Source organism: Coffea eugenioides, chromosome 2 (assembly GCF_003713205.1).
Source record: "Coffea eugenioides isolate CCC68of chromosome 2, Ceug_1.0, whole genome shotgun sequence".
Classification (NCBI taxonomy): Eukaryota; Viridiplantae; Streptophyta; class Magnoliopsida; order Gentianales; family Rubiaceae; genus Coffea; species Coffea eugenioides.
The window spans coordinates 72,214,286-72,286,374 of NC_040036.1; the positions used below are offsets into that span (position 1 = coordinate 72,214,286).

General features: G+C 35.7%; 4 protein-coding genes, 1 long non-coding RNA gene and 1 pseudogene across 6 annotated transcripts; 2 read left to right on the plus strand and 4 right to left on the minus strand.

Annotated features, from left to right (window-relative positions):
- Window positions 1-896: 896 nt before the first annotated feature.
- LOC113760712 lies at window positions 897-1,494 on the minus strand. Its single transcript, XR_003467095.1, has 3 exons — window positions 1,404-1,494; window positions 1,146-1,284; window positions 897-990 (listed from the first exon to the last, which is right to left on the minus strand). It is a non-coding gene; the product is annotated as an uncharacterized LOC113760712 (long non-coding RNA).
- Window positions 1,495-4,426: 2,932 nt separating this feature from the next.
- LOC113760204 lies at window positions 4,427-6,218 on the plus strand (annotated as a pseudogene).
- Window positions 6,219-10,888: 4,670 nt separating this feature from the next.
- Window positions 10,889-11,257, minus strand: LOC113760207 (wall-associated receptor kinase-like 20). The gene has a single exon (XM_027302771.1). The coding sequence runs from the start codon at window positions 11,255-11,257 to the stop codon at window positions 10,889-10,891; it is 369 nt and encodes a 122-aa protein (XP_027158572.1).
- A 9,255-nt stretch (window positions 11,258-20,512) lies between these two features.
- On the minus strand, window positions 20,513-27,139 carry LOC113762725 (protein-lysine N-methyltransferase EEF2KMT). The gene is made up of 10 exons (XM_027306295.1): window positions 26,973-27,139; window positions 26,827-26,896; window positions 26,590-26,727; window positions 26,412-26,475; window positions 26,236-26,323; window positions 24,555-24,639; window positions 24,334-24,390; window positions 22,629-22,742; window positions 21,963-22,033; window positions 20,513-21,247 (listed from the first exon to the last, which is right to left on the minus strand). The coding sequence occupies exons 1-10, from the start codon at window positions 27,083-27,085 to the stop codon at window positions 20,812-20,814; spliced, it is 1,236 nt and encodes a 411-aa protein (XP_027162096.1). The 5' UTR covers window positions 27,086-27,139; the 3' UTR covers window positions 20,513-20,811.
- Window positions 27,140-34,668: 7,529 nt separating this feature from the next.
- On the plus strand, window positions 34,669-50,902 carry LOC113761855 (branched-chain-amino-acid aminotransferase-like protein 1). Of its 2 annotated transcripts, none has more exons than XM_027305012.1 (20): window positions 34,669-34,956; window positions 36,346-36,444; window positions 37,730-37,801; window positions 38,395-38,487; window positions 38,797-38,934; window positions 39,822-39,880; window positions 40,688-40,790; window positions 41,515-41,688; window positions 41,813-41,913; window positions 42,861-42,915; window positions 43,083-43,169; window positions 43,313-43,364; window positions 44,592-44,677; window positions 45,960-46,013; window positions 46,480-46,563; window positions 47,010-47,081; window positions 47,773-47,853; window positions 48,577-48,612; window positions 49,219-49,385; window positions 50,542-50,902. In XM_027305012.1, the coding sequence occupies exons 1-19, from the start codon at window positions 34,867-34,869 to the stop codon at window positions 49,345-49,347; spliced, it is 1,665 nt and encodes a 554-aa protein (XP_027160813.1). In that variant the 5' UTR covers window positions 34,669-34,866; the 3' UTR covers window positions 49,348-49,385; window positions 50,542-50,902. The 2 variants fall into 2 exon arrangements, with proteins under 2 accessions (XP_027160813.1, XP_027160812.1); XM_027305011.1 differs by having other exon boundaries at window positions 34,670-34,956; window positions 49,219-49,362.
- A 9,849-nt stretch (window positions 50,903-60,751) lies between these two features.
- LOC113760208 (F-box/kelch-repeat protein At1g57790-like) lies at window positions 60,752-61,831 on the minus strand. The gene has a single exon (XM_027302772.1). The coding sequence runs from the start codon at window positions 61,829-61,831 to the stop codon at window positions 60,752-60,754; it is 1,080 nt and encodes a 359-aa protein (XP_027158573.1).
- Window positions 61,832-72,089: the final 10,258 nt, after the last annotated feature.

Sequence of the window (72,089 nt, forward strand, 5' to 3'; positions counted from 1 at the left end):
ACGCATGTGAAGATAGGACCGGACGTCCGATAATCATTGCGCAACTTTGGACACATAAAGAACTCTACCACCGGACGTCCGAAGGAATTAAGACATTCCCTCTAGCTAACTAACTTCGATCGGACTCAAAACATTAGAGCACCAAACGTCCAATAAATAATGCGGCACTTCGGACATAAAGCATTGAAGGTACCTGACGTCCGAAAGAATTGAAAAAAATTTCTCAAAATGATCATCTGTTTTCGGACGCAAGCATTAGAGACACCGGACATTCGAAAGAATTAAAGAAACTTCCTCAAGCACACTGCCTACTGTCAGACTCGAATATCGGCTGTACCGGACGTCCGACACTCCCAATGGCTAGTAGACTCTTCAGCTACCTTCTATCCGTTGAAAGCATTAATGGGATACTTCAAAAAATAAAGAAGAAAAAGATGTGAACAAGAATTACAGGTTAAACTTCTTGTTAAAAGACAAATGTAGGAAGTGAAAGCAAATCCAATTGTTCCACTAATACTGCCTGTTTCATAAAAAAAATCGATCAGCTTAAGTTAAGGTTTACTGACTTCGTTCCTGGTTTACAAACACAAAACGAGATTTTGAATCTACTAACATCAACCGCTAACGTCTTCAATCTTTGGATGTAACCAAGATATAGAGTTTTTGAGTCGTAATCTTACTAATGTTCCAGTATAAAGGACCAGATCAACTTTGATATTTCCATTCTTTTTTTTTTCACTTCTGATCAACTTAGCAATTCTAATCTACAGTTTGTCTCATCTTTTGTTTAAACCAACATCAACCAAACATTAAAAATTATAAAAGCGCTAACAACATTCAATATCTCATTGTAGAAAGCTGAAACCAGAGAATCAATAGAAATTTGATACCTTGCACAAGAGGCAGAGCAATAAAATCATACACGTCAGATTGCGGAGATCCTGGATAGAAAACTCTATCGAAGCTAAAATTGAAGTCCTCCTTCTCATCCTACCATACATCGACAAAATTCACAAAATTTTCTTATTTCACAAATTCATCACTTGAAATTATGCTTCGACAACTCAACAGGATACAATTTTAGTAGAAAAGCATATAACTTTCGAACACATACCAACATTATTGTTGAAATTGAAAATTAGAACCTTGAATATGAAAGATTCAGAGTCTACGCGGTGTATGCAGATGGAATCGCCGTGATCTGCTCTTTCTTTCTGATTAAGAGGTCTGAATAGCGCGCAAACTTTGATTTTCGACATTTTCTGTGTATGAATTGATGGGAACCTGAAAATCGACCACAAAATTCAACTAAAAATATTCAATCGATTATTGATCAAAGTTCGGTTTTGAACTACATAATCACAGTTCACAGACCAAAAATGCATAAGCACAGGGAACTATACCTGATCGGAGAAGAAGACTGAATGAGAATTCGAGGATTTTTTTGAAGATTTTCCCGCCAAAATCTAGAGAGAGAAAACTTTGGAGTCGAAAATACTGATCAGCCACGTCTTAACGGAAAAACAGGAATTCGGACCTGTATTTATAGTTAGCATACGTGTACACTTGTGGGCAAAACATGCTATTGCCGAGTTGAAGAGAATTACGTGAATTGCCCAACTAAAGCCTATATTTACCTTTCAGACCCTAAAAGTTTTTCTTTTCTTTCTTTGTGTTGACAAATATTGACAAATAAAGGATTAGTGGTTTCCTATGCTTCAAATTGAACTGCCCGAAAGCGGAATATACCAATGAAGGGATCTCAACTCATTTGTTGGATTAAAAATCAATTTTTACAAGTAGGGTTTGGTTAAGTTTGCCATAAAACTTATTAACGAAACTAGATAGAATGATAGTTAGTGTGTTTGGATAGGCATTTTTTGCCTTATTCCAAAAAATATGTCAAATTGGTGTTTGGATAACAAAAAGTAGACCAAAATAATATACATGTACATTCCGTCTCGTATGTTCCAACATGGAGATTATGGTCAAAACCAAATCTAGTTGATGCTTGTAGTGTAGGCCCACACCCACATGGACATATACCTAGTGTACCCATTTGGAGTTAACAAGTTTTGACCGTCAGGGGCCCTCCACTTCTACTGTGTTTCACTATTGGCTTACAGTTACAAATTTTTTATCGTTGCTCCTTCCGTCTGAGTAAAGCAAAGGGAAAGCTGCTCCATCAAAGCCTTCGTCAGAGAACTTATTCGGCCGAGCCGCTCTTTCACTGAGCAATTACTTCAACATCCAACCCATTCAACGACTACATCATAAAGGCAATTTGAAACTATCAACAAGACTGAGTCTACTGCTACCAACACGCCGAAGGAATTGATTCCTCTGCCATGAAGTGATAGCAAATTTCACTTCGCTTGCAGAAGTTGGGACAGCGGTGCGTTCTATAAATCTGTGAAGCTTGGGTTTCGATCTGCAATTACAGAAGCGCCTCTGCATATGGAGCGCGGTAGTATGTGATTCGTCTCACCTTTCATCGATCGATTGCAAGTCCAGCGTATTGGAAAGGAAGGAGGTAAGTGCTCTTATATTCCCAGGTTTCCTTGCCCTTGCAATAAGCCATTAAGCTGCCATACAGCGGTTGGTAATTTCAGTTTAACACTTGTCTAATTGGTTGGTCAATTTTGTCATCTTTGATTTCGGTAACTTCTTGTTAAAATTTCTCCTATTTCTTCCAAGTTGCTGCGTATTTGATGAATCGCATGAATGTTAAATTAGGGTCCTGTGACTGGCATTCTTCCCAAATATGCATTTATTTACAGTTGAAGAATCATCAATTGATGTTCACGGTTGTGTAATTTTTCTCCCATTTTAGTTTCTTATCTACCCTAATGCTTCAATTTTTCAATTCGCAGGACTAGTTGATCTTTATTATGTTGAAAGTTATGCTGAGATTTTCTTCCAATTTGCCTACGAGAGAAATTTTGTCACATTTATTAGAATTACGCATAGAATACAAAATATACTTTACAGTTACTAATAGAAAACTTGGTTCCCTTTGTTCATAAATTGGTTCAACCGTGTGAGTAATTTATGGGACTCCCTCATTGAAGATTGTATTTGTGTTTGGATAGCGTTCTAAATTTCGCTGTCGTCTGATGAAGAACTTATGGCCATCCTACTATGGTTGTTTTGTGTCAATTTTTTCCCATAACCACCCACGATGTGTTGATGTATGTCTGAAGTATAGGAAGTTTTCATGCCTGCGAGCAATTCATATATTCAGAATTCAAGCGTCGGTGAGTGTTCCCCTTGCTGTACCACAAATTATATTTGGCACCAATACTCTAATCCAAATGTGTAGAACCTTTCTTACTAATTGTTCTATGTTTTACAGAATCCCCTTGCAGCCCTAGTTCTTCTGTCACAGCCCATTCCTCTTGTGCCTCAAATGACTTTCACGAGTCCCTACAAAACTACTTTGACCTAAGATATCATTTTCTATGCCGATTTATTTCATCTGCTATTGTGCATACAACATATTTATAAAAGAATGATGTGCTTATTGGTTTGTCCATAGATGTCTGAAAAAAAATATTAGCATCCCTGGGAGGAGGATCTTTATGTTCGCACCTACGTAGAGTGGCAGCAAAATGGAAAATGGGAGGCAACTCGTAGCACGTTGGCTAACTTCACTGCATTGGCTAACTACTTGACCTAAAAGTGTGGGCTCGGTTGCACTGGGAGCCAATACCAGTCAAAATACTATCGAATGGTGGAGAAATGGAGGTTGTTCACTCATCTCCGGGGAGATTCTGCCATACCAGAGACTGGGATAGGGTGGGATGCCGAGCATAAATGCTTCCAAGCTGGAGCTGATCAGTGGGCTTATTTGTACCAGGTTATTTCTAACCATTGTATGCATGTTCCATTATATTTCCTTAACATGAAATTCTGCAGTACTTACAGACTTTCATTTACATAATTAGTCTTCTCAAGGCCAATGGTTACATACATGCCAATTCTTAGCATAAACTAAGAATGGAAGAACACGTGTTATCTGTTATTAGAACTTTTTCAAGTAGGCTTTTTAAAGCCATAGTAGGAAAAAAGCTACTATCTATCGGAATTTTGCTGCTGCTCTAGTTCTGATAGTATTACAGAACAATGCGCCTCCATTAGGGTCATCCACCTTGTGTCTAATTGTTTCATTTGAGACTACAAATTCGCTCTCCACTTTTATTTTGTGATCATATTGATTATGTATACAGAATTCAGAGTTGGAAGGCCGTGGTAACATCTGAATTATTTTATTTCTTCTACTTCAATTCTTGCTCTGTCTTATACATTTTGCACTATCTGCTGGATATAAAATGTGCATCTAACTTAGCTTCTTCTTCCAAATAGATAAACAAGCACTATTTGGACTTCCAGTACCTAAATAGTACTGATTTAGTGATGCAATGGGATGCGGTTATGGGTGGCAAACACGCCACTGGCAGTCGAGCTCAGTCTTCGGCACAGCTCCCGGCCAAAATGTGCCTCCCGAGGTAAGAGGACATAGGGGAGATTAGTAGTGTATCAAAGGGGAAAGGGGTGGCTGAACAAAAGCTCTGTGATTTGAACCCTCCACATCACTTCCTTTCTTCAGACGATGAAGACAACCCTGTTCCAAGAAATCCTGGGAAACGTCCAATTTCCAGTGGTGCTTATAGCTCAGAGAAGGATGGATCTAGAGGTGCGAAGTCTCAACGGTCGGGCTCTGAAAACTACCAAGAAGCGCTTAGCAATTTCAATAGATTCTCTTGTATTGCATCAAATGAAAAAGAGTCCAGAGAGAAATATTCCATAGCTGTTGCCAAAAACGCTGTCAAGAGCTTGGGTTTGGAGAAGCGGCTGCATATGTTCTTGTTGAAGGAGTTACTGGATGAAAAGTTTCGAGCTTTGTTTCTTAGCTTCAGTAGGGATTAGCAGTTAACCTGGATTGAGATGTTCAGCATCCCGAAGATGGAGGGGAAGTGAAGTTGTCACTGCTTATTGGCTACCCGTAGTTCTTGTTAACTCTTTGTTGCATGGCTTTTATAAATTTTCGTTATCGGCTAATAAGTTCTTGTTTAATGCTGTGGGCATTCATGGTTGTCAAAGACCAGATTTTGATTGGGTTTGCTATGACCCAAAATGCTTGGCTTAGTATTTTGATAGGTGCTGTTTATACTCCCACAGGCAGTCTTTTGGTATAAACTTAATTCATTTAAATTAACATGTTTGTTAAATTTGTTGGTTTGAAAGTGGCATCAATTTACATGAGTGTTGTTGAACTTGGTTCGATTTGCATATGCTAATTTCATAAATTTAAGGGCAATTTGTGTACTGCTGCTGATACAGAGGCACTGACAAGTAATTTAAGATCATTCTTCTGCCAAAAGTGGACATTTCACAGGCCCACACCTCCATACGGTCTGTTAATTTAGCTTGTTAAATTCAATTCAAATTCTGTCTCAATGTTTGAATGTAACAGTTATTATATTTATATTGTGGCACAGATTTATCCACATGGATCAAAGGACACACTTCCCTTTGCAACCATGGGAAATGATTCCCTTGCTGCCATGGCTGTCTTTGAGTCTAAATACCGTGAAGGTCTGACTGTAAGTTTGTATGCTGTTTTGTTTGGGCATTCATGGTTGTCAGTTGCTTGGAGACTACAAATTGGTTAATATTGGACTATTATAGAGAGATGAAGGGGTTCAAGTAGTTGCAGAGGCCATCAGCTCTGGCCATTTCATTAGACTTCATATGTGGTAGCAATGTTGCTATCTGTGTTTTGACTAAGGTGCATATTTAATCTTTTTGGTCATTTATCAAATCAATATTAAGAAATGACTTGGAAACTACAGAATGGCTTGATAACTCTGATGTCCGGTGGAAACTGTGCAGGGCCGCAAGGAGTACCTGAGAAACCATCTTCAACTCTGGCATTCAGACCTATATCAGTGAGAAAGGTTACTCCTTTTCGAAGAAGACTGGTAAGTAGTTGCATAGAATTTTCTTATTTGGTAAGTAGTTGCATAGAATTTTTTCTTATTTTGAGATGGTTAGAAGTACAAGTATGTTTTCTTCTGAATGCGATCGCTTCGTTTTGGAGTGTCCTCTTGTTTATTCTTGTATCCATTCCGCTTGCAGAAGTTCTGCTGACAAAGATCACGCTATTACGAGACTCCGTACACATTATTGAAGATTTAGAGGAATTGGAGGAGTAGGCCTCTTCGTCTTTGTGTGATAGTTGAATTTTAAGCTTGGATTGGAATTTCTTTAAAAAGGATTTGCTGCATTTTCTTAATAGAAAAGTCGACTGCTTTTCAAGTATGTATTAACATGAAATTTTTTGGGACTAAAGTACTACCATGCGCCTGTTACTCTTTGCTATTTAAGCCAAACTAAATCAGCAATGTTACGTCCACTATAGCCGTCTCCTCTAAACCAACCTGTGGACAGTAGTCCATCAAATCTTGGTGACCATCTTGGGCCCTCACCACAAACCAATGCGTCATCGTGCAACTTAAAACAAAATCATCTCTCAGTCCACGGCATGTAACAGCGCCTGGACTGAACCCCCTCATACAATTCTCAAGTCTCAACCCCTTCTGAAAATGAACTATTGAGAAAGAAGACTACAGTTTACAGGCTAATGGCCTTTCAATTTTGCGCATTTTCAACAACAAGCAATAATCCATAGTCAGATGCTCTATAGGAATGTTAATTTATGGTGTCAATGATCGAGCTGTGAGTGTGTATCTGCACGTAAATACTACTGATAATACGGTGAAAGCCTCTATATTATCTTGATTTTATGAACAAGAGTCTTTTATCTTGAACATTTCATTGACTTGATCCAATCATGGTCGGGCTACTGTCTGTTTATTCTTTAATTACAGCCTCTATATACCGTGATATTTAGTGGAAGTTTATGTGTTAGACAGGGGTTTAACATAAATATAAAAACTTCATCAGGTTCGTCGACATGAATTGGAATTGGGAGCCTCACATTTTCCACTAAGTAATGCGTGTCAACTTCCCAATTATGACTTTACATAATTGAGCTACAGTCTTGAATCAGGCTTAAAGTTGTAACTGCTAGTCCTTAGACGTTGGAGATGGACAAGAGCAAGAGCAATTCATATATCTTTTCCTAATCGCACCCAGTCAAAGACAAAAATCTCTCATATCAGGTGCCCTCAATTATTTTGCACAACTCATAGTGAGATTCGTTGCAGCCATTATGGAATTGAGATATTTCCATACGTCAAACCAATAGGCATTCACGCTTGCTATGTTTCATGGAAACAACAAAACAAATCTCTGAATGTTGATTTTATTTGATCCATTGCATTTCTGAGCAGATGAAGGACAGGCTAAATCTCCACCTTATGAAAAAGTTTAGGTGTTGTTTTTATTTTATTCGATAGCATATTTTTCAAAGCTGTCGAGAGTAGGATACTCTCTGGTTCTTTAAAAAAAAGAATTGAAAAAACAACGCCATTCTATGTGTGATAAACATATGTGTGCATGATTACAGGAACGACACTAATCAGAACAATACAATGGAAGCCGAATCTTGTGCATATAAAGAGAATAACTCCAATTGCTAAAATGTGTGATCTTTTGATATGACAAGAAGAGATCTTCTGAGAGTGTTTAAATTGCACACTATTAATGAGAATAGTTCCATTGTTGCATGTCTTTATGAAGTTTACTCTTATCAAAAGGTGAGCTTTTTTAGATAGCAATTGGACATTTCACGGGGACTTATACATCTTTAAAAAAGGGGACTTGTAAGAGAATAACTTCACGAGTGAGAATACAGACAACTATGATCCCATGTGTATCCCAATTACCTTGGTTACATCAGTTTTTTTGGCTTCCATACTCTGACCCGCCCTTTAAAATCAGGCGAGAATAGAGTCCTACCATGCATTCGACATCCACCTACCATCTCGCTTTCACCAGCTTTCTATAACAATTATATCTCTCTTTCACCAGTTTTCTTGCTTTTTTTCCCTGCTTTCCCTTTCGCGAAATTCTTTAGCAACATTTGTCCTGTTACTACATGGCAAACTTCATCCCAAACTTCTCAACTTCGTATGGCTCCAGTTCTGAGAATGATGATGAGGCAATTCTCAATGGTGCAGCAATTTTGCTATTTGCACCTGAAGCAGAACAATATGATGGGCCTCTAATCAAAGTACCCTGCCGAACTGAAGATATGCCTGGTTGGAAGTGGGTGCAAGAGCTAATCCTTGGTCACCTGCTTCGTATATTGGAGAATTGTCGAATAACAGTTGACAATTTCATGAGATTTTGCGACATTCTTGTTCAAAATAACTACGTCCCGCAAAATTCCCACAAGCATGTGTCTATCAAGGAATCACTAGCTATGACTCTAATCATGTTGAGCCATAGCACGCGTACCTGAGTAGTGGCGGAGAGATTTCAACACTCCACCGAAACCATCCATAGAAATGTAGCGGAAGTATTGTTGGAACTGTGTAGATTTGCACAACGGATTATTCGACCAAGAGAAACAAATGCTGTGCATCCAAGAATATGATATAGCACCAAATATTATCCTTGGTTTATGGTTAATATTGGGATACCTCCTCTAACATTTATTTTTCCCAAAAAGTTTCCTATTTCCATGCAAACATTTACATATATTTTGCTTTCACACTAACAAACGGAACCAAGTCATGCTTATGGTTCTTATTCTTACCAAACTGCTGCTTCAGAACTTCATAATAGCAACTGTCTGATTTTTTAATTGAAGGTTTGACAATCGCCAAATTCTTCATCTCAATGACCATATCATTTACTCGAACAAAATGCAGGATGCTATTGGTGCTATGGATAGTACTCATATCCCTGCTTCAGTGCCTACAAATGAGCAAATGGCCTACACTAATAGACATGGGACCCAATCTCAGAATGTTTTAGCTGTATGTGACCATGACATGCGCTTTGTGTATGTCTATGCTGGATGGGAGGGAAGTGCACACAATGCTCGGGTCTTCAAAAGTGCACTGAGAATGCACACTGACTTCCCAATTCCACCCCCAGGTTCGATTGCACGTGTTTATTTCTCGTTGGGCTGAACAAACATGAACCTATGTGTGTTTTCTGGCTATACAGTACTTATAAGTGACATCCTGCAGAGGCCTTAACTGCTCCCTCATCATTATTGTGCATTGAATAAATCCTTAGACATGCTTCCAGTAATAGGTGGAAAGGAAAAAAAATGGGCAAATGGACTTCATCATACAAACCTGTCTTCTTATTGTAGTACCTCTTCGCTAAAGACTACCAACCGTAGCATCTGTTCTCATATCAAATGGAAAATGGAATAACAGGTCTTATTCTGGTTTTTTTTTAGTGGCAGACTTTTTTAAATTTAGAATGAAGAAGGAGTTGACCTTTGAGTTTCTGCACAGGGTTGCTACCAAACGAAACACTGTGGATATGTGCCCCATAGTAATTTTTTTTCCAGAGCTATATGCGTGTCTTATCCTTCTTAGCCAGACAAATAGATATCCAAAGTATTCCACTTCCATTTCTTTCTTAAGCCTGTGCACTCGGAATTATTTTGACATATGATTTATGAGAATTTCTTAGGCCTCCCTTAAAGTTTTCACAATTTTGAATTTGCCAACTGTAAGCTTAGCTGCACAATTTCTTTATGTTTAGGCAAGTACTATCTGGTGGATGCGGCATACAAGATGGTGCCGGGATTTTTAGCACAATTTAAAGGAGGACGTGTTTCACGAGTTGGGCAAGGACGTGGACGAGTCCAAGGACCGAAGGAGCTATTTAATACCCGTCACTCCTAACTTCGCCTATTTGATGTCTTGAAACAACGATTCACCTATTTGAAGGGACCTGTCCCATATTCCTATATGCAAACACAAATCAATGTAGTCAGCATTGCACAATTTCTTAAGGGAAACTCAACCCTCGGATGAACACTTCCTGCAATATGAACAAGAGGACATACAAGTACAAGGCGAAGGTGGCGATAATCCATACCCACAAATACAACCATTGGTTGTGCCCTCACATGAGATAGCAGCTTGGAAGGCAATGAGAGAAGAAATGGCTAATCAAATGCATGCCAGTTCACGCAGGCGAAGGCAATAGATGTTGGAACATAGCAATGGCCAACTAATAAACGCCTCGGTGAATCTATGGAAGTTGTGCAACTTAATAGGTTCAATGTGGAAGAGGATGCAAATATTCTTCGGCCAAAATTAATTCTATGCTTTGAGTACTTAGTTCAAGCTGCCGTAGACATTTCGAGGTGGAAATGTTGCCAAACAAAAGATAGGGATGGCATGCCAGCTTGTGTAATGTAATTATAAGTTTGTATTGTGTGTTGAATGTTTGATTCCTCCTTTCTGGCTATTATACAAATGAAGTGGCATAACTCTCTACTAAAGAGTTGCAACACGGAGCAGCTTTCCAACTCAATCTACCAAAGCTGGAAACAATTGTCTTGTCATAAAGATATCAATTTGGTGCTAATACGCCACTCCAAACGTAGTGAAGTAGCTTATATTTCGGTGCTAATTCGCTACTATCGACTGCAATGTTGATAAAAATTCAATCTCTAACACCCACGTCTTTCATGGAAGGCCTGTCAAGCCAATGCGTTGCTCTAAGCACCCCATAGCAAGAAACCCCAGTGCCTTCATGGTATCAAGCTCCAAACTACTTGCCTCCTGCTCCAAGAATTTATCAACTGCATCCATTGTTTTCTCCTCTTTGTACTGCAACCTCTGCACATACACCGCCATCTTTATATCATCTTCTGGTCTATTGCATGTCTATAATGAACCTGAGATGTCAAGAGCTCCAACAACACAAACAAGAAGCTCCCGGATCAGCGAGTATCCGTCAAGCGATACTTCCTCTTGTACTCAGGGTTGACATATTTCAGAGTTCGCTGTGCACACATTGATATATGGTCGAGTTTTGTATGCGTTAGACGAGATAACCCAAAATCTGAAATCTTTGCATTTAGCGTGTCATGAAGCAAATGGTTACTATACTTCACGTCACGGTGATTATTTGCAGGAACTACAGAGAAATGGAGGTAAGCAAGCCCCTCAACGATCGCATGAGGGACGTTGAGACGAGTAGTCCACGTTACTCTCCACCTGTTCAAACCTTGTAAATGATCCACAGGGGTTCTATTTGGGACATCTTCGTAAACCATCAACGGTTGCTTAAGCTCATCACAGCATCCCATTTCGAAGATCACTTCTTCCCTTTTCTAGCACCTGACAAAGTATTCTGACCCCACCCCTTGTTGGTTTGTGTCCATAGTAGCCCAAAAGCCAATGCAAGTCCAGTGCCTATGTTGATGGAGATTTCCACAGAAAGGGACGAAGAAACAACTGCTCTTCTAATTGTATGCATCGTCTGATTCAAAAAACACTTCAAGAAATGGAGGTTTACTACGTCGGATCAATTCCTGATGTCCCTTTAGGAAATAGTTGCTCTGTTTTGCTAACTTCTCAGCTGAAAATAATTTGGACGAGTTCCGCTTTGCCCAAGCGGAAGAACCCTTGCAGCTTCAAGGCAAAATACGGGTCACTGAGCTGCATGAAACTGAACTACGACTGCATGGGAAGGCTGCAAATTTTTTTATTTGTTCTCATATCAATCCAAGTAATGTATCCACGTGGTCCAACCTGCCAATGAGGACATGGAAAGTGAAGAATTGTCACTAAAGTTGTCCAAACATTTTTTTGTTATCTGAGAGATTATTTCATTATCTAGAATATTTTATCAGATAATACTTCAAATAATAGATATCCAAACACCCTCAAGTTTTCCTGTATAATTTATCCAAGTAGTACAAAACGATGGCTATTAAATGTGACTTTGTTCATATTTCTTTCTCTTCTACTTGCAGCGAATCCATCTATAAAGCTCAAGGAATCCACCTTCCTATCGTAATATGATACAAAGCAGCATTGCAGTTTCCCAAAAAAGCCATAAGAACATGGCAATGGTGGCTGCTCATTGCCATGAGCTAACCCAAAGTCAATTCTTGGACCTAGGGGTGACAATTTTCGACACGACCTGAAAATCCGACATGAACCTAATACGAAATTAATGGGTTTGGGTTTAGATTTTGAGAAATCGGGTCACACCCGAAAAAAAAGGTCAAAATCGGGTTGACCCGCTAACCCGATTTTAAAATAAAAATAAATAAATAAATATTAAAAAAGTATCTAAAAACTTAATAGTAAATAACTAAGGGTAAACTACATAAAACCCCCCTGTGATTAAGGAAATTGACATGAAACTTCCTCATTGTTTAGAAACACCCACTTAACCCCCCTGTGTTTTGGACTTCTTTGGATTTTACTTGCTAACCGGCTGGGAAGCCGGTAATAACATGAAATACCAAAAATACCCTCATATATAATATGTGAAAAGCTACAGATGCAGTAGAGGACTTCTGAAAATTACGTAGAAAGAAACCCTAAACCTACAACCAAGAAGAAGCACCATTATGCATAGCGGTGTGAGTTACGGTGAAGATCAGTCGGGCTTGAGCTACATTTCATAAAATGAGAGATTATGCATAGCGGTGTGAGTTACGGTGAAGATCAGTCGGGCTTGAGCTACATTTCATAAAATGAGAGATAAACCCTAAACCTACAGCCAAGAAGAAGGTGTTTGTGTTGCAGATCGGCGGGATATATAGTGAACATCGATCGGCGTTATAGTGTAGATCGGTCGGCGTTGCTGTGCAGATTGGTCGTAGTCGCAACGCATTGGACTTATCTATTAACCAGGTAAAATACATATCCGAACCTTAAGCAGTAGACGAGTTGATTTGTTAAAGTGTTGGGGATATTTTGAAACTTGGTAAAAGAACCGCCATTGTTAGTTTTGGCTTAGTCAGAAGTTTCTCCGACAATGTTTGTGCGAAATTTTTTTTTAATTCTGTAAATATGCAAATTTTCAGTTTTGGCTTGGTCAGAAGCTTTCCCGACAATCTTCGGACAATGTTTGTAGAAAAATTTTGTTTAAAATTGGTAAATACGCAAAAAGTCTGGGTTTGGCTTAGTCAGAAGCTTTTCTGACAATCTTTGGGGGAAATTTTTTTAAAAATTGCAATATACTGCAAAAAATATGAGTCTTTTTGGAGTAATCAGGTCTATGTGGTCCATACTGGTATTGATTATGATTTTTATCCTTCTAGATAGGTGTGTTAATGTTCATTATTTACTTTTTTGGAGTATTCAGGACTAATGTGGTCCATACTGGTATTGATTATGATTTTTATTCTTATAGATAAGTGTGTTAATGTTGATTATTTATTTTTTTGGAGTATTCAGGACTAATGTGGTCCATACTGGTATTGATTATGATTTTTATCCTTCTAGATAAGTGTGTTAAGGTTAATTTTTTGGGTTAGGTGCATAAGAATGGGAGATAATCCGTGGCAGACCATAGACATACATATGCATTATGGTGGATATTTCAAATGGAAACCGATAATTAGATACACTTGCGAACACGTGAGGGTATTTTGTGGACGGGACCCTGATGAATTATCTGTATTTGCGTTTGAAAAAATGTACCAAACAATTGAGCACGGCGTAGCAATTGTGAATTTCTGGTACTCTATTCCGTTTCATGACCTTGATGTTGGTGTAGTTCCCATCAAGGATGATGTCGACATCGAATTATTGACAACATGTTATGAGGGGCTTCTAGAAATGCACATATATGCTGAGAGGGGGCCTGATCCAATTGAAATTGTGTCCCCAGAAGGAAAATTACTGTACAAGAGAGTGACTGGTGATGGCCTACTTGCACTTCCGTATCATGATGGCTGGCAGGCTGAGATTGGTTCGTCCTCAACTGTTAAAGGCAGGGATGACATTGACCCGTTAGTAATTGGGAGGGAGGACAATAATGACAATCCATACATTAGAGATAGAGCAAAGGGGATCTGTGAAGAAGAGTCACCACAAATACAGTCAGATCCAATTTCAGTGGGACCCCAACACGTGAACAAGTCCAAGAGAACGAAGACAACAAATGATAAAAAAGCTAAGTTGCAAAGAGTAAAGTTAAGTGCAAGAAAGTCAGTCAGACGATTATTTGAAGACAAAGAAGAAGGTGATACATCATCAGAGCTCCGGCAGTCTCCTACAAGGAAGGCAGCAGAAGAAACAACACGGGCAGAAAGAGATCCAATAGAAGAGCAGACTGATTGTAGCGGAGAACCAACCACACAGGCAGAGAGAGAAGACGGAGAAGAAAGCAAAGTCATACCAGATTATTCAGATCTTCCTGACTGGCTAAGAGAAACAGTAGAACTGCCTGAAGATGATGACATATTTGCAGGTTTACATGGTCAAGAATCAACAAAGGCATCTATAAATGTTAGATCTGCAAATTCGATTGGTATTGGGTCTGAGCAGCAACAAGAATGTAAACAAGGAAAAGCTACAAAGCAAGCTGATTTAGATGAACATCAACAGCAACAAGAAAATCAGCAACCAAAAGCTACAAAACAACCTGATTTGGGACAACATCAACAGCAAACCCAATCCAAGTACCAACATGAAGTGGGAAGTCAGTCAACATCAAGGAGGGATGATAGATGCCATGCGACTGAGCAGGAAGAGGACTGGAACGAGGCAGTAGAGGATGATGAAAATCTGTTTGACAGAGGAATAGGATCTGATGACGAAAGCATCCCTGTCTACAGTTACTTCAATGCGGATGAGGAATTTAGGAAAGAGCATTTTGAACTAAAGGTTGGTCATAAATTTACTAGCTTCTATAAATTTAGAGAGGCTTTGGTGGAATGGGAAATTAGGGAGGGATATGAGCACAACTACATCAGAAATGAAGGCTCTCGAATCACAGCTAAATGTGCAAAGGGGTGTAGTTGGAGAATTCATGCAAGCACAATCCAGAAAACAAAGACATTTATGATCAAGACTCTTAAGGGAGAGCATTATTGTGGCAGGGATTACAGCAATCGACATGCCACTTCAACATATCTGAGTAATAAATTTCAAGCCAAAGTGAGGGATGATCCTGGGTGCAGTATTCCTGGCATAGTGAATGAGACAAGAAGACTGTTTATGGTAGACATTAGTCAGAAAAAAGCTGCCAGAACAAAGCAAAAAGCATTAGAGGCACTTAGGGGCAATGACATGGAGCAATACCACAGACTTTGGGATTATGTAGCTACTGTTAAAAATTCAAATCCTGATAGTCATATTTCATTGCTAATTGATAGGCGAAATATTGAGGAAAGGGCTACATTTCAGAGGATATATTATGGTTTAGGTGCTTTGAAAAATGGTTTCCTAGAAGGATGTAGGCCTATCATAGGACTAGATGGCTGCTTTCTCAAGAGTCCCTTTGGAGGTCAACTCCTTACAGCCTTGGGTAGGGATGCCAATGACAATATGTTCCCTATTTCCTTTGCTGTTGTTGAGGTAGAGAATTACGACAGTTGGAGTTGGTTTTTACGGGAATTAATCAGTCAAATTGGAAGAGGAAACAAAGGAGTGGCTTACACTTTCATCTCGGATAGACAAAAGGGTCTTGTCCATGCAATTAAAGAATTGTTTCCTGAATCAGAGCATAGATTCTGTTTGAAACATATGTTCGAGAACTTCAAACACAGATTCAAGAATCAAGACCTTCGAGACTTTTTTTGGGATGTTGCTGCAGCAGCAAACATGTCGGAGCATGAAACTGCCCTAGCAAATCTGGAAAGGGCTGACCCACAAGAAGGTGACAAGTTAACAGCTGCGGGGTGGTTCAAACGGTTGCCTCCAAGACTATGGTCCAGAGCTCACTTTAGCACAGCTTGTAGGAGTGACACTTGCGTTAACAACATGAGTGAGTCATGGAATAATTACATTCTAAAAGCTAGAGGGGAGCCAATAATAACAATGCTGGAGTGGATTCGGAGGAGATTAATGCAAAGGATGGTAACCAAGTGAGAGGGCATGCTGAAACATGGTGGCACTTTGTGTCCGAACATTTATGAGAAGTTAGAGAAACTTAAGATAAAGGCAAGAAATTGTGTTGCGGTTTATGGAGGAAATGGAAATTTGGAAGTTGATGGCTATGGAAGGACAAATGTTGTCAATTTAGAGATGAAAACATGCACCTGTGGTCATTTTCAGCTTAGTGGCATTCCTTGCGTGCATGCGGTTGCCTGCATTCAGAGCAGAAAGTTGAAATTCGAGGAATATGTTGATGCTTGTTACCATAGGGAAGCATATTTAAGAGCCTACAACTTCACAATTGGTCCTGTTCCTTCGAGACAGTTTTGGGTAGATAGCAAAATGCAATATTTGAACCCACCATTGGTGAAGAGAGAACCTGGTAGGCCAAAAAAACAGAGGAAAAAGGGTCCAGAAGAACCTACAAATCAGCAAAAAGCAAGTAGAAAAGGTCTTGCAGTTTACTGTCGGAGGTGTTTGAATTCTGGACATAACATAAGAACTCGCAAATCAGCGATTCACCCTGAGTCTAAACTTTACAAGGTAATGTAACATTTAATAGTCAAAAGTATGCGAAAGTGTGTTTTGTTGCTACTTATACACTTATTCATTTCAATTTGAACTGTAGGCACCTAAAGTTGTTTTGTTGCTACTTATACACTTATTCATTTCAATTTGAACTGTAGGCACCTAAAGTTGGTCCAACAGGTTCAAATGCAACATCTGTAGCTTCTGCAACTCAGGCTAGGGTCTCAAGTACTACTAGTACTACACTTTCACAGGTACTAGAAAGTAATTGTCAATCTTTGGCTGCTGCAATATACTTACATACATATTAACCATGCGAACTTATATACAGGAGCCTAATCGACATGCCAGTGGTACCAACCAAGAGAGCCAGCAAAGTAGATCCTTAAAGAGAAAGCAACCACCTGCAAGGATGTCAAAGCTGCAACATTGTGGCTCCAAAAGACCAACAAAATGAACTGCAGTTGAAGAGGAAGTAATTGGTTGAATGTACTAGTTATGCTAAAACATTTGCTGGTTGAATGTACTGATACCATCATGGTATACATGTATGAATATCTTTCATTGTACTCAGATTTTTGGCTATCTTTTGGTTGGCAGATACAGTCGTGGGTATTGTACTCAGATTTTTTGGCTATAACATTGGTTGACTGTGGCCATTGTGGTATTGTACTTAGATTTTTGGCTATCTTTTGGTTGGCAGATACAGTCGTGGGTATTGTACTCAGATTTTTTGACTATAACATTGGTTGACTGTGGCCATTGTGGTATTGTACTTAGATTTTTGGCTATGTTTTGGTTGACTGTGGCATTTGTGACTGTGTTGTTGCTGGTGTAGCTTTTGGCCACATTATGCTATGATACCATTGTGGTATGGTTGTCGTAATATGCCACATTTTTTTTGTTTATTTATAGCAATCCAGATTACTATCCATATCTTTGCTGATTTATCATGTCTTGTGACTGTATTGCTGGTGAATCTTTTGGGCACGTTATGGTAGGATACCATTGTGGTATGGTTGTCGTAATGGGTCACGTTACTGCAATATCTTTGCTGGAGATGACTAAATCTGACAAGTGTTTATGGATGACAATATTACTAGTTATATGTTTGCACTTAACAGAGTGTCTTTGTTAGATCAGAGTGTATTTGTTAGATTAATGTACTTGCGTCTTTGAGATATCTTTGAGGATGGCAACATCTTAAGATGACTAATATTACTTCTAAGTGTTTATGGATAGCAATATTACTTGAGACACTCTAATGACTTGATCTAACAATTTCATTACATTTAAATCTCAGGGCCTTTACCTTAGGTCCTGAATAAAAGTAGCTTTTTTCAATGTCCTCAACAAAAGCAGCTTCATTCGCTCAATTATAATTGAAACATGAAAATCAACTCCAGATTGAAACCAGGATGTGATTTTTGCACTACAATTTGTCCCAACTCCAGATTCTATTACACTACTTTTACATTACAATTTTTGCCCAAAATTCATCTCAAACATATAACAACCAGTGACAAAAGAGACGCAAGTACAGTCAGCATCATCATCATCTTCATCAACCCCATCGTTGCTTCGACATTGTGAATCTTCGATTGTAATTCCATAATGATGTTATAGTTATTACTTTCCATTCCTTGCCCACGCATGATAAATCTTTCCGCTGTAGCAGGTCCAATTGGTGAAACCCTTTCAACGTATGGACTTTGGCAAGATGATTCATTAGTGCCTCCCTCTCTACTAATTGGGTTGCACCATGCCCAAAATGAACAAGCACCAGTTTCACATACATAATACAACATACCTTTTGATGGTTTTTCAGATTCTACGACCTTAATCTTTGCTTTATTGTTGCAGAAACATCGCCGGATTTGGTACCTTAGGTCCCTCGATCCACCGGCAAAATTTTGGGAGCTTGACATTTTTGGGTTCTCCCTTGAAATGATAGCTGATTTAGCCCCTCCAAAGCTCTTTTTCTCCCATCCAAAGCTGCTAAGCTCTTACGCTTTTGGGTCTTCGTTTTGCATTTCTCTAACAAATGGTTTCATTTGCAGAACTACAACTATGGTGGGTTTCATTTGTAAGAGACATGGAGGGCAAAATTGGAATGAAACGAGTTTCTTCTAGTCACAAGTTACCATTAGCCCGCGTCAATATCACTCGCTAGCTTCCCAGCCGGTTAGCAGGTAAAATCCAAAGAAGTCCAAAACACAGGGGGGTTAAGTGGGTGTTTCTAAACAATGAGGAAGTTTCATGTCAATTTCCTTAACCACAGGGGGGTTTTATGTATTTTACCCAATAACTAAATATAATATACCAATTATCATTTATCACTACACAGAAGCAGAATCAGAAATCACGCCAGCCCTAAATCTTTCTTTCCCTTTTCAGCTTTTCTCCTCCAAAAATCTAAACGCAAAACCAGATTTAGATCTAGATTTGGCTGATGATGACACTGATGCACACAGGACTGATTTGATGACCATAACCAGGTTTGTATTAAACGAGCAGTCCAACTATCCAAGCACGCAGAATCTCTCGGGGATTTCACTATCTTGCTCAATCACATTGTTTTGGGTTGCAAGTTCATTTGTTCTACTATCAACAAGGTCCCTCCGTAGAGTTCCTTACTTCTTTTCTTTTCTTTTCTAGAGCATTTTCCCTCTTTTCTAAAAACAGAGGCAGAAAGATGAAACCTTGTGTTTTGTCACTTACATTTTAACTACATTATATAACTGCTTCCACTTTTTCTCTCTTTCTCTAACACATACACACACCAGAAAGTCTCTTCAGTAAAATGTTCACCGGAAATCAATTATCGGCCTTTCCAACCTCAGAAAAACATTTATTACGATTTTTCTTGGGCAGAGAAATCTCATTCGATGAATTAAATTTCAGGTTGTTTGGGGTCAACCCGTTTGACCCGCCAACTGAAACTTTCGAGTTCGGGTCAGCATGCTTGACCGGTCACAGGTTGACAGGGTCGGGTTTGGGTCAACAGATTTTCTGACGGGTCGGGATTTGAACCCGATTGTCACCCCTACTTGTAGGGGTGGCAATCGGGCGGGGGTGGTGCGGGGGACACCTTCCCCAACCCCCTCCCCATTGCATTTTAATTCCCCCTGTCCCCCGCCCCATACTTCCCCCGCGGGGTTAAAAAAAATTTATTATATAATTTCATTATAATTAAATTTGAGCAAATAATTAAGTACTAAAATATTAACACATCACCAAATTATTATTCATTGTAACTTCACAATTGAAAATCATAAAAATAATTAAACAAAGGTTATTTGAATACAATCTAATATGATAAAACAAATATAACTAAAATAATTAAGTTTTCACTTTTGATACAAATACAATCACTAAATTATTATTGTATTTTTTTTAGAAAAAGTATTATTGTATTAAGTGTAATTAGGAATTTAATATAAATGTATTAATAAATTTAGTATAAATAATTAATAATTTTTATTAATAGACATGTATAATTAGTAGTATAATTGATAATATCATTATGTATATAATTATACGGGTGGCGGGGCGGGGGAGTATACCCCTGCCCCCCGCCCCAATTCTAAACGGGGGAAAAAAATTCCCCCTCCGCCCCAATCCCCGCTCCAATGACCCCCGCGAGGCGGGTGCCCACCCCCGTTGCCATCCCTACCTACTTGGACCCAAGCTGCAACAAATGGTTTCCTATAACAATTCACCCTTCTGCTTAGATATGTCTACGACCACAACTGAGAATCTAATCGATAGTAAATAACCCTTTGTGGTTTCACACCATGCCAACTGATTTTCCTTACATGTCAAAAATTTCTTTGTATCTCTCTTATAGTTTTTTGACAGAAAGTAGTGACCATACTGTCGTTAGTTGAAATGTTAGTATTGCCTTTTCTGAAATACTAGCAGAACAACTGCATAATGACTTCACATAAAGTTATAAAGAAATCATGTCAATATATGCAAAACCACAGGGAAGTTGGAATAGATTTTATAGTGTTTTATCACACACGTTTTTGGAGGTCAATTGAACGGAAGTACTTTACATTCACTTTAGACTTCATATCAAATCACAGGGAAGATATGAAAATATCTTAAAAGGTTGTGATAATATGCAAAATCACAGTGGGTTACTAGTAATTTACCCAAATAATTACTAGATTACTATCTGCAACGTCTGATACAAAATTGATACACCAATCTGGCACCAGAGAGGGTATCTCTGCATGGAGAACAAAAACTTGGCACTTGGCACTAGTTAATTGTATGAAATGCTAAAAATCCGTATGGTGGATCGCTGATATGATTTTGCATAGGGAAGCAAATCAAATGGCTTCGAATTCTCAGTAATGTCGGCGACAGTAAGGTTTACCTCCTTCATTAGCTCAAGAAAGTAATTGAATGTCTCAATGTTACGAATCACAGACGCAATATATGCTACAGGGCGTCTCTCCAACGCATCATCTTTTTCCTCAACACATGGAGCACTGCAACTCTCGGCTTTTCCTTTGCTGCTATCAAACTCAAAATCCGCATGTTGAACTTCACTTCTGATACATTCAGAATCCGGTTGACATCCCTCACAGCGAACACTTCCATGATTAGGGAATGATGTTCCACGTTTCAGAAGAACAGTCAGGACTCGAACAAGATGGGGAAGGTATAATGGGTCATAAATGACATCTGCACCCACACTGCAGAATAGTAGAGAGGTTATAAGGCTTACTTTGACCTATAGGAGAGGAATAGCAGAAAAAACTAGGAAGTCTAATTTACATGAACTGGAAAAAGGATGTCATATGTTAGATCTCAATACTGTAGTTGTGAACTGCTTAAGGTGCAATTAGCACCAAGAAAGCATGACAGATAAGTGCAATGCACAAAGGGAGGTGGCTTTTAAAAGAGGGGCATGGGTAGAATGCACAATAAGGTGGGTTTTGTAATGACGTGCATAAAGTATTACAAATACTGGCTTCTAAGGGTAACAACTCACACCAAGCAAATCAACATTTAGCAAGTGGTTGAGAATTGGCAGCAGGAAAGTAAGGGATACCAGAACAGATTTAAAGGAAGATGTGTGAGAGAGAAAGATGCCAGTATGGATACTTGGGTTGGGAGGGTAAAGCAGGGAGAGAATATGAACAAGGAGCAATCAGTAACTTCCCAGCTAAAATATGCCAAAAAAAAAAATCTCTCTTAGTTCCCTGGAAAGCATTCTAAAAGTTGGAACATTGATGATACATGGACAAACTAATCATTGCAAAACTAACAAGTTCCTTTCTACATCAGAAAAGAGAACCAAAGGCCTGGAACAATGTTCACAGTCTCGTAGAAGCCAAATAGATTTCTACTGTATTTAAAAAAAAAAAAAACAACAAAAAAAAAGAAACAAAAAGCAAAAGAACTTACATTATGTCTGGTGCAAAGTTTTGCAGCTCAATTTCTGTTGCAGATTCCCATGGTAAATGAAAACACTGCACCTGCAACCAAAATTATGTCAAGTTGATTAGCTGCTTGTCCTTGTCCTAGTAAAGTAAATCCATGAACAGCAAGGCAAGCTTTATAACAATGAAAAGCTTCTAGCCCTTCGCAGAAATTACCTCCAAATTTTAGGAAGGACCAAACCTCATCAAAATGACAGCAGAAATAAGAAATGTCTTGAAAATGCAAGGTTTTCAGATACTTATATTCCTAGTTTAACCTTGTATGTAGTGGTTATATAACCATTATAAAAGCATCTCAGAATAAATTCTCATAAAATTGCAGATCAGAAAAATTAAATCTTCGCTTGAACATAATATGTCATTCAGTCATTCAATGCTTTATTGCACATCCTCCTGCTACTAAACTCGCAAGGAGTTGACCATGGATGTAAGTTTCATGTTATGAAAAGAATCCAACAATGTGACTTTCCTCTTTAGTTCAGTATTCAGTAGCATAAGCTAAGCATATACACTGAAGTTGAGCATTATAAAGGAAATCAATTTCTTTACCATTTAGCTCTGCTAGTTTTAGGAAACCAGAACAAAATACTAAGAAAACCCACATATGTAGGAACCAAAGTCCTATACTTACTGTACTTGCATCTTTTTTGCATTCTGGTACATCAATTCTTGTGCTGAGCAGATTTGACTCCAAATTAAGCCTCATATTGGATAAAGTGGACAGGTCGCCATCACTCAAAACCACCTGCATAAAGAAATCAATTATGATGATGGTATCAGAAGTCTTTTATATGCTCTCAAGAATCTTTTCACTCTGATGAGAGGGAAATAAATGCATAAAAAATCATGCCATTTAACAAAACTTGAGAAGGATGTTCTTGAAAAGACAGTAAACATACTGTTTAACCAATGATAAAAGCAGTTTTATTGGACAATTTTATCTACTAGTAGCAACTGAGACAGAAATGGTTGAAAAGTTTAGATGTATTCCCATATATAGCTCTTGCTCGAAAAGACTCTCAAGAAGTTTACCCAACTAGAAGCAGTCCATGCCTCAGCAGGAATCAAATTTTCTTTGGCAACATTGACCAAGATATCTACATTTCATGATTATATTTTTAAAGGTGAAATTTGGACTCTGAAGCTTTCTCCTAGTTGCTAGAATCCATCTACTGAAGACCATAATAATTGTGGATATTTAGACGCCACACATAGTATGATCAAATTAATCAACAAATTATATAAGTGCTCCAAACAGAGGAGTTAAAATGCCAATATTGGGAATTATTTGAGATCTCAAACAGTAAGACCCATAGAGATATTATTACCTAAGGAACATTGCGACACAGTAAGCGCATAAAAAATGTACTGGAATAATAAATTACCAATTCTATTCCTAAAGCTGCCAATCCAATTTTGTAAGCTGAATCTTTCCTGATAAATAGATCTAACATCAATCGTAATCTCAATAAATATCTCAAACCTACTGTGGAATCAACGTGAATGGAGGCACCAAAATGCAGGTATAGGTGTCAATGGTATAAACGGTAAAAAATTTGTTGATCAAACCAAGAATTCAACACTTTTCAGTGAATTGAATTAAGCATCTCAGAAGTATTCAAGCTTTGTTTGCAAAATCATAAGAATTATCAAAACTGTACTTATAAATCTTGAGCTCTCTTTATGGAGGTTTAGCTTTCCCAAAATAGTTATTGGAACAGTTCATTGCAACTTGCATTGATTTGCTACAACCAGGCCTCAACACAAGAAATAATACTTTCATCTCTAACCAAGCTGTCAACATTTCTCCAATTTAAAGAGTTAAGAGTATTCTGAACAAAGCCCATGAAAATTACCAAAATCAGATGATTGCTATTTGTATACAGGCCTTCATAAGAGGTGAAGTGCCTTGCATCAGGTAATTACATAATTGAACATCAACCTGAGAATTGAAATATATCCAGCTGACAGTAAATGCCAACCAGTGCCCTCAACGATAAAAATGAAACTTTTAGGCGCACAACTCAAATTCTATATGCGTCTTAATTGCACAGAAACAAGAAGGGTTCACAGTATGATCTTCAATACATTAAGAGTAAATACAAGTCTCTGGATAAAGATGGAAGAAGGCCTTACATAAAACCAATAAGAAAGATGGTCGAAAGCATATGGATGCATTTTTTTTTTAATTCAACAAAAAGCATGCCGGTTCCTTCAACGAACTGTAATACATGCATAACAATTAGAGAGGAGAGAGAGTTTGTGAGAAAAGCACACTGACTCCTTGCAGAAACCATAAACATACACATAATGGCTTGAGTTAGGGAGCGACTTACAGCAGAAGCTTTCACGTGGGCCAAACATATACCAACCAAACCTACACCTGAACCAACCTGTTTCTTGGTCAATTACCACAAAAATAAAATTCCACTAGGAATATAACATAATCATGATTAGTAAAATGAAGATGAATAAGCAAGTCAAAATTCACATTCTTCCCAGGGAGTGAAAGATGGAAAAACAGAACAGCAACTAAATTCTGGAAGGCATACCTCACCTCAAAACAAGATCTATTGGAAAATATGTTTGGGAAAGAAAGTATAAACTCTGAGAGGAAAAGACTTGAGGGCCAGATTGAACACCTGTTTAGACCATGACAGAAAGGAAATCCAATGAGGTCACAAACCGATCTCAGACCAACTAAAGTACATTAGACATTAAAAATATAAAAAGAACAATGGTCAGACTATAGAAAACCACTAATAGGGAGATTAAAAGAAAATCTTGTCGAATTTCATTCCTAAGAAAATAAGAACAAAAATGTTTTTTGAGGATATAGCATTTTCTCCTATATTGCATTTTTGCATTTGAACAAATCAGTAGGTTGCATTTCAGCAACTCAATATTTGCCTACTCATACATATATGCTAAGTTAAGAAACATGCCAATGAGAACATGCAAATAAAAGACACTATTATTGCACGAGGCTCCCCCACTTCAGGTCTAATTAGATTTCTTATTTTTATCTTTTTCTTTGTTTTGCAGGCCCCGGGGGCCCAGGGAGTACACTTACCAGTCTGTTTAAGTTATTTTCATTTACTGAACATTTGACTTCCCAAGTAACAAAACGCAACCTTAGTCTTACTTATGGTCAAAGATACAGAAAAATCCTTCTCCAGGTTTTCCCAACTCCCCAGACCACTTCTTTTCTCATTTTTAATCCAGTACATCCACCCTTCAAAACTTTTCCTGCAACTCAATGTTAAGCAAACCAAACCTGGTAAACTCAGTTAGAAACATTTTCTTACTTAAAAAGAGTAATCATTTTCACCATATTTGAACTACAAATTCATGTCCTGCTGTAATGAACATCTCAAATCAGAAAAAAGAGCAACTGCGTATATAAGGTCTCTGAATGACCAGTCCGAAATCAAGGTAAGACACAAGTTGCCTATCACCCAGAGTCCATCTTGCATCCATGATTCAGGAATCCCAGCCAAGCTAGTTGACCTTCTTATTCAGTTACGTATTCAAATATGAAACTACTATTCTTTCTCTGTCAACTTATGGTCTGTCCTTTTGAGAAGAAGCATGCCACTTGCACTGATGGACATCGAAAAAACAACATGAAAGTTCTTGTATCCTTTTCCACATCCTCCTGGCCAAAAAAAGGGGGGGGGGGGGGTGAGAGAGAAATGGTATGTCCATCTACCCCATTACTTTGATCAAGATTGAGCTCAATTTCATATGCGGCAATTCCGCCAAGATCTATTCCTTGGTTGGGGAGAGAAAACGAGAAGCAGAGTGGGCATAACAAAGGTAAAACTTGACAATCAACGTGGAGTATGAAGAGGGCCATACAGTAAGGAAAATCTCACACAACAATTCCCTTCCCAGACACTGGAGAATTAGCACCTCACAGAGTAAATAAAAAATGTGACAAACATTATCATTTCCCTAGGGTTGGTTTGAAGAGACAAGTAGAATAGAAATTTTAAACGAAGAAAGCATGTATTTGGGAACTATTAACATCTCCACATTCACCAGTCAAGAAAGCATATTGATCATTTGTTCACTTTCTGCACTACTTCTATCCAGCAGCGGGGGTGAGATTGGCAAAATAATACCTATGCAACAGTAAAGAAAGCAACCTCTTTCCAAATATATTTTCTCATTGCAATCCTTACAAAATTGGATTCCCTCATCAACATTTAAAATTAAAAGGAAAAAGGGTATACCCTGTATCTCCTTCAAGCATGTTCACTGAACAATGAAGTGACACTTCCAACTTCTTAGATTTCGGACAACTTGAAAGTTCACAGCATTCTACAAGTGCCAAATCAACGCAAAAACTATTAGTAATCACAATAACAAAAGAGAATAAATGCAAGGTATATAAACATAAAATCCTCACCATCAGGAAAAAGAAATGAAATTCTTTTCAAAACCCTTGAGTTCCCTCCTGAAAAGTTGTCACCCTGGAAAACCCACAAAAATTGAACCCAAAAAAAAAAAACTTATCTTTCAAATAAACTTTTGCAAGAAGGCCATAAAATATAACAAGAAAAAAAAATTTAAGAAAAAATGACTACCTTTAAAGAAGTCATGATAAAAGCATAATGCTCATATAATTCATCCAACACAACACCTCCATCTGACTCAATTTCGCCAATTAGCTTCTTTAAAACCCTTTTCAAGTAAGGCCCCTGCTGGCAACCACCATCCCCTACCTAAACAGATACATGAAAACCTCTCCCAAAAAAAAACGAAGAAGAAGAGGAAGAAAGAAAGAGGACCAGTCAAAAAATTCAAAATTTTCATTAACTTACTGTAGTGTTAATATAATTGTTCCAAATGAAGCCCTGTATTCTTTCCCCAATCAAACCACCACCACACTTCCTGACAGTTGTTCAAAAACTTTGCATGTGAGCCCCAGAAATTTACCGTTCCGCACAATATGATAGCATTTGTTTACCTTGCCAAGGAGATTAGGACGCCAGGGGGTTCCATTGCAAGAAACGCGGAAATCAGATGTAGATACGGAGGCTTAGAAATGTCTACTGCTTGCTGGTTTTCTTGGATTTCCATGGCCTTTCTGAACAGAGTCTGCTTGCAGACGACGTGTTTGTTATTTTGACCCAAAGACTTTTGTTGCTGGGGAAATGAAAAAACCTTTTTAGAGTTTTTCAAGTGGATTTCGTGTCCGAACCTTTTCCGACCATATTTTACCTGAATCCATCATTTTAAAAGCAAAATCTTATTTGTAGTTAAACAAATAATCCTGACCATTTTTATTTTTGCCCATAAAAGGTCGGATCTACTAGAAGTGGCAAAATGAATTCAAACCCACCAATTCATCCATATAAACCAATCTCAAATGGATTTGGATGATCTATATAAATTCAATATTTTTTAAATGGATAACCATTTAAATCTAATTATGTTAGTAGATTTAAATGGATTATCCATATTATTCATATACATTCACTTAAGTTAAAAAACAGAAAACAAATATAGTGATTGCAAATATTTATAAAAAAAGAGATAGAAGTATAGAACCTTGTGGGACTATCTATTTTTTCCTTTGTAATTTTTTCATATGCCAAATTAATTTCATGGAATCACCTATTCTTTCCTTCATAGCTAGAAGTGGCAAAATAGATATATGGCTGATAAATGGTTTTAGTTAATTAATTATAATTATGTTTATATAATATATATTATAAATTTATTAATGTTATATAATAATATATTTATATTATTTATAAATTATATTATATGTGCATATAATTATAATATATATAATTAGAAATCTTAGTTCAAATTTCCGTGCTCTTTTTTCACCTCTTCCCTGTTGAAAAAAATAAAAAGAAAAAAGTGATCACGCCTAACGCACCAATAAATAAAGTGGAAAAAAGGAGGGAAGAGAGTAAGTAAGGAATCATAAAAGTTGCCGGCTTTTGTGGTTTCTGCTGGATTAAGGTTTGTAAAGTTATCAAAAGTCTTTTCTTGGTTTTGACAAAAAAGACATCAACCTTTCTAGGGTAATGGGGTCTCTTTAGGTCTTAGCAGCAGGTTCCTGCATAGGTTGATATCCCACATCGGGGTTGGGGGGGATTTGGGGTAGGTTTATAAGTCTCCTGCAGAAACCATAAAAGTTGCCGGTTTTGTGGTTCCTGCTGGATTAAGATTTGTAAAGTTATCAAAAGTCTTTTCTTGGCTTTGACCAAAAAAAGAGTAAGTTGCCATAACAATTTCACTTGCCAAGTTTGACGGAAGACTGTGAAAGGATTTCTCTAGAGTGGCTTAAACCTAACCACATTTAGTATTTATTATCATTCCTTTTAGAAATCATTGCTTAGTTTTAATCTTGAAATGCAAAAGTTCAGATGCTTCAACAAGGTCTAAGCCTATGTTACGAACATCCCCAGTCCATGTGCAGATTATAGAGTACTTAATGAATGAGAAATGCCTGAAGATCAATGCAGTAAATTCCTTCATGCTAAACAGGGTTGGATGTCCCTATCATGTGTTCCTCCAATTTCATCGAACTAAAAATCGCAGAGATGATTCGTTATGATGGACGCCAGAGGTCTCTGAATCAAACGCAACCTCAACCATCTGCTGCTGCTGCTGCCTTGACAGCATCAAGACAACCACAAACTGATAAAAAAAAAATGTACAGATAATCGAGGAACAGAGAATGATCATATGCCCCCAGGAAGCAATGGCTAATTGTAATGGCAGCCCTGATTGCAACAGCAACATTTGAGGTCGCACTTCACCCTCCTGGTGGACTCAAAGAGCAACAATAATACAACTTCTCTTGCAGATATTGCAACTCATAGGCCAGGACATGCAATCTTTTATGACCTGAAACGCTACGAATCTAATTGTTTCCTGTTTTGTAACACACACGTCTTTGTGATTTCTAATAGCATCATAGTTGCTCTGATAAGCCCAAGAACGATCAAATTCGAGTTTAGCAGATTTTTCAACTATATGCTTTCTTTGCTGCTTTGGTCTGCTCTTTAACATTTGGTTCGCTTTTTCACCCTTGATTGCGGCAGCATGGAAGATGTTGAGGAAGTTGAAAACTACACAGCTTCTTGAGTGAGTTTCTGTCAAATACTATCCACGAAAGAAGTGCTACATGTACTAACTGTGCAAATTGAAAATAATTTCTCTTAATTATAATTGAATATCTCAAGGTGATGGAATTTTTATTCCTATGTAAAAAGTTCAAGCATATTGTGTTTAAGAAACAATAGCCTAATTCAAGGTTATTATTTCTCTTTAATCTGTACAATCAAAGGAAATATAAGCTTTTCTACACAATCAAACACAATCAAAAGTAGTTGCACAATCGGACATAATCAAATTACAAAGAGTGCATTAATTAGGAGAAATGTCATTTTGAGAAAATTCTGCACAATTTTTTTCTTACCTGATAGGACTGGCAATAGGGTTGGATTGACCCAATCTTGGACCGGGGGTTTGGCTACCAATGTTTGTAGGCTGGCAAGGTGAGAACTCAAAATATGGACCCAGTTAAAATGGGTTGAGCTTCGATAATGCTCTGAGTTCAACCATACATAAGCTTGGCGCATATAATTATTTATTTAATGTAAAAATTATATATAATATTTATTAAATAAAATTGATATAAATAATTAATCATTATTTAAAGAGTTACAATTATTTTGATATGTATAATAATGATTATGATTAATCTTGCTATTAAAATCTTAAACTTTAAACTTATTTAATTAATATCTTGTATTTTTAGAAAATATAATTTTAAAATAGGAAGTCATTCAATTTGGACAAGCCCATATTGATGCCTAAGAGCTGAGCTTGGATGATTGAAATTTGAATGAACTCAATTTTTATATTTTTAACTGTGATTAAGCGTGAAAATTTTAAAACTTGTCCAATTGACAGACCTACTATACATACACACTTAATATTAAATATAAATCATATGTCTAAATATAATGTATGACGAATTTTGCAAATGGTAACTTATATAACTAGTATAAAATTTGTTAGTGAAGTTAGGAATCTAAATATCATAACTCTCTCATTTAAGACGTAAGATATATAACCCTTTTAAAATGAATTATAACTCCCATAATTCCCAAAATAAATTCTTTAGAAGCTATAACTCATTCAAAATTTGGTCAATACCATTTGATCTTTTATTAAAATGCCCCAATAAAGGTTCCCTTGTCTAACAAGGTGAATCAGAAGTTGAAGCGTAGATGAAAATAGCAGAAATCTATCGTATAATGTAGATTCTAATACAAATAAAAGATAGTGTGTGAGAACCCGTATTTTTTTTTTCATTTTCTAGGTTTTATTATCTTTCATGGCTTGTTTTCTGCATTTTCGTGATTAGGAAAATTTTTAGATATTTTTAAGGAGCAGATATAGTTTTTAGATGATTTTTCTAGTATCGAATAGTTTTTAAGAAATTAAGAGCGTATACCGGACGTGGGACCCACTAGGGCGAAAAGTTCGGAAAAATTCGGCCAACTAGGTTAAGTTTTGGATACTGGAATTAATTTATCGGGTGTTAAGAGATAATTAGTGCTATTTGGATTGGTGTAAGAGAGACAAAAGTTAGGCAAGCAATTAATGAAAGTGACAAGTGTCACTTAGAGATTCATTACCCTTTTTGACCACTATTCATTCTCTTACCAATTTATCAAAATAACTCAAAAAAATTGACCAAAAAATCCCCAAAATTTGCAAGCTTGAGCCGGCTCTCTCAAGGAAGGAAGAAAAGAAAAGCTCTCCAAAATTTTACTCCAAACTTGCTCAATCTTCAACTTCAACCGGTTAAATTTGTATTTGCTCCATAAAACTCCTCCACTTAGTAATTTTGAGGTGATTGGTGAAGTTGTTTGGAAAGTTAAGGTGTTGAATTGCTTCCTATCTTGTGTTATAAGGTGAGTGACTAAGGAACTACTCTTTTCCTTCCAATAATGTTTAATTAATAACTTATGTGAGTTGAGGTGATGATTATTGGTGCTATATCATGATTTGGGTTGAGATGGATGACATTTTTCTATTTAATCATGTGATTTCTGTTTTAATATGATTGTTATGGTGTAGCCATGTATGATGATGGGAAATGGTATTTAAGAAAGTTAGAAGGTGGAAAAAGTGGTTAATTGCAAGCAATTTCTGTTTTGGAAAGAAAATTGAAAAGTTAGGATTTCATTGTTCTTCATTCTGCCCGGTACTGTAACTCATAGTTAGGGGCCGAATTGGCCTTGGGTTAAAACATGAAAGTTGTAGGGAATGATATTTTAGAAATGTCTGCAAAATTTCAGGTCAATCGGAGTAGCATAGCTTAAGAAAAGACGGAATTACCCTTGCTGCCCTGGTTTTACCCGAATTTGATAGTTGCGTCTGTAATTGGTTATTTTGGTTGGGAATGCTTCCGAATTGGTTGTTGAGGTCTTGATGAAATGTAGCCTTGTATCTTAGATTTCGGATGGCTTTGGAATTTCTGGATTTGGACTTAGGTAGGCTGACTTATGATGTTTGAACCAGAATGTGTTCTATGAATCTGTTTTTCCGGTTCTGGTGTAGTATCTTGCATTTTTGACCTGGTTACACTCGAAACTGGGCTGAGTGACCTTCTGCAATATTGTAGCCCTATCTCTTAGCTTCGAAACGGTGTATCTTACACCTCCATCCGATAATCGTAGTGCATTTGGTGCCAAAACCGCAAAATAATATCAAAAACTGTTTTTTTTTGGTGAACACTTAACTCCATTTCCGGATTTTTCTGGTTTCCTCTAATGTTTATGTATGCTTATGGAACCCTATTTTGGTAGTATGTGGCATTGGTTTATGACTCGTTATCGAGTCTAATTGTACTTGTTTGCATGTTTTAGGGCGTGACGGTGGTTCACGACGCTCCTTTGACGGAGGTGCATGAAATATCATTTTCAAGCTTGGTGAGTGTACTACTCACTTGTGTGTTACTATATGGCTTTGATACTTGAACTTGATGAGTTAATTGTTATTACACCATCGATATTGATTGAAGTGAGGGTGTACTTTATCATTCTCACTTATTTCTCATGTTATTGGAATGTTACATGGAATGTTACATGAAATTAAAAGTATTTGACTTGGTGGCGTTTGGACGAGTATCCAACGACCATGCTTGTTACCATTGAGTTCAACCCCATTGGTAGTTGATTGAATCGAGCCGCGAGGGCTTGGTGGTCGTGACAATTAATGAGCCTTGGGGAAAGTTATATGGAATCTTGTAGTATGAGAGACTCTCGATTCCGGTATACTCGAGTAATACCACAGTGCAAGTGTTTGGAGTTCGGGTCCGGTAGGGGTATGTTGGGTGGAAGGAATGGAAGTAAAGTGGAGTCTACGGTTGGTTATTTTTAAACATTGACGGAAAGTCAATGAGATTCGATCAAGAAAGCAAACGAGGAAAAGGGCTCTTGAGAGCCGCCCGTATCCTTTTATCACCACCATTAATGTGTGCCTTTGTTTACTTTTGATGAATTGGAATGAAAAGTTTTATACTTATGTGAACTTTGCTGCTTGAGTGGTATTATCTCACTGGGCGTAAGCTCACCCTATTCCTTTTGTTTTCCTTACAGGAAAATAAATACTTTTAGACTGCAATTAATAGTTGGTTGCCGAATTGAGCTAGTTGGACATATTTTTTGTATAACTCATTGATTGAAACCCTAAATGTACTTTTGGGTCCGTTTCACTTTTGATTTGGCAAACCGTACATGTATCCACTTTTGAATATTTTTGTATGCCACTTTAGATTGTAAATGCTAAATTTCAAGATGTAAATGTTTGCTTGATATTTGGTTGGATTCTGACGGGTCGGTTACTATTCATGGCCGACTCCGGATTCATTTTTTTTTATTTTGACATTTTGACTTGTTTAGGCGCGTTTGTAAGTTTCGGAACGTATTAGATCGCTCTAAATTGAACCGTTAGTCCTGGCGAGAGTTGGACAGGCAGTCCGCTAACCCCTTTGGTTCGCCTTAGGGGAAGGTGGGGCTGTCACATAGTGCATACACTATCAGCGTTGGATGATTGACAACTATGCAAAATTTGAATTTGAAATTCAACTTTTACACACATGTCATGAATCCAACGATGATAGTGTATACTAAGATAATAACATAAAGAAACGCTCTGATATAATAAATGTTAACTTTAAAATAACAACATACAAAACCGTCCTGATACAATGAATATTGGCACTAAAATAATAACATACAAATAAATGCGATAACTTTTGTAACTCATTAAAAATTTTGCCTACAAATTCAATTTTCATCATCTAATTTTTAATTACTCCATCTATCAAGCATGAATCGCTGCCTCCAATCACTACCGTGACAGCCGAGAATCCGGATCTGCGTAATGACAGCTCTTGGGGCATGGAAGCGGTCCGAAAGACAACTTAGACAATACTAGCTAGTCTAGTAATAACCAGTTAAAGAATTGTTGTCATTCAATTAAAAATTAAAAATTGACTTCGTAGGAAAAGAATAACTGAATAATTAAAGTAGAACATTTATTTGTGGGGTGTGGTTGGTAGGTTTTATTAACTACTGCTAGCTGTGTTTGTTTGGACAACAGATTATTTGGCATAATATATTTACTTATATCATCATTATAATTTTCAATACACTTTTTTATCTTCTCAATTACATTTTTATCTCACATACATCACATCACAAAAAGTGCTATAGTAAAAATATCTCAAATAATTTACAATCCAAACAAACGTCCACGACACAAGTTTGGATTAGGTACACATCTATCATTAATAAAAAATTGATTCATATGATGGATTAATTGAAAAAATTATATTAAGGAATTCATCCTGGTAAATATTGGCAGTGTTAATTTTATTTGACTGAGGTTTATATCCTTTGCAAGAATCATTTGGTTGTTATAACTGGCTTGTTTTAATTGAAAATCATTTGAATTTGTTTTGATCATTCATAATTGCATTTTTGTGATTTGATAGTTATGAATTAGCTGGAGAGTAGGTGGAGGACACATCAATATCTCTTTTTTTTTTTTCCTTTCTAGCGATATATTTTCCAAACTTTTCCAAATGAGTCTACTTACCAAAAATGACTTAAAAAAAATCACACACGACATTCCTGACATGAGTCCACTTAAATTGCTTTTGTAGGCAATTTCACTAATACCCCCTCATATTTGATAAATTTAAAATAGATATATATTGGGCATAGTAAATTAACTATCTAATGCAAAAACTTGAGGGCTGCCATGGAATCGAATTTTTTTCTCTCTCTTAATACCAATTTTATATTGTTTTTCTATTTGAATTGGATTGATTTGTTACAAACTAATTAATTTTAGGGGAGGTTTCTGATATTTTGAAAACCTCACAGGAGGGCTTAAATGGTATTGTCCTTTACTACAGGACTTTTCTTTCCAAATACTTCCCACATTTGGACCGAAACTGTAGCTTCCCTTATTTGTCAAGAAAGAACCGCTGGATTCCCCTCTGGAAAAAGAAATAAGTCAAGAGAACCAAATCGACATCAGTCATATGAGATTTAGCAAACCAACGGCGAGCAAAATTTGCACCGTTCGACGTCCGACAAGAACAAAAAGCCAGCACTATCGTCGGTCACGATTAGGACACGCATGCGTCAGTAAGGCGGTAATATGGCACACTGAAAAAGTCAAAATTTATTACTCCTACTCTGCAACTCAACCATCTTCAATCCTTTTTTTCAACAACAAAAGAACCCGTCCCAGTTCGTCGCTGTACTTTCCTTTCCAATCACAGCAATCCCAGAAAGAAAACAACCAGAAACATGGCAGAAAACAATGGAGGAATTGAGGTGATTCATTCATGGTCTGCTCCCAGGTCTCTCAGCACCAGCCTTATGTACTCTTTTGCCCAGGTATTGAATCCTTGTCAACCGCTTTTATGAAATAGTGGCATTGATGAATGTTTCTGTCTGTCTGTCTCTTCTTCTTTTATTCTAAATATATTCATTTTCAGACGCGGATTATGTCTTGTTTTCGCTTTATTCCGAGTCCCTTTTCAAATTTGTTTCCATTCTTTCCATCTACTCTGTTCTTTTTTCCTTCTTCTGTGGTGCTTTTGATTGTTTTGGTAATAGATATGCAGTTCACATTTTATGTAGAGTGTGGAATGAATACTCAACTGCGTTATAAGAATGTCAATTGTTGGTGATTTTGGCCTAATGGTGGTTGTCTTCAGTCTCACTCTCTTGGATTTCTTGATTTCATTAGTCAATATTTGAATTGTTTATTTCACGTGTTTGCATTGATTCTAGTTTGTGCTAACTGAAAGTATGTATGTTGCTTCCCAACTGTTTAATCACCAGGTTAGCTACTCAGTTTAATTACAGTGACCTCCCCTATTGTTTGGCCCGTATGGCTAGTTTCCACAACCTCCAAACTGAAATTCTATAGCTAATAATATTTTCATAGCATGGAGTAGGGTACTTTTGCAATCCCACATCCACTTGTTGCTGGCATACAGGGAGAGATAGATGGTAGAGAGCTGCCTGTGCCAAAAGCATTTTTTAAACTTGATATGACCTTGAGATAACCTCACTCTAATTTTAACAACCAGAAAGTAGATTTTTGTAGTTATCACAAAACGTCAGTCTGCTCATAGCAGGGTATATTGTGCAACCAAAACTGCCAAAAAGTGATATGAAGAAGTCTCGTCCAAATGTAACTTATTTGATTAGCTCATCTCTGCAAAACTTGCTCGTATAGTCTCTTGGTTGAACTTTTTGGAATTAAAGTGTCCAGGTATGGCCCACTTCTTTTAGGAGGCATTAGAACTAATGTACTAAACAGGTGGTCTTCCAGACTACAATTGTTGTATGCTACATTAGAGAAAGATTAACCATGCTTGTAATTGATAAAAATTGTACCTCAGGGCTGCATATGCTTAACAAACTATCTGGAATTCAGGTTTCACAACCTCATTAACACGAAGTTCAGTTGCTAAGTAAACTTCATGGTTAGAGTGTCATGACAAGTACTTTGTTAGCAAACAGCAGAGATAAGAAACTGACAATAAAGTACAAATGCCTTTATTTACAATTCAATTTAGTAGCTTAGTTGCATGTAGATCAACTAATCACAGGATTGTGTAGCTTCATTGACCAATTAGTCAAAAGATTTTCGTAGTCCACTCTCACAGTTCTGTGTAGATAATTTGATTGTTATGTGAGGGAGAGAAGTGTACTATAGATAGTTGATCATTGTTTCTTAATGGCTTGTGTAAACTTTTAATTTGATTTGTGCAGAGAGATGATACAGAGGTGCGTGATGAACCACTATATGCGAATTTCCTGCGCGTAACGGGGTTAGAAAGGCCATACCAACAAGAACTTCTTTCCAAGTTGGTACGCCCATATGGATCTCTAGCATGTGCAGTTTGAATTGCGGTTTCTTCTCAAATTCAGCAGTACAAATTCATAGTTTATTCCCCTTGTTTGAATTTTGCTTCTTTACTAGTCTTATTCTAGCTTTGCCTTGTGATGCTGACATGTGCTGGATTGTGCTTATTACTGAACTATGGGATAATTAATTTTATGCTTCTAGCAAAGTTATGTTTTCATACAATGTTTTGAGGTGCTTAGCCAGCTAGCTTTCTAGGTGGTATTTAAAAAGTACAAACTTCAGCATTGAGTATATCTTGAGGAAGTTTGTGTAGTACCAATGACCTTGTTGCTTCTGCAGAAAAGTTCTTTGATGAGCTGAAGATCAGGTATATCAGGCTTGGGAGAGAATTTTGATCTGTGAAGCTATAGGAGACATATATTAGGCTATGGTGTTGATCTTAAGTGATGGTGTCACCAGGAATTTTGTTAAAGCATTGAGGCCTAAGTAATTCCTCTACTAGGAGGCTAAAATTTTTGCTTCTTTGTGGGTGGAGTTGAAGAGTTTAAGGTAGAGCAGACGTGCACTTGTTAGATTGTTGTATTGGTAAGGTTTGATTAAATGAAAGTTTAGGCCTATTCACGCCATGTCATGTCAAATAAAGCAGAGAAAATGGAAATTGTAGGAAGATCTTTTTATGAATAAATTACTGACAGAAGTCTTCTTGGACCACCTATACGGATACAGTCAACTAGGATTTGGGGACTAAAACCTGCTGAAGTCACATTATTACATGCCAACTGCATAATTCAAATTATTTCTTACCCTTGACCTAAATGCTTAATCCAAGTAACTCATTGACCTTGGATATTGTATACTAATCACATCCTTTACAAACATTTGATGTGGGACTTTGGGGGTCTCACATTCATTTTCTCAAGTTGAACTATAACGAATTACATAGACTGCATTCTGAAAATTGTAGATAACTAGATTTGCAGCTCTAAATCAGTTGATAGTTTTTTTTTCTAAATCAGTTGATAATTTGATGAAGCTTTCCACTCGTAAAAGTTGCCAATTAGTAGCACATACAAGAGCAGGTTGGAAGTTTATTGCATAAAAGTTGTGCTTTTTTTCAGCTTAGACAACTGTATTTTTCAAAGACTTACTTTCTTACTTTTATTATTTTTTTTATCAGGTTCTTTCCATTAACCTTGAATTCCATAGGATGGCATATGTTCTATTTTGTTATTGAGCTTCTTATAAGCTTCAGTCATTGTAATCTAGTTGTTATTGTGAAATGAACAGGAATCTGATGGAAATAAGGTGGTCAGGGAGATTATTTTTGGTCCTGGAGGAAAGAAGTATCGGTTTTGTAAGGTAGTCTTCTGATACTCCACATTGCAGACTCTTTGCTTGCCTCTCTGTTCCTGCAAATCTGTCCCATATTTTGGTCTCTTTGCCTTCAATTTTTCATTAAAAAAGATTTTCTCATCATGTGACTGCATCATGTTTTAGGTTAATGTAGTTATCAGATGTGAAAATATACTCAGTGAAGTTTCCTGTTTTGTTGTTGTTATGTTTTGGCGGTGTTGAAATAGGTGATTGTTGTTCTCAGTGTTTTTCTTTTTCCATATTTTCTTTTAAAAAACTAGTACCTAGTAGAGTATGTGAAGTACAAAACCTTTCAAAGCAGATGAAGAGTTGGAAAGACAAATTAGGCTTAGTAATATATGACCAGCTTCTGATTCCTGTGAGGAAGAATATTGGGCTGAGGATTGATGTACACAGATTTTGATACAATTTGCACTTCTTCTGGCTTTGAAGTTTGTTGAAATTCAATATATGTTTGAGTTTTGTGTATCATCAATATCAAGAATCATTTGTTTAATGTTGAAGGATAAGATTTTTTTTGATGATTTTTCATGAAATTGTAGGAACTAATTTGTGTTTTTTCTTCATCTAATTTATAGCATTTGGCTAAACAACTTCTACCTGGTTTGAGTGAAGATTTGATGAAGAAAGGAAAGCACTTCATACTTATCCGGAATCCTCTTGAAATTTTGGTGAGTATGTACTGTATTACCTTTAAGTTTCATCTATTAGACTTGAGATTTACTTTGCAAATTGCATTTTAATTAAACACTAAAATACTCTTTCCTTATCTAACTGCACTTTTGTTCAGTTATAGGTTATTAACAGGTTTATTTTAGTAGTTACTTCAAGGCAAAAGCCTGAGAATATGCTTCAGATATTATGATTAAGTGTAAAAGTTTGTATGGCAACAGCTTTTTTTTTTGTCTGTTCTTGTTTCTGAGTAGATCTTTGTCTATTATTGTCATTTTTCTGAATTGATTTCCTATATTGGTTGTCAGCCATCCTTTGATAAGGTTGTGCCCCCATCCTTTTCTGAACTGGGATTGGCAGGATTGGTCTCCATATACAGTCAGCTATGCGAATTGGGAAAGCCTCCAGCAATCATTGATGCGGCTGAACTCCAAGCGGATCCTGAGGTCCATAAGAATTTTCCCCTTCTGTATGGTTTTCCTTGAGGCATTGTCTTTCCACTTCTCCTTCATATGGGAGTTTGACTGCTTTTTTGTGCCTTCTGGTCATTTCCCCCAAAGTAAAGTTTTGAATTGTGATTTTATCCAGGATGTCAGGTTATTACCAACTAAGTGGCCCATGGTCTAAATAATATAGGATGGTCATGGCACTAAATTCTTTATGCTCCTATCTTGATTTCATTTTACACAAAGAAGTACAAAGATAGTTGTGTTGGCCTAGAAAAGAATAAAACAGGAGTGAGAGACGACACATAAATCAAGAAAACAAACAGATACTCTACTCTTCTTCTTTAGCTTTTAATGTGGAGTCTAGAGTACCAGTTTCTGCCAAAACAGTTCCATCTATTGTGGAACTCTTGCCTAAATGGGCTTCATCATGTTGGAAGTTAGTCTAGGGCTTCTAGCTTACTCCTTAGAACCACGGGGTTCTATGTTAGGGGGACAGAGGTTGACTATAGTTGCATTCTTTCTCCTTCCCCCTCCTATGCTGCTCTGCTCACTTGCTGCCTTGCCCTTCATTTTCTTTTTAATTTGGTTACAATAAATAGAGTTTTATCTTGATAGAAGGTCTTATACTACTTGAAAGTTAAAAATGGCCGAACCATTTCACATCATTTTTGGGAATTGTAAGCTAACATGTAAACCTTTTAAAAGCGTGATTGTTAGATGATAGAAGATTGCTTTTATTTGACTAGTTTTGAAAATCTTCATCCATGTATTTGTAGTTATTAGGGTGCACTGAATATCACTTGTACATTATTACCTGATATTGAATAGCTGAATCCTTCTACTCCTTTAAGTAAACAATTTTGTTGCCTATTGTCCTTCTGCAGTTTGCTTTACGTGGACTTTGTGAAGATCTTGGCATTCCTTTTCAAGATTCAATGCTTAAGTAAGCCAAAGCAATGCTCAAACAACCTTCGCTCTTAAGCTTTGCTTCTAAATTTTTAGTAAACGTCATTGTAAATTATTATGTTAAGTTGGTATTTCATCCTTCAGTTTTGAAACAAACAGCTTGATTTGTGTTAGGTGATGTGGACAAAATGAATGATACATGTTCTTGGATAAAAAGAAATTGAATCGCACATGTTCTTGGTCCTCTGAGTTGGGTCAATCCATTTTTGTTTCTTTGTAGACATATACCACAAATATCTGGAAGTACATGCCTTTTGGAAATTACTGCATATAAAATTGGCATTGATCAAGCAGCAGAAACTGTTCACTACGTGACATTATTATCTGGGATTCACAAATATTTGATTTTATCATAAAATGTCACTGAGAATCCACAGAAGATACTAATATTATGGCATTGTAGAACTATATTATCACGTAAATTCTGATACCAAAAGGTTATTCAGTCAAGAAGATAATTCCTTAATGCATTTTACAGCTATGACCTTATTTAGTAGTCTTCTTGGTAAACTTTTTAGATTTGCAAAACAAGCATGTATACTCAGGAATTCATTTTGGGATAAATAGATCCACATGCATGCACATACAAACAGGCATATATACAGATTCCTATCTTGCAAAAAGTCTGATAATATATTACTCTATCTAATGCAGAATATAGGCTTTATTTTTGCCCCTGCTTCCACGTTGTTCTTTGTTTTTTGATTGCATGCCATGTCTTATGGTAGTTGCGGAAGATAATATTAATATTGACTGTTGACCAATTTAAACTTTGTATTTGTAGATGGGAAGCTGGACCAAAATCATTTGATGGTTTGTGGGCCCCATGGTGGTACAAAAGTGTACGTGAATCAACATGTTTCACACCCAATACAAAGTATCCTTCGGTAGGTAGTATTGCAGTCAACTACATTTTGAGTGGCTTCCAATATTATATATTGACTTATAGGGACAACTCAAGTGTTGTTCCTCAAATGTGTTCATGCACTTTAAGTTGGAAGCTTACAGAATCTTAGACTTATGATGCCATAGTATGTTCTGTGGAATCCAACTTGTTTGCATGTGTCAACATTTTAGCTTGACAAATCTTTCTACAGACCTTTTTAATCCAAACATCTTTACTCTCTTTTCCACATTCTGTACTGGCCTTTCGGATTACCTCACTCTTAATTAATTCTTCTGTTTCTCTTTCATAGCATTATGACAGATATACACAAGTCACTAGCATCATCTTGTTCTCCTGTTAGTGTTAGATATATGAACACTTATGCTTCAATAGTTGTTTAGAAAGTGAGAGTTGGAGTTTCTTAAACTTGAGATTCCTTGAGTTGATCTGTTTATAGAATAACCAGTGCTTCAAACAGCTTAGAATTCTGTTGTTCGTATGATTTAGGATGCTAGATTATAAGCATGATTTTGAAATTAGAAGTGCTATTCTTAGCATGAGATATAGAATGGGCAACACAGAATCATCAGATGACCATTTAATTTTATTAGCTCAATATGCACGTGCATTGGAGAATAATACCAGATAATCTGTACAATGCATTAAAAATCTCTGAAAACCATTTCTGGTTTCCCTTTGATTCTATATTTCTTGTGTTTTTTCAGCCCCTTCCACAGCCCCTGTATGACCTGCTGGAGCAGAGTTTGCCTTTCTACAACATGCTTAGGCACAGAGTAAAACGGAGGTCTTCTTTGCCTCATCCAAGTCTTCCTGTTCCTGCTAATGAGAAGCTGCTTGCTTGGGTTGGAGATGAAATTGTGCCTCGTGAGAGTGCAAGGGTACTTCTTTACGGAACTTGGGGGGAAAACACTTTATGAAATTACAATGCAAAATAAACCCTATTTAGTGATTAATGTATCTTCAAGGTTAATGAATCTGACCCTTACTACTGGAATTGTAAAGGTTTCAGTCTTTGACTCAGTTGTACAAGGTGGCGATGCAGTTTGGGAGGGGCTGCGGGTGTATAAAGGAAAGATATTTAAGCTTGAGGAGCACTTGGACAGGTTAGTTAAATGAAGTTAACAGAATTTTTGGAATACTTGGTTTTCATACTGCCTGCATTTCTGAATTACTGTAATATACTTTGCACAGAGACAGAAGGGTTCAAACTACAAACACTAAGGATTTGACAAAATTGTCAAAAATGGTTGACTATGTTTGTGGATGATTAATTGTATATATTTGATTTCTAAGCTCTTTATTAAAATTTAATATATAAACATCTAGCGCCTTTGCTAGATCAAAATATCTTTCTTCTAGCTGATGATTCCTTGAGTATACCAGCTTCGATAATGGACAAGCGGCAAAAATTAACTAAATTTGTAACTGCTAAATGAAGAAACTGATGCAATTTTTTCTTGATCCTTGTATCACTCTTTTGAATCCTTCTCCTTTCAACCATCGCAGAAGTGAGTGTTTTTGAATTGAGTGGCTAATGCTTCTCAAATCTGGTGATGTCTAAATGAGCTGTTGGTTGGTATCCTTCGTACTTGTTATACTTTTTACTGAATGTAATGTCTTTTCTGCTGAAATAATATTCTTGTAATTATTTAAATTGGTAGCATACAGGCAATGTAATCCTCAATCTTATGTCTTGTAAAGTAGTTCACATTCTTTGCACAAGAGCAAATTTTGTTTTTATGATTGCTACTAGAAAACTGACCTTTTATCATTTCTTATTTAAATTGGTAGCATAAAGCCAACCTAGCAGAATCCACAATCATACTTCCTGTAAAGTAGTTGACATTCTTTTTAGAAGTGCAATTGCTTGTATGATTGTTTAATAGAAGGGTGAGTTTTTGTCATCTCTTATTTAAGTTGCCTGGTTCAAAATTTGTTCTGGATTTATGCAGTGTAGTGTTAAAGATGAATGCCTTGTAGGAGTAAAAGATGACCATTTTAACAGAGTAAATAAAGAAATCTAAATTACTAAGTTCATGTCTCTTGTCAGATTGTTTGACTCAGCAAAAGCTTTAGCTTTCAGCAATGTACCAACTCGTGACGAGGTGATGACTCAATATACTTCTTTCATTTTCTTATCTCCTGGCATTATGAAGCTATAATTGTAAACAACTCTACTGGGATTTTACCGTAATAGAACACCTAAAATACCCTTGAATGTCTGATGCTGAAAAATGTTAATTCTTCAGAGTGATTCTGCTACATTATGCAGGTTAAGGAAGCTATATTTAAAACTCTCATCTATAATGGGATGTTTGATAATGCACACATCCGACTAACTATGACTCGTGGCAAGAAGGTTTCTACTTCTCATATATCTTTATCATTGTAACTGTGGAGATTTACTATATAGAAGTGTCCGTTTTCTTTTTTGTTGTGAAAATATTTTATTTTACAAATTTACTAAAACTTTGTGACTAACATTTTATTGATTTTTCACAGGTCACCTCTGGAATGAGCCCAGCATTCAATCTTTATGGATGTACTTTGATTGGTATGATGGACTTAAAATTTTCATAGATGTTATCTGCCAAGGGCATGGCTCTAATTATTGTGTATCTCACTTTTATTTTGGTTACTACATGGTATTGTTGCTTTAAAAGAATTGCTGGTGTGGTACTAGGTTGGAATTCTGTCTGTTTCTTGGTATCTTGTTCTTTCTGAAGAATCATCATTGATCTCCTTTATATATCTATATGTTCCTTAAACCAAATAAAACATATTCCATAAGGAGATCATCAAGTTGAGCCTTCTTGCCCGGTTGAATATCCAAAAGATTTCTATTTAGTTGTTTTTTACCATTACATTTGTGCCTCAAAATTTTCTGTTGTTTTTAATGTCTTTTGGTCTAACACTTCCATTTTTTATAATGTTATGAAGGAATGATATATTGATACAAGTTCCACAAGTTAACTAGTTGCTAGTGCCATAATATATCCAAGTTACTTCTGACATGTGAGACTGTCAACAAAAAAAAAAAAAAAAAAAAAAAAAACTGTGAGGCAGTCAATGAGGTATAGCAAGCTTCATTTGCAATTCAAACATTGTCTAGGCTGTGTACTTTTCCCTGATTCTTGAAGAAGCCTACAACTTTTTCCATTCATGGAAGCTTATTTTTACACCAGAGAGACCTATGCAACCTAAAATCTTTTAAAAGAATGACTGAATCCACAACAGATTATGGGTTGCGTTTCTTGACAAACTGACCATGGATTTGGGTATCGGCAATGACCTAGGCAATTTTTGATATTTTTTAAAATTATTACTTGGTCCTCAAACCCTTCAAACCAGACTAAAATATGCAAGATATGCATCTTGATAAACAGTCTTAGAGAGCTTGTTGAGGCTCCGTGACTAACAATTTTTCTTATACTGGCATCTGACTGATAGAGTTTCCATGTGCTGTTGAGGATAGGTTGCTTCTGAGAGAACTCCACCTCATATATTTGCACCATCTATAGCATTTAGAGGGAATATGTTAGTTAATGTATCAGCTACTTTGTCACTTTTCATTTCCAAAAAAAAAAAATGCAACAATCTGATTCTTTGCAAGAAATTTCTCTTTCCAAGTTTGCCTTTCCAATTAGCTCTGGCAGTTACTCTACTTGAGCAGAAAATTTTGCCATAAGATATGCTTGAGAACCAATCCTAAATTAAGGCATCTAATATAGCATATTGGCTATTTTACTTCACTGTAATTGTCTCCTTTGGGTTTTGGCAGTGCTTGCTGAGTGGAAACTGCCAATCTATGATAATACAAGGGGAATAACTCTGGTGACAGCAGCCACACGTCGTAATTCACCAAATGTAATGTTTTTAAATGGTTTCTGTTGTTGCCTTCTACTTTATGCCATATTCGTCTCTCATTTTGAACTGATCTCATCGACAAATTAAAGGGTTTGACAATTATGATTGTTTTCCATGAGAGGGATTGGAGTTATGCATGGACTAGCATGTGTAATTTTAATCATCAGAGTATTCGTGTTGTCCCTATTTACGTTATGACATATGACATCTGGCATTGTAATTTCTTATACTGATCCCATTATCCATGAGCATTGTATTTCTGGCTTGCTTGCAACATCATGCATTATGCTCAGTGACCTAATGTCAAACATGTGCTTCCTTCAACATCATGACTGCACTCTGTATGGCTCTCCATTGTCAGAATATTCTGTTTGATACTCAAACTCATCTGCTGAATAGATATATGGGAAAGAAAATCCATCTGGGGTATATTCAAAACATGTGGCTATCATCAGCAAGTTTCACAAAGAATTCACTCTATGCCAGTTAAATTCAGTTCAATATAATCAGCCGAATATGGAAGCTTATTTGTTAATAAATTAGGATTTTTTTTTTCCATAAGTGCTTGAGACAAGCAATTACTGAAGCCTGTTTGTCCTGTTTTCTGTTGATGCTCCTTGTCGTTGGATGGAACTTGTTTTGAATTGGGAAAAAATATAAAATTTTTTAATATGAATAAGAATTTTTCCTTATCTTAGTTATAATATGCATTAAGTTGGAAAGTGTATCCCTGATATTTTTAATATATTATCGCCACCATTGTTGTCATTAGCTCACCTGAACCCAAAAACGGCCATTACTTCCAGCCACAGATGTATCATATCCATTGACAAAAGATTGCACCACCTACAATGCAATTTTACTGGCAAGAAAATGTACAAGAATGATGGATGTAGACCACAATAACAGAGGCATTCCATATCATAGATTTGCTGTGGTAATTAGATCATCTGATGTAAAGCTAGTTCTTCAGATTTTGTGATGATATTGTTGGTACACTCATATTTCTTCCTTAGGAATAACTTCTACAGAGTCTAGCAGTTGATTCCCAGGTGACCACATTAACATTTGTGTTTCATTTACTGCATCATCTAGTTATATACTTGGCTAGCGGTGTTGTCTTTCATCTTCTAGAAAACTTTATAGGTGAAAAATGATCGATTGTGCCATCTTTCCGTCTACAGTTAATATTGATAAACAATCTTTCCAAAGATCATAATGCAAAAGCTTCCTTTCACTAAATTTTTATATGAGACAATGAAATCAATGTTCACTTTTGCAGAATCTGGATTCCAAGATTCACCATAACAACCTTCTTAACAACATTCTTGCCAAGGTATAATCTTATTCCAGGTCTGCAACTTATTCTTGAAAGAGATTACAAAAGTACCTAATCCAATGTTTTTCCTGTCAACTTCATATGACTGGAATCCTATTCTTGACTAAGATGTCACATCATGCAACACGATGTACATATAATAACAGAGAACTCCTCTTCAGTAATTACCTTCGTGCCCCTCTCTCTCTCTCATGCTTTTTCATTTTGTATCATAATTCGAATTTGTTACCAGGAAGAAAATAATGCGAATGGTTTTTTTTATCTGCTGTATTGACATATTTTCAAACTGAAAAGCAAACTTGGAAGAATGAAAAAAAGAAAACTTTGAAGCATTCAATCATGGAGAAGAATAATGGTGAAAAGATGTCCAGTCAACAATTTCATTAAAAGGAATGGGGTGGCATGCCATACTCTTCCTGTTGATATGCAACAATGATACGTTAGTGTTGCCAATTTGGTGCAGATAGAGGGGAATAACGCCAAGGCTGATGATGCCATTATGCTCGATAAAGATGGTTATGTGTCAGAAACAAACGCTACAAATATTGTAAGTTTATATGCCTGCTGCATATCCTTTGTTTCTCTTGGTTTTTATTGATTTTTTTGGCTCCCCTCCCCTTCCTTTTCTCTTTAATGGGGTTTTCTTGGAGCCTCCTAGAGATGAGCTCACAGCATGAGGAATTGTCAATCCTAGATAACATATTCACTCTATTCAGTCTCTCTCTCTCCCCCCCCCTCTCCCTCCCCTTCATGTGGGTCCTTGGGTTTTGTGGCAATTATCAGGTCCAGGTTTGTTGCAGCCCGCCTTATTTGTTTCTAGTTGTCTGTCAATACCCACCAGCTCTGCACTAATAAAGCTACTGTGTTTGTACGATGTTAGGGGGTAGTCTAGTTGCTCCCAGATGTGCAATTTTTCTCATGCCTCTTTGAACTATTTAAAAGAGAAATTTCTGATTGGTTTCCTGATGAAGTATTGTAATGTTACTGTTGCAGTTCTTAGTCAAGAAAGGTCGTGTTCTGACACCTCATGCTGATTATTGTCTTCCTGGGGTGACTCGATCAACGGTAAGCTCCATAATATTCTGTTGGATGTAAAATTCTGAAGAAAGGCATCTATCTACATTTCAGGAGTGGTATCATAATTTTCTCAGAAGTCAATTCTAACACATAAAGACACAAAACATTAGTAAGGCAAGGCACCAGTTGATGCTTGTTTTGCATTCTCTTCCAATTCGCAAGCTAAAGTTGTATGCAGTTGGCGTGTGTCTGCTTCCGGACATCCAGAAAACCGGCATTGCATGGCCATTTACTTCTTCTCATGAATGTTTCATCTTCAATGATGATGTAATCAGAACTTGTTACCTATCGTTTTTCTTATTGTTTATCTGATATTTGTTTTGGGATGTCTGCAACTGCATGACTCTTATGGATGTGGCTTATATTTCTTGGACAGTAACACCTACAGAAATATTTTTTATCATACTATAGATAAATGGTTATAGTAGTAGTCCTGTATAAGCCATGAATAGCTAGGATGGTTGTAAGGGTTCCTATCTTAAAGCATATAAACTCCATATATTCTCCATATAGACTAGACCCAGATAAAATCATGAATATCTTCGGTTAGCACATGAAAGGACAAAGTTCCACATGTTGCCATCTCATGCAAATGCTTTATGACATCTGCTTGCTAAGTGTAATGGTAAATTTTGCGGTATCCATATGCTTGATCGTAAATATTCTTTAAGCTCTGCAGGTTATTGACCTTGTGGTAAAGGAGCAGTTGGATTTACAAGAGCGGCGTCTTAGCTTATCCGAATTTCATACTGCAGATGAGGTCTGGTTTTGTTCTTCTAGTTACTAGCTGAACATCCCATTAAGAAATTTTCTATTCTGCTTTCTTATAGTGAATCTTGAGCTTGGCAAAGTTTGTGAATGCTTAAGAAATTACTAAGGTGGAGGTTGTTCTATTAGGCCAAAAACCTCATCAAGTGGACTGATCTCATATTGACACTAATGATATCCATTGCGAAAGGTTGCATATACTTCTTCACACATACGTGAGGATTTCTGTCAGAAATATAAAAAAGCATCCTTCTTTCTTTTACACACTGAGGTTTACAAGTAACTGCAAGATTCAGAGAAACTTACACCAGTAATGTTTGGATACCCTTTCAAAAATTAGTTTGGACTTGCATGACCATCGTGGCACCATGACTCAGGAAATGGAAGTGTCACAGTTAGCTCATTTTTCTATTTTCCTGTGGTTGGAACTCCTTCAGGAAGTAGTCTATTCCTACGCATAAAGATGAAGCAAGGGGTTTGCTAACCCTTTTTTGTCTTCGTCTGCGGTTCCATTCTTTCTGTCATTTAACACTTGTGATGATGCACATCGAACTGGCAAAATGATGAAACAATCCTTGCTACATCAACCGACTAATGATAAATTTTTTGAAACTTGCCATCACCTTCTTAAATCCTATCACCTCTCAAGTACATTGTGATTTTTAAGCTTCATTCCTGGACAGTGTGCTGTTCTAACTAGTTGTCTTGCTTCCAGGTCTGGACTACTGGAACCGTGGGAGAGCTTAGCCCGGTATGTCTGTGTTTTCATATCCTTGAGTACAAACTTCTAACATCATCTTTATAGCCTTTTAATAAACAAACTTCATCATTTAATCAGTGTGGCATTCTGTGATCTAGTGAATTTTATGTTTCAATTGTTTATCACCAGCTTCTTGTCATTTTTTATTGTTTTCAATTTTTCTTTGACTGAACTAAGGCATTCATCAAAAGACTTTGGTTTGTAATCTGTTCTTTGGGTGGCAATAGAAGCCTAACTTGTTCTTCCTATAGCTGCATATTCTGTCAAAATCCAAATTGGCTTTATATGGTTGGGTAATACTAAAATGCATTTGTTAAAAATGCAGCTCAAAATGGTGTTTGAATTGATGTCATATTTAATCCATCTACTACTTAAGAGGGGTTGCTGTTCAAAATCCTGATTTCTTAATATGTTCATTGTAGTGTAGTCAATTAAATCTTCTTAATATACTCATTGTAGCGTCAGACCACGTGTCATTTTGTAATTAGACAATGAAAGATCTAAAATCATCAAAATCCTCTGCATCATTTTTTAATAACATATGCTGCTGGTTTTGCTTATGTTGATGAATGATGTAATGTCACGAACCTGCACCAGGTTATTAGAATTGATGGGCGCATAGTTGGTGATGGCCGAATTGGACCTGTGACTCAAAGATTGCAGAATGCTTACAAGGAGCTGACTGAAGAGTCTGGTGTTTCTATACCAACCTATCAGAAAACCTGAATTGAGGTTCTAAAGGTGTGTCTATTGTCTCTTCTCAGGTTTGTTTCCACTGTCCGTTTTCATTTGCCTCTCTTTTATTCTGTGTGTGCGCGTCTTTGGCACTCTTAGTGAAGTTTGGTGGTTTAATAATAATCTGTAGTTACTAATGTGCAGCATGTGCATTGGATTAATACTTCATCCAAACTAGTACCTTTTCTTAGGCTGTTCGTACTAGTGCTTGTATCTTTCAGTATGCACCCAAACAACTCAGTGCTTACACGACAAACATTAATCTGCTGGGCGCCTAGTCCCAGAAGATGTTACTTTTGTATGGAATAAGTGTGTTACATGTGGTTGCTGAAACAAGGCCTTCAATACCTGTTTGCACCTCTAGATTGTACTACACAAAATATTAGGATAGCTGCCATTTTTTATTTGCTAAGCAAATTATCACTGCGTTTTAGCATGCCGCTTAAACTACTCAAGTGCTAATAAGTTATTCAACGTTATTTTTTGTTTTCGGATGAGTCTGTCTCTGTGCAAAGTCTGATGCCTTGTGTTAGTCAGAGAATGGGTTACCAATTCAGCAACACTTGGAGCTAACCTGCTCATAACCCTCCTATAATATGGGTGCAAATATTTGTAAAATGATAAACAGAAAGTAAAGAAGCTTTGTGTACAGATTGCAAGAAGCATTGTCTTTAGACTTTTCTCCACTAATACATAAACTGTGAATTTTCTGGAAATTAGACCGTGATGTAAACTGACTCATGTGGAAGTTTTTAATGAAAGAGAAATTTTGTGGAAAGTTTCTTCTTTAAAAACAAAAGTTAACAAGTGAATCTTTGCAGTAGAGGGAGGAGAGATGAGTAGCTCAAACAATCAAAGATTTGATTCTGGAAGCTGGAGAAATTGAATGAATTCCTGTTAGTTCCTCCACTTCTTCAGGAGAACTAAAACCACTGTATTCTCTATAATTGGCTTTCAGCAAATATTCTTAGAAACTCAACTTTTTGCTTGTACACAGCTGTAAATGAGTCAAACATCTCATTAATGGTCGCGTAAATTGTATTGGGCTTAAAAAAAAATTAGGGAGTAGGGAATTTTAATACCGTGAATTTTTCGCTGATTTGCTGGGATTAGATTATTTTTTCATTTCCTATTGCCTACTAATTATTGTTTTTATCAATTCCTTCATAAAACATATTGGGGCAGGCTGCCAAGGTTGACAAGATCTGGGCCAAAAAAATTGCATTTCATTGGTTGATTCAATGTAGCAGCTGAAAGCATGGAGCTGAAGCAAAAGTCACCAGAAATAATTTATCATTGATAAGGTTTAATTTGTGATAGAAATAAGAGATGACAGGGGTGATAAATCTACAGGGGTGATAGAAGGTTTATTTTGTAGCTGGATTCCGTTTCTTTAATCTTTTTGTACCTTATTCACGTGGGTTTGCCTACTTTGTCGCAATGCAAGGTTATGATTTCTCTACAGGATTAGTCTCATATTGCACTGTATAATCTTCTAAGTTTCATTGCATCCAATGATAAAGCTTTGAACTCGTTAAAGAAGTTATTTCTACTGTCAAACTCCTGTTATTTGGAACGAGGAATTTATATACTTCTATACAAACTGGATCTTGTGCCCTCCCTGTATATTGTTGAATAGAAAGCTTGACAGTAATTCTTTTTCTTTCCTGTTTCTTTCCTTCTTAGGTTGCTTTTTTTTTTTTTCTTTTCTTTTCAAAGAAAATGAAGGTTTTGAAATTCTCTCCTAAATCTTTCTTTGTTTTTGATTGTTAGACCATAACTCCAAAATCCCCGAATGATATGACACCAAAGCTTTTGGAATTGAGTTCTCCACCTCAAATTTGAATCTGAATAAACTTTGAAATACTTTCCATGAAATGTTTCGCATATATTGTGTATCAAGAACCACTTTAACCGATCCTCAGAGTTGAAATGTTCAATTTCAAACATGATATAAAAGGTTAGGTGCATAAAATTAAAAGCCCTGAGTGTCTCAAAAAATGGTACCAACAGCTAAAATCAGTTGTTTCCAACAGGAACCTTAGTTGTAGCACCCCTCTTATTTCGTCTGAATTTTAAAAAGCTGTAAAATTACGAATGTGTTTTCAGTTTCACAACTATATGCTGTCAAGTTTTTCTCTTCAAAAGAATTCAATCATAAAGAGTGACTGAATGACACGGCAAATAAAAGCAATAGATGTAAATACGAGAATTTTTAAAATCAGCACGTTTGAGTCACAGATACAAATATAAAAATTTTTAAAATTAGGATGTCAGACCATCATTTATTTTGTGTTTGTCGTATAAGTAATATGTCATTTAGAGCAGGATTTTCCTTTACAGAATTAGCTAAAGAGATTCAAAACCAACTAGAAAGGAATCATAAACACCTAAAAGATAATACTTACGCTTATGAGAGGAGGGCAGAAAAGTATGACATTTTCTAAAACTATAAGAATAGAGGAACATGTTACTAAAGAATTCTAACAAAATGATTTTTAGATACCACTAATAGTAAGTCAAAGTTAAAAAAAAAAAAATTTTCTACTTCATGGTAAATTTGTGAACTTACAAGATAAAAGTAAAATTTCTCACAAAAAAAGAGCAAAATTTTCTATTAATTTGAGGAGCAACCTAAAGTAGGAAGGAAATTTTGAAAAATAAAAAAAATTTGGGGGGCGATGTTAAAAAAAATAAAGGGAGTATTTTTAAATTCAAGGGTGCAAATGTGAGTCAAATAAATAAAAATAGAAACTTTTACAAGTTATAATCATAATTTTAAAAGTTGACAGCCACCATCAACATAGCATGGCTCTACCCATGAACATGGATGACAATTATAACTTAGCATCTCCAAGAAAAAAGCATTCAATCATCAACATTTAACTTATAATATGTTTGTTAGGTTTTCAAAGGCTGAGTACTTCCGTCTGTCCGACTTATATGACAACTGTTTGTGTTGAAAATTATTTGGAAAAATACTTTAAAATAATTTGTAGCACTTTTGATGATTGTGCACTTTTTATAATATGATGTATGTTAACCTAAAAAAGTTGTTAAAAATAATAAGTGATTGAAAGATGTTTTTAGTAATGCAACAAACAACGTTTATTCAAAAACATTGGCTATCCAAACACACTTGTCCTTTAATTAGTTGGATGTTAGCAAGGTTTAGCAAACTAGAATAAAAAACGTTTATCCTAACCCCAAAAAGAAGAAGAAGAAGAAGAAGAAGAAGAGGGGAAAATGATGACGAGGGAAATGTAGAAAAAGAAGTAGTAGAGCATTAAATTGCTCACTTTTTCTCTATGTGTACATGTTTAAGAATTTTTTTTTTTTGTTTTGTTGTACTGGTTCCTTTAGAAAGAAAAAAAGAAAAACCTAATTTAGTTCTAAACATTAATATGCTACCACATAAATAATCCTAATAATGTCAAAAGCATACCAGTGATAAAGGAACAATGAAGTATGCAAAATTGCAGATGAATTCCGTAGAGGTTGAGTCAATTATGCCCATATCATAAATTTTATGCACATAAACTCCATGTTTGGATTGTGCATTATTTTACTTTATTTACACCTTATTTACACACACTGATTTGCTTGCATCATCAACACATTTTTCAATCACCTTTTTATCTCACATACATCATATCAAAAAAGTGCTACAGTACTTTTTCACAAAATTATCTCAAATAATTTACAATCCAAAGAGTTTGAATTGCAATTACGGTTAAAATGCTTTCCTTGAGAAATGGATTCTAGTGATCCATGCTGCATATGTTTCCACTATATACGTTATTCTACTGTTAAAACATATGTATATAGTTATTTATACACTTGATTTTGTCCTCTCCCTGTAAATTCTTGATTAGAAAAGTTGACAGAAATCCCTTTTCTTTTCTGTTTTCCCTCTTTCATATGCTTTTTTGTTGATGGGGGGGGGGGGGGGGGACTAGAAACCGTCATCTACTATCTTTCTGGTTGTGCAGCAGGTTGAACCATTCTTAGACTTATTAGCACTTCCATTATAGATTCAAATAAGAAGATTGTTGTCCACTTTGTCTATTAATTACTTGCAAGCGAATAGATCAATTCCCAATGAAACGGAGACTTTTAGCCAACAGTTATGAATTTATGAGATCAGAAATCAAGAAAAACAAAAATCTCTTGAACTACATATGTTGCTAATCTATTTTTTAATCTAATTTTTCATTTAAAAGAAATGAAGATTTTGAATTATTTATTTCTAATCTCTCCTATTTCTCAAACTTTCTTTATGTTTGATGTTCTGGACTATATATAATAATATCACAGATCCAGAATTGCAGATTGCATAACAGAATTTCCATCACTTTTCAACTGTTGACAGATTTCTAAGCTAATCCTAGCTGAGTTGGTGATGGAATTGACTTATTGACCTAACAACAAAGGCCCCGGAATTGAATCCTTCACCCCCAATTGCATTAAAAAAAGGCAGAAGATGCTATTTATTTATTAAAATTTGGATGATTTGCACCAGATGCTTATCAAATATTATTTGTTTTTTTTGGTCAAAGGTAATTTTTTATTAGAAAAATTTTGGCAGAGTTTCCCCTTATAAATGGACGAAACTCCCTGCCAACAAACCCAAATACAAGAAATTTATCCACATGGTAGTAAGTTACTACTAGTGATGTAAGCGAGCCGAGTCATAATCGAGTAGCTCGGTCAACGGCTTGGCTTCAACTCGGGTTGACCGAGTTCGAGCCGAGTCTCGAGCTATTCGATTGTCATTCGAGTCGAGTTTCGAGCCAATATTTTGAGGCTCGAGACTTGTCGAGCTACTCGTCGAGTCAGGGGTATTTAAATAATATATTTATAATTTAAATAATATATATGTATTATAATTATAAAATGACCATTATGGATATAAGTTTTACGGAATTTACAATAAACTCTTCTTTATAATAAAATTTCATAATGGCAAAAAAGTAATAACATAATTGTAAAAAGATCTAAAAAGAAAAAATGTCTAAAAAAGAGAAGATTGGTCGAGTCGAGTCAAAAAGCTTGATTAGGCTCGACTTGATAAGACTTGACTAAAAGTCGAGCCTTATCGAGTCGAGTCTCGAGTTTAAAGCGAGTTTCTTTAGTCAAGCTTCGCGTATCGATTTTTTGTACTCGGTCGAGCTTGAGTCGAGCTCGAGCCTAAGTATATATGAGTCAAGTCGAGCTCGAGTATAGCAATACTCGAGCTTGACTTGGCTCGATTACATCCCTAGTTACTACAGTGTAACATTACGACAGTTTGAAGACAATTTAATAACAACTGCATGGTTAAAATAGAACGGCCAACCAAATAAGACTCAACTGCAGAATTTCGAACTGGGCTTTTCATCCACGCTGAACACATTTCCTAATTGAAGGCAGGCCTATTCTATCTAAGCGAAATGCCCCACGAGCTTTCATAGGGAGGTCCACAAGCTGATGATATGTTGTATTGAAACCTTGATCACATCCCATGTTTGCTAAAGAATCGGCAACTTGATTACTTTCCCGAAAGCAATGAGAAATTGCAACAAAATTAGACGAAAACTTTAGAAGGTATTTAACCTCTGTATAAATACTCCATGGACAGCTATATCCCTGTTTTAGGATGTGAACAAGAACCAACGAATCCATTTCAATGTGCAAGTTAACATAACCACGAGAGAGACACAACTTAACCCCAACGAGAAGAGCGAGCGACTCAGCTTGAATGCTGGTTACATTCCCAAAAAAAGAGGAGAAAGCGAGCAGGAAATTTCCTCCATCATCACGCAAAACCCCACCACCACCTGCCCTCCCTGGGTTACCCCTTGAACAGCCATCAGTATTAAGTTTAAATACACCCAAGAGTGGCCGACACCACCTTACAATCATAAATGAGACTTTCTTATGAATATAAGAGAGCGAAAACTTCATTAACCGGTCCACATATTTGAAAATTTGTAACCTAAAACATGCTTCCAGAAAGGTAAATGAAATAAACCTAAGTGTATCAAAAGATTACATCAAAGCCTAGAATCTAGAATCGAGCCGTTTGAACGAGAACCTTAGTAATAATAACCCTCTTATTTTGTTCGGATCTTCATTGCTGTAAAATTGGGAAACTTCTTTCTACTACTGCAGTCAAATTTTTACTAATAATTCTTCTTGAAAACTAGCTAGCCGGAGAATATTCATAGCTGGAACATACACCACTGGAGAAAAAAGTGAAAAGCCTGAGTTATATACTTTTTTTTTTTTTTTTGTCACAACGATTGAATTTCTATAACCTAATCTAGGGGGAGGAGGAGATGACTCGATGTGAGTACAGACTCCATCGATGAAGGTCAATTAAGACCACCACAAATTGTGGCAAATTTTGATGGGAGCCAAGGATTGAATCCTTGAACTCCCACCTTCCCAAGACTTAAGATGTCTTTGGATTACCAACAATCCAAGAGGCTGTTGGCAAAAAGCCTGAGTGATATACGATAATTACAAAATAAAAATACAAGAAGGGATAAAAATATGAGTATGCTGTCCAGGACGTAGGTTATCTTTTAGTTTATGTTTGTTGTATTATAGTCGGATTTTTTTTAAAAAAAGTATAGCATGTATATTTTTATAGACCATATATATTTGGGTTCCACTCATAATACAAAAGAAGAAAATCTCAAACTACAGATGAAAAAAAAATGAGAATCTTAAAAAACATTTACATGTACTAGAGGATGACAGATACCCACAATAAAATTTGTCATTATTATAGATTGGATTATGAAATGAAAAATCCATTTCAAATAACAAAAAAACCCAATGGGATTAATTTCCTACAGAACAAGTTTCAGCTAGATATTGTTTTACAGCTAAATAGAGGCTCAAACGCGTAAACCTTCCAGTTGCTAACTGAGGAGACTTCATCCTTGTATAAACAGTCTTCTGCATCCTCAACTCTGGATATTAGTACACCAAAGGAATAACTGCAAAAGCTGGAAATATTATTGCTAACCTACCCACGTTATCCTTAACAGCCCGCCTATTCTGAGACCCTTTGAAAAAGGAAATACTAGATATGTCTTTTGAGTCGAAATAATTCCTGACCCTTAAATCCAGTAGAAGTTGGCCTTCATATACAAATAACCAATGGTCAATCAATCTTGTGTCTACCTATAGATGCTGCCATATTGTTCTTGCTACCAATTTTCTTCCAGAGGGGGACGATGATTTTGTGTAATCAAGCACCAACATCGGCCAATACAGCCAAATCATGCTAGATTTCCATCACGATAAGTACAATAAAACTCACCATTTTGTTCACTGTAAAATACGCTTGAGATTGGTCGACCTTGTAAAACATAACCAACATCAACTTTTTGTGCACTCTTAGCCTTGATAACCCAATACAGTATTTAAATTTAATGGATTTAGATTTCAATATATTCATATGCATTTGATAACAAAAAATAGAACATCTTAATTAATTAAGTGATATTTAATTTTCTAAGCAAAACTTACTCTAAAAAATAAGTGATAACATATTCACTTATCAGTTAATACAAAACATGCTCAAATGTTAAGATTTTAATACCTAACAATTCACTACCTTAATAGATTCAAACTTTAGGTTTCAATTTTATCAAACACACCCTTAACTATGGATTTCCGTTCTGACTTATTCAGAAAATTTTTGAATAATTTATAGCAAATTTTGTAATGTGATGAACGTAAAAATAAAAGAATGGCGAAAAGGATAACAAAATGATAGTGAAATGTGTTTAATTATACAATATAAATATATTTTCAACAAATTGGCTATCCAAACATACTTTTATGCTCTAATAAGTTGGATGCCAGCTAAATGCACCAAACAAGAATAGAAAAAGTTCATCATATGACCAAAGAGAGACAAAACAAATGTGATAACCACGAAAAATAAAAGAATAAGATGGTCCAATGACCACGGAAAAAAAAATGTAGAGCATTCAAGTGCTCTCTCTCTCTTCTACCTCTGTGTATATGTGTGTTACAGAAAAAAAAAAATTACTATGTGCAATCCAACAAAGAGTTCCAGTCATGTAGGTAAGAAAGAAGCATTTTTTCTTTTTAAAAATAAATCATGTAGGTAAAAGTAGTTCCATATTTTTGTGAAGTAATTAATTAATAAATAATCTAAAAGTCAAATTAGAGTTTTAAACTTAATTACAATCATTGTAATTAAAATGCTCTCTTTTAAAATTGGATTTCAATGGTCCGTGATATTGTGACCGAGTGACGATGGCTAATTTTCCCTGCATATTTTTTAAGCATGTGTGCTTGTTCTTCAACGCTGTACTAGCTGACTGGGGGCCTCAAGTATTTCCAAGAAATTACATATAACCCCCTGTGGTTTAGCAATGCTAGATGATCCCCTTAATGTTTTAAAATGATCATATAACTCCCCTATAGTTTTATGTAAAGTGGGAAATGGGCAGAATGCACAATTCATTTTAGCGATTATATGAGACACGCTTCAAAAATGCGTATCATAAAATCATAATCTATTTATCCCCTTATGAATAGTATAAATGTCCACTTTATCCCTTATAGGTTTACACTTATCCACATAATCCCTCTATAGTTTTATATATGGTGATTAAGTCTTCGTTTGATTTAGCATTTAAGTAAGGGCACTACTGGTATTTCAACTAATGATGTTATATAGACTATTTTTTGTCAAATTTCCATTTTATATGAAAATATAAAAGGTAAAATGGATATTTTGAAATGTTAGAGAGGTTATGTGGTAATAAATGAAACCGCAAGGTGTTTATTTGTAATTTAGACATTTATATTTGAACGAGGGCATTGTGTACTAATATATTCAATGAGTTATTGCTAAAATCAGGTGGTGTAGATGAAGTTTTTTTTTATGCATAAGGGTACGTATTTTAAGAAATGCAGATTATGTGAAGCAACCAATAAGACATTATGAATTGAATAATGTCAGATTTAATTTAGAGTTTTGCAAATTCTGGGCATTGAGTGTATGTCTATTATTTTCAGTAGTAACCGCATGTAGTGATAAAATATAGGGATAATTTCAGATACCTCCCCTGAGGTTTCTGACAGTCTCACTCCCCTCTTCTGTGGTTTCAAAAATACCACTAACCTCCCCTAAAACTAAATAGGCAGTCTCAAAGTAGACCCAATTAAAAAATACAAACAATAAAAAAATGGGGAACTGGAGAGAGGAACAACTATATACCACAAATGCCTTTATTATCTTGCATTAATGAGCTAATCTCATATGAAGAAAAAGTAGGGAATTTAACAAGAATGAAACTTGAAGGGGTGTACGTGAAATTAAAGCATGAAAGAAGGTCTGAACCTCCGTAGAATGCAATGGAAGGCAACGGCTCTTTCTGGTAGTCATTTCTAATGTCCATATGCAACTGCCAGTTTAGAAGACTCTTTATGAGAGTAAAATGCAGCAGCAAGAGATATAATTGAAGTGCTTGGTGTTGGATGAAAAACGCATGGACACGGGAGGAAGATGGGTTCCAGAAACGTATACAAACGAGATGATCTTAAAGGTCTTCACGTCATAACTATATATGACTAATTGGACTAGTTTAAGAAACAAGAAATGGTAATAACTCCAACCAAGTGCATGTTAGCCACAGCCCCTTGCTTTGTTTTTCCGCATTCTAATATCATGGTTCTTGGCAGACATGGGATGGATGATCCCTGCCATCAGGAAAGGGCCAGAGAAAGCACTACATAGCCACTCAAAAACTAATTACTAGTAATATATCAAGATACACAGGAGCAAGATTTCGAATTACTCTAACAAGACTACTAATTAAACTGGCAGTTAGGAGTTTTTCCATCAGGAGAGACAATCAGTCTAGAAGATAGACTACATTGCAATACACAGAGATATGCAAGCAAGAACATAGTACAATAATTAACTACTACATAGGAGGTGGTACCATTTCAGTTCAGAAATTTATTGCCTGGATGTCTAAGAGTAGAGTTAGTTGCAATGCTGCAGCAATCTTCTTGCTTGACAATACTGAAATTTCTCAGCACTTCCAAACTGAGGCTGACAAGAGCTCACGCCGCTGCCAAGACAACACTAATGATGCTTGGCACTTCTCTACGTGAAATCCTCGAACTTGGCTCCTCTTGACAACACACTCAGCTTGGGTTTCAGCAAAATTACTGATCGGCACTGATGAAAACGCCGCAGAAGCAAAGAGATTTGTCTAGGGCGGAATTTGGTTCGGTGATTGCAGTCTGCCAAACACAATGCTTTCAATTGTAGGCTGAATAAGGAACCTCTCAATCTTGTTAACAGCACCTGAAGCCATATTAGCAACATCAACTGAGTCCAGGAATACTTCATAGTACTGGAGAGCATTAAGCAAGTGATGGTACGGAGGAAGTTCAAACCTTTCACACCCATGATCCAACATTACCACAATTTTAGGTGAAAGCTGCTTGATAAAGCAGAGCAGTGAAGGCAGTATAGTGGGTCAACTAGAAACAAACCACAAAGGAAAGTTTACAGCAATCGTATCACTCTCAGATGACCTGAATGAAGATGCTGAATAACCACTTGGGTCAAAAGAGTCAAATTCACCACCTCAAGCTCGAATTTTATACCAAGATCATTAGCAAAATGTGTTAGACTTTCATGCATAAGGCTAATCTCAACCGAATGGTAGGTTGAAGGAGAAGCAAAGGCAGTAATCTTCAGAGAAGTTGTCCCTCTATTTTTCCTGGGAAGCTCTTGCATAAAAGAAGACCACTGAGCACCACAACCAATATCAAAGTCTATAATGTGAATATTTGCTGCATCATCAAGGGCTTCAAGAAGGGCCTGATTGCGGGTAAAATTCTTGAATTGGATAAGCGGTGAAACTTCAGAGAGCATTTTACAAGCCCCCATCTTGAAGGTGCCTTTAACAGCATTCATGATGATTATGCTGAACGAAATATTAGCAAACTTGTGAGGGTATTTAAGTCTTTTTGATGATGATAGTGTAAGAAATGGGATCTAAAATTCTGACAGGGGAGGTTAGTGGTATTTTTGAAACCACAGGGGAGGGGAGTGAGACTGTCAGAAACCTCAGGAGAGATATCTGAAATTATCCCTAAAATATACGTCACCCAAGAAAAGAAAGGGATTAACGATGGATTCGTGTCAAATAATTTCCTGATTGGCCACGTCAAAATGCAAAGCCAAAGCAGGAATTGTTTATCCATCATAAAATTTGTCAAAGTCAATTGCACTATGAAATGCAAAATCCATTAAAACAAAAACGGAAAACCAACAAGATCAATTTCCTATAGCACAAAGGTTCAATTAAACATTGTTAACAGAAAAGGAAAACCAATGGGATCAATCTCCTATAGCACAAGGAGGTTCAACTAGACATTGTTCACAGGTAAATAGAGGCCTATACCCATAAACCTTCAAGTTGCTAACCGAGGAGACTTGATACTTGCATAAACAATCTTCTGCATCCTCAACTCTGGATAGTAGCACAGAAGGAGAACAACTCGAAAGGCATGAAAGCATTACTGCAAAGTTACCCACATTATCCTTGACAGCCCACCTGTTCTGGGACCAGTCGAAATAGGAAATACTAAACATATATTTCCCATCCTTCAAATTTCTAACAAGGAAAACTAGTAGAAGCTGACCCTCGTATTGAAATAACCAATGCCTAATTGTAATTGATCCTGGGACTAACCCTTGATGCTTCCATGTTTTTGCTGCCAATTCTTTTAGAGTTCGACGGTTTTGTGTGATCACGTTCCAACGGCGGCCAACAATGGCAAATTTTGCTAGTTCTCCTCCGTCACAAACACAATAAAATTCTCCTTTTTGTTCACTATAAACCACACTTGAAATTGGTTCATCGTGTAGAATATAATCAACCTCAACTTTTTGTGTACACCAGTTATCCTTACCGAAAGAATATGTAGCAATGTAAGTGTCGCCAAGATGTCGATACGATATGAAAAATACACAATCTGGAGCAGTAGGGTTTGTGGAAAAAGTAGCAACATCAGAATGATGATCCATCAAAGTGGGGAGCCAGAAGTAATCATTGGAAATAGGACTGTAGACTAAAAATAAGGTCTCACATGGTACCTTAACCTTCCTAGCAAAAAGCAACCAGCCTTTTTTCGAAGCGCATAATTTTGCAGCGATGATAAAGTCGAATATCTTTGTCCGATTGGCAGTTTTAAGGTTGTATGATTCCCTGGAACAAGGGTCAAACAGCTTTGGTTGGACAAGGTATAGATCCCTCTCTAAGTAGAATATCCATGGTAGACTGCTTTTACGCCTAATTCCTTTACTTTTGTCCCACCAATCTTTGCAAACTGCACTCGAACGAACCAGGTCACCAAAGCTCAATTTCTCCCAGATTGTCCTGAAAAGATCCTCAGGAAGATCAGCCCAAGGCGCCATGATCAAGCTAGTCCTTAGTGTGTTTCTCTCCATCCCAATATCCCAATATATATGTTTGATGGACCTATTTCGAGTTCTTGGTACTCAAAAAAAGAAGAAGCCCTTGTCAGTCTTCACCTTAATATGGAAAACTAATATGAGTTTGGTTGGGAATGCAAGTCTAATCAGGGTAGTAAACAGGGAGATAGCGAAACACCATTTAGCATTAATTTATCCTCAACTATGGGGCCCAAATAATTAAGCTCAATTCGTTCTTTCTTGTGTTTAGCAAGGAGCCAAGGACCAATCTGCCCTTGAGAATTGAACCGCGAGGCTATGCCCACAGCTCATTGTTCTGAATTTCGAAGCTCTAGCCTTGATAAAGAAATTTTGGTAAGATAATCGGTTTTTATGATGTTGTTGTTTGCTCTTGTATTTAGATTATACATTGTTTAAATGATTAAAAAAGATAAAATTCATAATCAACCAAAGAGTATCTTTCACTGATTCTAATTGTTACACATAATCACTTTCCATAATTAGATTTTACATATAATCACTTTTCATAATCAAATTCTGTAAAATCTAAAACAAATGGGAATAAAGCCTAACTTGCAAAATATTTGACATTTGAGGGGTATAACTTATACTAAAAACTTAATTTTCAAGGGGCGTCAAAAGTTAATTCACGAATTTTACAACTCAAATTCTCAGCAATGAAACCACCAGAATCTGCCGTTTCCAAGGAGAACCTTAGTAATAATACTCTAACTTCAATTGACACATATAATGCCAATCCTTTCCAACTACAACCTTAGGAATAATACCTTTCTTATTAATTCATCCGAATTCACCACTATATGCCTTCAATTTTTCACCAACGTTTCTTCAAAAGTAGCTAAAGAGCATTTATATTTGGATTATACACCACAGGCGTATGCCTAACTGATACTCAATGCTTGCAAAAAAAGAGAGGGGGGGGGGGGGGGTTGGGTGGAGGAGGATAAAAAGCATAATTTTTTTTTCATGAAACCATTTGTCTTTCATTACCACTTATTTACCTAAGAAAATCTCCAATAGCAATATAATAACGTGAAAGGAAGTTACTTATTTCCATTTTCCTGCTTCTTTTTATTTTTCTAGAATTACAACTGAAAAGTTATTCTTAAGAAGGGTGATTTTTCACCAAAAGTGTAACCAAATAGATAACTGTTTTCTTTAATACAAGACTTAGCAGTGCTGTGTTGCAAATGGGCTTTCAATTTATAATGTGTTGAACCAAGATTTTTTCCATACGACATGGTAGTAATACCTCAAATGTTCTCATCTAATTAGAGGGGAAAAAAATTAGAAATTTTGATTTTGTTACTTACTTCCCATAACTTTCAGGGAATACGTTCTTTGGAATTGTAGGAGATATCAGTATCATGTCAATTATTCTATAGGATATGTGAGAAAAATCTATTTTATTGTTCCTTCCCGACCGACAATTAATTTTGTTGAAGAGGCCCGATCGATTATGATGGCTTCTCTTTTCTTTCTCACTATTTTTTCCGTTGCTGCAGACATAATTTTCTTCATCGAAACAAATTTATCACGAATTTATTTCTCACTAGCTCTTGATTCTTCCATTTTTTGTATGGTTGGAACAGTTTTGCCAATTTTTGAGAACCAAGCGAAACAATAGCATTTCGTAAAACTTATCGAGTTACCAGCGATAAAAATTGCTAGCTTAAATATAACATTTTCCGAAGCATAATAATGTTTCTAAGAACATTGGAAACAAGAAGTACGATATAGTACAAGAAGTTGGAAAGAGAAATATTTGGGATGAGATTAAAACAGACCACCAATTTTGTAAGGAATCCTAGAGATAAAGCAACAGAAAATTAAAATTTTTGATTCCTCAGAAAACCTGTAGCCATGATAAAACATATGCAACTAATAGGGTTTTTAAGTGTATTACCTCAATCAATGAAGAAATACACCAGCGTTTGATGCAGAGAGATGCGAGAGATCCGTGTAGCCACTCAAATGTTCAGCCTCTAACAGTGATCCACACGAACTTTTAGCCAAAACTTCCAAACCCGAATAAGCTTAATCTAGATTAGTGTTAGTTATTGCCAAGACACCTCTCACAAATTGGTTGAGAAAACCCTAGTTTTTCACCATGAAAAACTTGCCCTAACAAAAAAATTAAGAGATGCGATATTTTTCTTATTTTTTTGGACGAATTTTAGGTATTTTTTCTCTCAAGATTTTTCTCAAAAATCTCACAAGATAATTTGGGTATCCATTAGTCTTGCAAGTAAAAGTTTAGTGAGTATTTATAAATAAATAAGTTATCCATATCCTTATTGGAAACCTGAAACCAGTTTCTAATAGAATTCAACTTCCTTATTCTAATACAACACCTGTATTTGGAAGATTTAAATTTATTTGCAAATTAAACTACAAGTTATAATACTTATCCTTCAAGTCCCTACTTGAAATTTATTTAATCCAATTAAATAAGTTCTTAATGTGTGTGGCCCATTAGATTCCCAAATACATTGATAATAAGAACTAATCATAGTTTCTAATTAATAAGAACTAGATAAATTAAAAGAATTTATCGTTGATTTAACTTATCAATCAACTCATTCTTACATATCAAAATTGGCATCTAGTAATGTATCATGACCACCCAAGTAATGAGAAAGTCAAGTGGATGACTTCACCTTTCAATGAACATATATCATACAATTAATATCCTTTTATCACACTTATCTCACATTAATCATGGAATAAGTCATGTCAATTTCACTATATGATTACTGTTTTTTTTCGTGTACCAAAATATAACTTCCAAAAGAACTAGCACATAGAAACATCTTTCTAACATTTATTCACTTAGTACTAAGATTTCTTGACTTATATTTCTACAAATGCTCGTAAATGAGATAACTCCTCTTTCACAAGAGGTGGTAAATTATTAAAGATTATTCACTACCTTTCCGTATTTCAAGTATATACCCATATGTAAATTTTTTGAGCATTCCCTTTATGGGAGCAAACAAATAACACAAAGTATAACAATCTATACTCAAAGTACCATGATAATTCTAAATCAAAGAATCACTTATATAAAACGTCATTTAGAGATTAATTCTTTTGGCACAAAAGAAATCTCTATGCGGATCAATATAGTGAACTTAATTATGCTATCAAGCACTCATATACTAATTTAGTGTCTCACACACTATAGTAGATGAGCTTTACTACTTCTCTAATAGATGCGACATAGTATATGCTAGTTTAACTATATTAACAATGTTTCAATCTTGTTAATACTTTGACTAGAGATATTTAAAAATAAATTTTATATTTAATCAAATGAACCTCATCATCACAACATTTATGTTTTTATTGATCAAGTTTATTCTAGGAAATCTATCATACAAATATAAATATACAAGCAATCAATATGATAAAGATGTTATTTATTAATGCATAAATAGTTCAAATACATATAAAATTCCTAAAAGTGATTGTCTTTAGAGCATACATAATTTCAAATTCATGGGTCCTTACCACATAATCATTTTCAGTTGATTAGGGAGCAATCTAATTACAGAAGGATTCTTATTTAATCACATTTGACTTGGGACAAACGCAATATGGTGCAGAACGTTTGGCATCGCAACCCTTCATTAGTTTACGGTTATGAGAAGGGATGCCATGAAGAAGAGGCTCGAGAGTTGGTGTTGCACGGTCGACATCTGCAGCCGCCAACTGGGTAAAGGAACCTGGAACTGAATCATCATCTGCCACTACTTCTAAATGAAGGTGGACACTTAGGTTCCGTTTGATAAAACTGAATCTGAATTCTGAAATCTGAATACTGAAATAATTAATTTGCTGAATTTTAAGCACTGAAAAAAATATATGAATGTCTGAATGTTAATGCTAAACCTATTTATGCTGTTTGATAAATATTTATAGCTGAATGCTTAATAAGTTTAATTTGACAATTTTGCCCTTATATCCTTTCATTCAAAAAAGAAATAGAATCTATGATTTAATTAGTTTAAAATTGTTAGGTATGAAAATGACAATATTTATTTTTAAATCAAATTAATATAAAAGATGAAATATATTATATGAGGAGTATGGAGAAGATGTGAAAGTCATTAAAAAGGGAGAAAAGAGAAACTAAAAATCGTTAGATAGAGGATACTATGTTTTTTAATTAGATAAGAATTTTGAACATAATTAACAAACAATGGTAGATTTGGTAGATAAGATAAGGTAGTTGAAGTAATTCTATTGATTCTTATCAGAATTAAGCATTCAGTTAGGATTCTTGTGCTGAAAAAAATACACACAGGTTCAGCACTGCTTAACAAGTTCAGCATATAGATTTTCATTTATCAAATACTCAAAACATCTGAATGTCTGAAAAAATTCAGATTCAGCACTTTTTTATGTTATCAAATAGACCCTTAGTGCTAACATGCCTGTTATTGCAACTATTAGCAACCCAATCTTGGCCATTGCAAAACTTAATTAAATTAAATTAAATTACTACTATTAGATAGGCCTATTCTGAACAATGAAGTATATATACATACATATATATATATATATATAGGTTTGTCTTCAGATGTAGTTTAGATGTTAAGATGTACTTTAGATGTTAGATTTTTAGAAATATTAGATTAATTATGGAAAGCATATATATGCAAGGGGACTAATTAGTGAAATTGTATAAATATAAGAGAAAGTAGTAATTATTAGCATGTGTATATATATGGTAGGTTGGCTGGTTGAGTGGAATGTAGGTGTGTTAACGAATGCCTTATAGGCACCTGTTAGAAGAATCCTATAAAAATATATATATATGTGTGTGCGTGTGTGTGTATGTATGTATAATGTATTTATGTATATATGTATGTATGTATGTTTGTATGTATGCATGTATGTATATGTATATATAGAATTTTAGAAACAAAGTTGTTTGAATATGATTCACAAAATAGTTTAAAAAGCTATACATAACTCCCTCATAATTTGGATTAAAGTGTCAAAGTTACATAATTTGCATTTCATAACGGAGTCAATTAAAATATCAAAAGTACCCCTTTGTGAAGTTGGAAATTATTAATTAACCACAAGGGGTTATGTATATATTTTGAAAACTATAAGGGGGTTATGTAGTAAAGTACTAAACCATAAGGGAGTTATGTAGTAAAATATAAAATCACAAGGGGTTATAGTGTCATGTAAATTAAGTTTATATAACTTCAATCAAATTTTTAAACAAGATATTCTCGATATTTAATTTGGATTCCATTGTGGATGATCATTTCCATTGCATTAACACTTTAATTCAAATTATAAGGGGATTGTGTATAGATTTTGAAACTATAGGACGGTTATATAGAAAATCGCTAAACCACGGGAGGTAAAGTGTATTTTACCCTAAAGAAATATGAAATATGGCTATATGCACTTGTTATAGTGGGTTACCTGCGGTGCACTTGTTATGCAGCTAACGTAGCAATATGAAAAGATATACAGTATGTGGTACATATGGATTGAAATATTATGAAAATTTGTCAATTGATTATTTGCAAGTATCGACACCTAAATGCAGACGATCATATGCTCATTTTCTCATAGGTAAATTTTGCATGTGTCAAAACACATAATGGATTCCACGTTATTTATTTCTTTGATCTTGCTATTCTTTATGTGTTAACTACTACGAATATTAAATGCGTTCTTGCTTCACAGGTCATATAGTTTTTTTTCAGCTCTCCAGAGCTAGAAAATCCTGGGACAGAATGGAAAATCTGGGTTCTATAGCGATGATTTGCAATGCGACTATTCGTTTCTCCTGAAGCAAGGACAAGAAAGAATCAAAGCATAGTGCATCGCTTGGAGTCCATGACATATCTGCAAGACTGCAACAATATAGATCAACAATTGCAGATTCAAGGAGGTTCACTTTAGTTGGCGAAAATACGCTAGAAGCATATTTGCCTGGAATGGGACTTGAATATCTAATTTCCGGCAAGTCCGAATGAAGCATATTTATCGGAAAGCAAAAAATATTGCAGACACGCTTGCAAGGATTGGTGGAAAAAGCTTTTGTCATACTTTTCAACTTTTGTTGACTGCCCTTCTCGACTAAGACCAATTTTGATTGATGAGCTGAGGGGTGTGAGCTACCTCAGATCTGTGTAATGACTTGACTTGTATATATATACACACACACGCTACAGGGACTTTGCCCAACGAGTAGCACGTCCTTAAATGGTGCGAAGAGGGGTCATTTCAAAAGTTGGATATTTTTAGTTCTTTAAAATATGCTAATACCTTCACCTTGTGGTTGTCTTCTGCACAATGCCATGCCAGCTGGTTTTTTATTTCCTTTGGGTTTACCTTGTTCACACTGATCTCATGGCAGCAAGAAAAAGCAATCTTCTATATTTTTTTGGAATTCTTTTGGTAAAGAAAAATTTGTATGTGTTGAACTCCTGTTACTCCATGAATCAAAGCATTGTAGACACCCTATTTTTTTCAAATTTTTTTCAAATTTTTATTATGTCTTTGTTTACATCATTGTTTAAACAATCATTTTTATTTTTATTTTTGTAGGAAAAAGCTGAAATGAAAAGAAAAAAAAAACAGAAATGAAAGTGCAGTTTTGCCAAAAAAAAAAATTAATTTTTTTCAACCGCGCGCGCGCCATCCTCTCATTTTTGTAGCCCAGGAGTAGGAAACGAGTATAAGGAAGTGGAATTGCAGCTGCCATTTTTCGTCTAATTTCCACTTGATTTTTTTTTTGCCTTTTTCTTTCCTCCAAGCCTTGTTAGTATGATGCCAACTCATATCAACCAGAATCATCATGAAAGATCTAAAATCAGCCATCTAATGGCCCTCAAATGCCCCAAAAACCCAGCTTTATGTCCACTGTTTAGATGAGGGTTTTGGGAGCTTTGGTTCATATCAAAAGAGTTCATAATGGAGCATTAGGGTAAGAAAGAAAGGGGAGGTGGCAGAAAAAGAGAAAAAAGAAGAAAACAGAGAAAACAGAGAGAAAAAAAGGAAGAAAAAAGTGCAGAAAATTTCCAGAAAAATTTTGAGCCAGGGCTGGTTTTCTGACCCTCTTTTGGATCAAAATTCAATCTCAAGTTTAGTTCTTTAGGCGATTTTTTCATTTCTACACTATATAAGTTCACCAACGAACAACTTTTGCTCAGAAAAATTCTTGAAAAAATGTCTCCAGATCTCTCAAATATCAGCTCGAAATCCACTAATCATCAGTTCTTAGACACTCGTCAGCAGAGGTTTGCTGGTTCCAATCTTGCATTCGGATGAATTTTCTTCAGCCCCTCCGCGTTCATTTGGCTCCATAAAGCATCAAGAGGTAATCCTCCTTCGCTTTCCTCTCTTTTTCCAACTTATTTGCACATAAAAAGCTCAGAAATCTGGCTCTTTTTGGTTCATGATGCATGCTTTTTGTGATTTTGTGCTGGGATTTGAAACTTGCATTTAGGAATAGAAATCTTGTATTGATGCTTGGGGTGCATGATTTTGGATTGGGTTCTTACCCAAACTTGCGGCTTGTTTCTTTTAAGCAAAAAATCTGGTGATGATTCTTGAGGTTTCATGTGTGTTCTTGCGGCACTTGAAGAATGGCAGCAATCGCAGAAAGCTGCGATAGCCTTGCATGGTGTTTTTCAGAAATTTACATTTGGACCCCTTAATTTTTACCTAATTACACTATGGTCCAAAAGCCTCTGCAAATGAATCAAGTCTGCCCCTTTTAAACTTTAATCTTCTTTTGCACATTTTAAGTAGTATATTTTTGAGCAATTTATTTTAGGTTTTCAGGGCATAATTAGGGTTAATGATTTTTAGTTGATTTGTTATCTTGTTGGGTTTTGGTAAAATAGTTTAGGGTTTGGTTTAAGGGTAGTTTGTTTGGGTTTTGATAGTGGGTTTTGTCTTATTTTGGTTGGGATTTGACATGGGTTTGGGATGATAAAACCCAATGTATTTCGGTTGGGCTTGAAGGGTGAAAACAACGAGCTGGCCCATCCTTTTTCCTTGGATTTTCCATCGGGCCAAAGGGCTTTCTCACCCACAAGAGGAAATAAAATGGCCCAGTGGACTTTTATCAAGAAATCTGATGACGGAAATTGTAGATTAGTCCATGTACTTTTAAGTAATTTCACTGTGCCTCTAAAAACTTTAGATTTATTTCAATTGATCCTTAATTTAATTGCAATTTGGTCTCTAAACTTTATTTTTTTTTAATTTTGACATCTAATCTTTGTAATAATTATAATTTCACCCTAAAAACTTTCTCATTTTTGTAATTAGGTCACTAACAACTTTAATTTCTTAAATATAAGTTGCTTATCTTCTTTAATTATTAATTATACTTCATTTAAATGCTTTAATTAGTAGATTTCATAGTTATTTCCACTTCTTTATCATTTATTTGTTAATTAAATTGGTGCCTTGATTATTTTGTTGATTTTAGAGTATAAATAGGACAAATCTAATCTCATTTAACCACTACTTCAAGGGAGGTACCTTCTTTTATTACTTTAAATCCTCTTATGTGCTCCTATGTGTTTTTGTGTGTGTAATTGCATGTTTTGAGTGCTTTTTTTTTATTTACTTATTTTATTCATTTTAAGTTTCATATATTTTATTTAATTTTGATGATTATTTGAGAGGCATGTAAATGCTAAATTGTAATAGATAGATGCCCCAAGACATGTATTTAGCTAGGTTATGTAATAGATAGGTTTTAGTTTTGTCAAAATGTAATTAGTTAGATAAATATAATAGTTAGATTATTATTTTTTCAAATTGCCCCCTTAGATTGTAGTTAGGATCTCAAATGTAATAGTTAGGTCTTTACGCGCGTTTTTTTGCTTGTGTGCTTGCGTACTAGTGTGTTTATGCGTTTATTTGCTTTCTTTAGGATCTTTACATCTAGATATTTTGCTTATATGCTTGTGTTCTATATGTTTTATGTGTTTATTCGCTTTAATTATATTTTACATGATTTATTTAGTTATAATTAATGCATGACATCATCACACTAGTCCAATACTATTGTGGTCTTTCTTTCCGATTTTTCATTAGTCCAATGCTAGTGAAAACTTGTAGAAATGGGCTAATCCAATGCTAGACTCTTTGGCCCGTTTTTGTGCTAGATTCACATTCAACCGTGACTCCCAAACTTTTTTCTTTTGTTTTTCGAAAATCTGGATCGTCTAAAAAGGGTTTTTTCTATTTTTTTTATTAAAAATACATTTTTAGGTGACTTGGTATATCTAAACCTGATATCAAGTGGCCGATATCAAGTGGTGACTCTTATTTTTTCTTAAAAACTTTTTTTAGACTATTATTTTGATCCCAAATCGTCGCACTTTTTAAGCTCCATTTTAGGCCCTTTTTCTTTATTTATTTTCTAAAAATCAAAACTCATTTTTTCAATTCACTCATCTTTTAATAAAAATTCATTTTTCTAACATCTTATTTTATTTTCAAAAAAAATTGGGTGCGGCAAGTATATTTCTAAGACTGTAAGCTCTTTATGAAAATTCTTATAAATTGTTCATCAATACAGTTTTTACATTCACAGCAAACTCGTAGATTGCCCATAAAATGCACGAAAACTCCAATTTCTCATAAGTTGCATGCTATGAATTGAAAACGGAAGTCTTACTAATCTATTAGTTCCTCGTACATTGGTGCATTTGACAATTACATGAAATGCTACATAAATTAATCCAAAAAATCATGAATTTTATAAAGTATTCAATCTCGATATATGAATTATTCAAGACTTTGAGTTATGAGACAATCTCCATATATAAAATATTCAAGAATTTTTTCATGTTAATCCCTAAATGATAAACATGTAAACTAGCTTTTTTCGAACAAGATAATTAAAGACTTTGCTTATATAGCTCTTAAAATGGAAATTAGGTTTCATAAGAAAAATTAAATCCTTAATATATCTAGCTCATGTTTTGCAACTAAGAAGAACTAACTAATGACAAGATCATAGGTTAGCAAATATTGGAAGAATATAGTCTTCTCTTTCAAAATGTTTGGAGATTATTTGAATCATTTATTCTTTTGGGTTGAGCTACAAGGCAATTTAAAATTGTAGTTAGCAAACTAATACATGACTTTGACTAATGCAAGTATAAAACGGCAAACACCTTGTAAATTGTTATAAAGAGAAGAAGAAAGAAGAAAG

Excerpts from the sequence above, each read along its gene's own strand:
- LOC113760208 (XM_027302772.1), bottom strand. The coding sequence starts at position 61,831 with ATGGCGCCTTGGGCTGATCTTCCTGAGGATCTTTTCAGGACAATCTGG.
- LOC113760207 (XM_027302771.1), bottom strand. The coding sequence starts at position 11,257 with ATGGGATGCTGTGATGAGCTTAAGCAACCGTTGATGGTTTACGAAGAT.
- LOC113761855 (XM_027305012.1), top strand. The coding sequence starts at position 34,867 with ATGGCAGAAAACAATGGAGGAATTGAGGTGATTCATTCATGGTCTGCT. Across the intron at positions 37,802-38,394 it reads AGAAGTATCGGTTTTGTAAG|CATTTGGCTAAACAACTTCT; the intron begins GTAGTCTTCTGA and ends TCTAATTTATAG. Across the intron at positions 40,791-41,514 it reads CCAATACAAAGTATCCTTCG|CCCCTTCCACAGCCCCTGTA; the intron begins GTAGGTAGTATT and ends GTGTTTTTTCAG.
- LOC113762725 (XM_027306295.1), bottom strand. The coding sequence starts at position 27,085 with ATGGAAATCCAAGAAAACCAGCAAGCAGTAGACATTTCTAAGCCTCCG. Across the intron at positions 26,324-26,411 it reads TTCATTTCTTTTTCCTGATG|AATGCTGTGAACTTTCAAGT; the intron begins GTGAGGATTTTA and ends TGGCACTTGTAG. Across the intron at positions 21,248-21,962 it reads AACTTTGCACCAGACATAAT|TGTGGGTGCAGATGTCATTT; the intron begins GTAAGTTCTTTT and ends ACTATTCTGCAG.